The 72,089-nt window shown below is 38.7% G+C and overlaps 1 protein-coding gene across 2 annotated transcripts; it reads left to right on the top strand.

Annotated features, from left to right (window-relative positions):
- Positions 1 to 23,125: 23,125 nt before the first annotated feature.
- On the top strand, positions 23,126 to 65,227 carry PDPN (podoplanin). 2 transcript variants are annotated; one of them, XM_074306223.1, is made up of 6 exons: positions 23,126 to 23,593; positions 52,701 to 52,786; positions 56,488 to 56,611; positions 60,924 to 60,962; positions 62,080 to 62,191; positions 62,848 to 65,227. In XM_074306223.1, exons 1-6 carry the CDS (start codon positions 23,530 to 23,532, stop codon positions 62,852 to 62,854), a joined length of 432 nt encoding a protein of 143 aa, XP_074162324.1. In that variant the 5' UTR covers positions 23,126 to 23,529; the 3' UTR covers positions 62,855 to 65,227. The 2 variants fall into 2 exon arrangements, with proteins under 2 accessions (XP_074162324.1, XP_074162325.1); XM_074306224.1 differs by having other exon boundaries at positions 23,312 to 23,593; positions 62,080 to 62,185.
- The last annotated feature ends 6,862 nt before the right edge of the window (positions 65,228 to 72,089 follow it).

The following is a 72,089-nucleotide window of genomic DNA, read 5'->3' as shown; positions in this document are numbered from 1 at the left end:
ACTTTAAGAAAAATTCTATTCCTTTGTAGATTTCTTTACCTGCCTTGGAGATGAGTCCAAAGTCAGGCTAAGAAAAACCCAGTTCCAACATATAATTTAGGGTTAAGTACATGATGAATGGCCAGAGACTTAAAATTAGCAAGGAAACCCAATCCTGGGGCGTTATGCTGGTGGCTGAGCGCCTGGATGTCTGCTAGAGCAGCAGGAGTTGGGGGAGGCACTGGATGGAAAAACCAGGCTCTATCCACCCTAAAGAAAAGGGGGAGGGTATACTCTGGGAGGAGTGTCAGTCATCCTAGATGGTCTCCAGCCTCAGCGGTGAGTCTTACTGGGGAGACTTTGTACAGGAGGGTCACTCCAAATTACAGTGAGGTTTAGGGACTACCTCCAAAAGGCAAATATTTATTTGATTGCTATAAACATGGCCCATTAGGCATTCTCCCACCAGCCCTCAACCTCTATAATTTGTAATTCTTAAGTAGAAGGGGTGTGCAAAATACTGGGTGTAGTGGAAAGCAGCTGGATTGCCAGTGCCTAGCAGGCAGGAAGTCAATAACAGTTTATTACATGCCTACTGTGCGTCTGACACTGTGCCGAGTGCCCGGGTACAAAAAAGAAGCAAAAGGCTATTAATGACCCTGAGGAGTTCACAATCTAATGAGAAAAAAGCATGAAAACAAATATGAATAAATGAGTGATATTAAGGAAAAAGGGGAAGTTGTTAAGAGAAGGAAGGCACTTGAATCAAGAAGAGTTCTGAAAGACTTGTAGAAAATGGGATTTTAGCTGAGATTTAAAGGGGACCAGGAAGCCCGTAGGCAGCAATGAAGAGGGAAAACATTTCAGGCATGGGGGGAAAGTCAGAGAAAATTCGTGGAGCTGGGAGATGAAGGGTCTTGTTCAGGCAACAGCCAGGAAGCCATTGTCACCAGATTGAAGGGTATGTGTTGAGGAATGAGGTATGAGTACACTGGAAAGGTCATAAAGGGCTTTGATTGACAAATATAAGATTTTATATTTGATCCTGGAGGCTATAAGAAACCATTGTAGTATTTTTATGTTTTGAGCAGCAAGGTGACAAGGTCAATAGTTAATAAACATTTATTAAGTGCCTACTACTATGTACTAGCACTGTATATAAAAAGGCAAAAGAGAGAGACAGTTCCTTCCCTCAGAGAGCTTACAACCTAATTGGGAGGAAAACCATACGAAAGGAAGTTGAAAAGCTGGGGAAGAAGAGGAAAAAGTTACCCAATGCAGAGATATTTATTGAAACCCTATCATGTACCTAACACCTCAGTGATAGAAATACAAAGACAATAATGAAATAGTCCCTGGTTTTGCCCACTATACAAAACCAAACCAAAAACCTGGTACTTACTTTACATATACACATTTCATTAAAAAATTGAGGTTATTTGCCAAGAGTTTTTGGCTGATATTTTGTTCATTCTTCCCTTCATTTTACAGATGAAGAAACTGAGACTCACAAAAGGAGGATGTGAAGGCGGTAGTTTCCTGTTGGAAAATTTACTTCAAGTACTAACTAGCTTTGTCGATTTGGAAAAGTTATTGCATTGCTCACTGCCTCTGTTTCTCATTTATAAATTGAATATAAAATTTCTACTAACTTTCAAAGAGATCTTCAGGGAAAGAAAGCTTTTGGTCAACTTTCAAGTGCTTTAGAAATGTGAGCTGATGTTGATATACTCATCAGCAATGAGCATTATTGATAATGGTCACTAGGTGGGGTTGGCAGAGAAAGCCTGAAGTACTGATAAATTACTACTTGAGGCAAGCAGGGAAGGGCACTGAAGGGGGTCAGCTCAACTTTACAATCTCACCTTTCTGGAGCTCTTAGGTAATTCTCCCTTACTGTATTCAATAGAAAGTCAAGTTATATTGTCAAACCCCTGAGGTTTTTATTTATAGGGATTAAATCCCGCTACACCTCATAGTGTGTTACTTTCTCCTGGTTAATTGTGAGTTCCACTCTGGAACTTGTCTTTTACAGCATTAATTATTAAAAATCACTTTCCTTGCTAACTACATGCTCTCCTAAATCTCTTTCATATTTATCACTCCTGATCCCTATTTTACCTCTTCATTTTGTCCTTCTAAATATCCAGTTCATTCCTACCAACAAAATAAATTGGATTCATAACAGCAATGGTGGGGTCAAAGTGTCTTGTGTCTGACTGGCTGATCAGTCCTATATGAGCTTAGAAGACACAAAGAGTCCATGTGAACATTTGGGGATATGAAAGTAATGGAATATTATGGTTCTATAACAGCATTTTTGACATTTTTGGTATATTTGTCAACAATGAAATAAATGACTTGAACTATAGAACTTCTATCTAGGGCCTTATAGACTTCTAAATTGGTGGCTTTGTGAATATAGGATAGAATAAAAATGAGCACGAATGAAAAATGTGGTTTGAGAAAGAAAGAGATAAAGCATCAAATAGAGAGAAATCAAATTTAAGAACCAGAATCTCCCATACTAATTTCAATACTCATCATTTTACCTCTCAAAACCCCACTATGAAAACTCACTGCTCCAATTCACTTGCATTTTTTCCATATTTTAATATGCTGATTTTCATTCAAGACTGATTGACAGAAAATTTTGAAAGGCAACAGGGTATATGAATTTCTTCTAAAATTCATGGTATTTTTCTGATCTCAGGCAAAGTCAAACTTAAAGATTCAAGCAAGAGAAAAATCTACATTATATGTCAGCCATGTTAATATTGTTTTAAATGCATGTTTACATATCTGTAAATATATATATATGTAGGCGTGTTTATGTGTATGTATATGTGTGTGTATATATATATATATATATATATATTTGTGTGGGCATATGTGAATCTATATATACATATAAATACGATACACACAAATATTTGTGCTTAACTGTAACCTGCTTTGGAAGAGGTGAGGGGTATGAAAGAGGAAAAAGAGAATGAAATAAAAATTGCACAGCTGAGAACAAAAGAATAACCTACAAGGAAACAAAGAAAAGATGAAGTCATTAATACAAATTATATATGCATTCTTGAAATGAAAATTTGTTATTACATATTGTGATTGTCACAGGGCAACCTATTCTTTTCATTTATAGAAATGGACAGTGAAGGCATCCTTGATCCAGGTCTTTGGCTCATAGTCTTCAGATTATCATAGAAGTGCTTTGGATTGTTACTAAGCTGTGTAAAACTGAATTTCATTTGCCTTCTTACTAAGCCAAGAATGCTGTATCTCTCCAAGTTTCACTTGCACTTTACTTTTGATGGAGTTAAATGTTGCTTTCTTAGAGATGGACAAACTATCCTGCTGATAAACTGTAAAATTATTCTATTCATTTAGCAATTTCTGAATTTCCTCATCATTTTCATCAATCAATATTGATATTTGCTAATATTCTGGCCCAGATAAACAAAAGCAGTGCTGTTCACCAAATCTCTGAAAGCTGTTCATTCCTTTTCTGTTCTTCTGTTTTCAACTATATGTTGACTCAGATTTCTCTCAAGTCAGCCACAAACCTTCACACATGGAGAAGTTGTCTAATCTGTTGACACTGAGTCTTCTGATAGTTATCTTGCCTAAGGCTCCCACTCTAGTTAAATGCTAATGTTTAGGTGGAGAGGATAATTCTATAATTGGTCCATCACTCTGCATCACACATTGTCACTCTCACATCTTGTTTATATCTTTTTACAATGATGTAGTTTGAGAAATGTCAGTGCTTGTTGTGAGGGTACATCAACAAAGTTTTATTGCATTCAAATAAATGGAAGCCAGTGTTGGTGAGGAGGTCATGAGATGCATGTCTTTGTTCTGAGACCATTGCTGTTGCTATTTCTGATGCCATTTCCTCCAAGGATTCCCTTCTAGGTCTTTAAAGTTATCCAGAATTATAAGCTTGTGTTCTTTTAGCACACTGATCGTGACAGTATCTAGGCCTTCTTAAAAATTTTTCTTTTACCTCATTAGATTTGGCATGGTGTGGATATGCACACTGATGATAATAGTATGGTACATTCTTGCAAGTAGCAATCACATTGCCATAAGCCTGTCTTTTCATTCTTTTGGGGAGGCATAAAATTTTGTTGATGAGATAAGATTTGATTTTGAAATCTATATCAGCTTTATGGTACCCTTCATCTGGTCACTCCAGAAAAAACATATATCCAGCTCTGACTTTGGTGAACTAGACTTCATTCGCCATACTTGTTTAGTCAGAGCTATTATTTGATTTTAGAGAAATATCTGATGAATTATCTCACAAAAGAACTATTTATCTTTCAGGTCTATTGTATTTTATGTTGTTCATAAATGTGAACACATGTCAATTAGCATTGGTGAGTGGAATCATCATCACAAAAGTTTTTCTATTTTGGCTATGTATGTGTGTGTTTTAACCATAGGCTAGAATCCTTGCTTACTAGTAAGCAGGCCAGGGTTGGATGAAGCTGACAGATTTCAGATCTCTTATTCTAATTCCCTTTTCACACAAAGAAGTGAGCAGTGTGTCCTTAAAAGGCTGCTCAGACATCTAACGACCTGCTGAATCCCATTGTGAGAAAACAACCCTGTGGCCCATGCTCCTGTGTGCAGGGTTGTAGCTACTGCCCCCATTTATCCACACCTGCTGCTTCAACTCTTGTCTGTCACAAAGAATTTGGAGGAAGGTAAAATAGTAAAATTGTAACATGATGAAATGATAAAATAAAAAGTAATAAAATAGGAAAAAGAGTAAAATAGTATGTGACATCTTTTGATTTGAGCCATAAATTAAATTTAAGTGAGGCATAAATGTGTGAAGTCATCAGCCTCATTTTCTCTTCCAGAGTCATAGAAGTTCGGTGGTATGACAAAAGTCAGGATGGTTGGCGATGGCCCTAGATACAGTGGAAGACCTTGGCATCTTTTATGTCTGAGCAAGCTCTAAGAGTTCCACAGCACCTGCTTCAACTGCCTTCTTGGCTGTTGGAACAAATTGTTCATACATACCTATTCCACTAGGGAGGTCTTCACATGCTTGGGGTAAATATGCCCTAATGTATGACAGATTTGGGGTCCATCAGTTACCTTCTACCTGGTTTAGGCTGTCTGAAGATTTTACCAAGGTGTGGCCATCACACATACCATAGTTTCTTGGAGCTACAGGGGAAAGTTGGGTGAAGGTAGATACCAAAGGTGAATGAGAAGCCCTGAAAAAGAACTCAGCGACCTTCCACTAGAGGTGCTAGTTCTCCCTGAACACCCCCTCACACCCTCATACATAAAACCTGGTATCAGTGCAATACTTTAAGGTTTGTTGAGCATTTTTTTACTTGTATTATCTCATTGAACCCTCCTGCTCTGGTGCTAAGGTATTATTCTTCTCCTTTACACATGAAAATATTGAGGGTGTGAGAAAGGAAGTGATTTGCTCCTGGTCTCACAACTAGTGAATGTTAAAAGCAGGATTTGAATACAAATCACTCCTGGAATCAGAAGACTCAGGATCAGATACAACCTATTATTAATTCTGTCTCTGAGACCCTGGTCATTTTATCTACCTGGGACTCAGGTTTTTTTAGGTGAAAAATTAGGAGATTGGCCTCTGAAGTCCCTTCAGCTTCAACAAAGCTGTCATCCTATAGCTCTAGGTTTAGTGTCAGTATAAGAATCAGACTCAGAAAAAGCATCTACTATTGCTAGGAATTGAACTTAGTGCTGGGGATACAAAAAAAAAAAAGGCGTAAGACAATCCTGCCCTCAAGAAGCTCACAATCTAATGGAGAATGACAACATATAAAAAGAAGCTAAGAAGCAGAGGTTTGGGGAAGTTACCCCATTTGGGGGTACTGAACTCTTGTGGTTGAGGTACAAAATGATCTGAAGAGGTGAGAGTTTTAGAGTTGATATATTCTTGCAGAATGAAGCCTTTCTAGAGATCATTAATTAAGTTCAGGAAAGTAGCCTGGTGAAAACTGATAAGGTGAATTTTGGAGAGGAGCTCAGAGAAGCTACTGGATGTCCACTCCCCCACCATATTCACTCCAGAGTGAGGGAAGGAGGTGCACCCAGGGAGTATTTTTGGGACTTGAGTTCAAATCTGACCTTAAATACTTATAGACTATGTTACCTTGGGAAAGTCAAGCCACTCTATTAACCTCAGTTCCTTATCTGTAAAATGACCTGGAGAAGGAAATGGCAAGCCAGTCAAGTATTCATGTCAAAAAGACCTAAAATGGAGTCATGAAGAGTCATACATGATTAAAAAAAACAATTCTACAACAAACAACACCATCCATATTTGGTGTTTACCTGTCTCTTAACTCTCACCGGTGGCTTTAAGAAACTAGAATGCACATTAACCACAGATGATGGGCTAAACCAGTTTGAGGTCCATTGTGATGCTACCTCTAGCATGAGAAGACTTCCACTGGTGGAATGAGTAGATGGGAACAATTTAGAGCTTGGTTAGAAATTGCAAATGCCATGATCATCTACTATATCCCAGGCAATCTCCAGTTGATCACCAAATACCCATTCTGATTTTTTATCTTGCCACTAGACTTTGATGACTGGAAGACAGAACAAGGCTGACAGCTTTGTGCAACTCTGCCTCACTTAAATCCAACTGACTCACAAGTCATGACATTACTCCATGATGTCATTGGTCCTCTTCAAGAATGAAAGATGGAGATAGGATTAGCTGGGTAAGTAGGTCAGAAAATTCCAAGCTTTCCAGATTTCTCCCACAAGCAAGACAAAATTGTGCCTCGGGGCAAATGTAAAGTGATTAAAAACAAATAAGAGCAGAGGCAGAACAGTGGTTTCTGGAATAATCGGAGAAGATCTGGAGAAAGAGCAGGACAGAGGTTTGGTCCACACGAAGTGTAAACACTTCCAGGTTAGCTCCACTGAAGCAGCAAGCTGTGAGTTCTGAGGCTAGCAAAGTTGCAAGGTAATCTCAGCTCCAACCACAGGAATTTTCAGCTCTAGACAGTGTGAGAAGTTGGGCATCTTGTGTCAGGTAAGACTGAGAGAATCTTTTCTGATAAGGACCAGTTGTGTTGCCCTAGAACCAGCACACATCCAATGAGTGGAGAAGCTACGGGGCAGTGATGCTGCTAGCTCTGGGCACTTAGAAGAGGATCCTGTTCTTGGTTTTGTGTTCAAGACCAGAAGAAAGAACTGAGGAGGACCTGAAGCCAGAGGCACCATCTCACTTACCTAAGGACTAGAAGTAATTACACCAACAATCTACTACAAATTGTTTTTTTTTTTTTAAATTGGCAAGCAAAGAAGAAAGAATGCAACCATAGAAAGATACTAGGAGAATAGGGAAGATTGAAGTTACTCTTCAAAGGAGGATATTGAAGTAATAAAAAGCCTCTCCTACATCAAAGGGTAGCAATTAATGCTTACCTGCTCAAAAAGAATTCATATCAATATCATATAAATATAAAATATATACATATTTTATATATATTTTATTTTATATATATATTACATATATATATATATCTATCAAATAAAAGAGATTGAGAAAAAAACTTTAAAAAAACCCAAGAATATTATGAAAAGAATGTCAATCAACAAAAAAGGAGGTCCAAAATCTTAAAAAACTGACATCTTGAAAATTAAAATTGAACAAGAGGAAGCCATCAAATTTATGAGACCAAGAAATAAAACAAAATATAAAGAATGAAAAAAAAGAGAAGCAAATGTTAAATATTTCAGAAGAAAAACAACAGATCTGGAGAAGAGATCAAGAAGAGAAAACAATCAATTAATTGAGCTACTTGAAAGCTATGATTAAAAAAAAGAATATTGATCCAATCATGAAAAATATTTTTATTATTTTATAATTAATTATATTAATTATTATATATAATATAAGCTATATTATATATAATATATAATTATATAATACATATCTATATATTATATGTATGTATATAAATATATATAATATAATATATAATATGATATATATTTATAATATAAAATATGTTATATGATTATATTATATATTTATATAATATATTATATTAAATATATTAAATAATATATAATTTTATATTGTTTTATATTCCTTTTCTTTTTTTCTTATAAAATAAAAATGAGTAGTGGTTCACACTCATTTCCCAGAGTTCTTTTGCTGGGTGTAGCTGGTTCTATTCATTATTAAATAAATGGAGCTGATTTGGTTCATTTCATTGTTGAAGAGAGCCACATCCATATGATTACTATTTTAACCCTAACTCTATGGATTATTTTAAGCTACCTCAAGAAATATATTTTTTAATTATCCCGAAGAGATCAAGAGAAAAATGTAGAAACAGAAAAAAATTTTGAGAGTATTAGCCATTCTCTAATTGATAAATGGTCAAAGGATATGAACAGACAATTTTCAGATGATAAAATTAAAGCCATTTCTAGTCACCTTGCTATAAATTTCTATGGCTGGAGAAATGCAAATTAAAATAACTCTGAAGCACCACTTCATATCTATTAGATTGACTAAGATGACAGGAAAAGATTATGATGAATGTTGGAGGGGATGTAGGAAAACTGGGGTTCTAATGCATTGTTGGTGGAACTGTGAAATAATCCAAGCATTCTGGAGAATAATTTGGAACTATACTCAAAAGGCTATCAAATTGTCCATACCCTTTGAAACAGCAGTGTCTCTTTTGAGTCTGTATCCCAGAGAGATCATAAAAGAGGGGAAAGGACCCATATGTGTAAAAATGTTTATAGCAGTCCTTTTTTGTAGTGACAAGAACTGGAAATTGAATTGCCCATCAGTTGGGGAATGTCTGAATAAATTATGGCATATGGATGAATTGAAATATTATTGTTCTACAAGAAAAGCCTGGAAAGACTTACATGAATTAATGTTAAGTGAAGTGAGCAGAATCAAGAGATCATTGAATAGTAACAAGATTATATGATAATCTGCTGTGATAGACTTAGATCTTTTCAACAAAGAAGTGATTCAAAGCAATTCCAATAAGCTTGGGATGAAGAGTGCCATCCACTTCTAGAGAGAGAACTATGTGGGCTGAATGTGGATTAAAGCATAGTATTTTCACCTTTTGTTGTTGCCTTTTTATTTGTTTTCTTGTTCTATTTCTCTTTCTCATATTTTTCCAGTTTGATATGATTTTTCTGTGCAGCATGATGAATATGGAAATAAGTTTTAAAGAATTGCTCATGTTTAACCTACATTGAATTATTTGCTGTCTTGGGAAAGAGACAGGGTAGAAAGAGGGGAAAAAATTTGGAACACAAAGTTTTGCAAAGGTGAATACTGAAAACTATATTTGCATGTATTTGGGAAAAAATAAAATAATATTAAAAAACAAAACAAAAAGACCTGAACTTAATGGAAATTTTGACACATCCAAGATCAAGAGAAATATAAGGTAAATATACAAGACTAATTTCAAGGGACTCAATAAGAATAACCTATTAATGTTTTATATGTTGAAAAGTAAGCCCTATATTTAAAAGTGTGATTAATAATTGGATAGTTTAAAAATATTGGCATAGAACAGAGTATGATGTGATTCTATAAAGCAAAACTAGTAAAAGATAAAGAGAGCAATTATGTTATACACATAAATTGCAAGAGCAAGAACTAAAGATGGGAAAAGAGGGTTGATAGTTCTGGAATTCTACTGATATTAGGAATGTGTTAAAGAAGGAACAATCCATATATAGCTAGAAAGTTATAAAAGTCTTCTAAAATTATAAAGAAATAAGAGGGTGAGGGAATATGACAAAGGGGAGGCATAGAAAGTGTAGATTAACAGGAATGGGATGAGGTGTGTAGATTAATGGAAAAGGACAAAGAAAAAGGAAAGGGTGGGGAGAGAGGATAAGGGAGGAATCTTTGGAGGGCAAGTGGGTTAAGTAATAGCTAGACAAGATGGTAGGTAAAAGTAAAGCAAAGGAATCAGCAGAGATAGGAAATGTGAGATACCTACAGATGTAATAATAATTACTAGGAGTAGAATTTATTAGGAAAAAATAGCAGGGATAGTAATCATTGATCTCAAACAAAGTTAAAGCTAAAATAGATTTAGTCAAAAGCTAAAAATTGCTGGTAGGGGAGGAAAGGGGGAAAAAGAATAAAGGAAAAAGAACATAGCAGTCAACAAAGAAAAACCTACAAGGAAGCAAAGAAAAGGTGACCAGCTGTGCGCATAATGTGCAGTAGTTATTATATAGGTTTTATTGAAATGGAAATTTATCATTTCCTATTTTGAATCCTCTTATGCTCTGCTATGTACATGGCATCTTTTCTTTTTCTATTTTTTTCATTTTTTTTTTAAATTTTGTGTTTTAAGTTTTTGATTAATTGATTTAGTTTTTAAAATTAAATAAATTCATTAAAAATTTTAAATTAATTTAAAAAAAGAACAAGGAATGAATAACACCATTCCTAGAAAGGATAAATTAATCAAGTACTCAAAAAGTTTTGATCACCTCCAATTTAAGACAAATAATATCTTGTTTGTACATTATTCTTTGCTTGTTTTTTCTTTCCTGTTAGATTCCTTAAGAGCTCCTTGAGAGCAGGGATACTATACTGCACATGTGGGTCGTTTATTCTGTATCTCCAGTCCTCCAAATGTGGACATGTAAAACATATATCTAAAACTATCATTAATAATTGGATAGTTCATATGCTCAAAGAGTTATCAAACTGTGCATACCCTTTGATCCAGCTGTTACTACTGGGCTCATATCCCAAAGAGATCTTAAAGAAGGGAAAGGGACCTGTGTGTGCAAGAATGTTTGTGGCAGCCTTTTTGTAGTGGCCAGAAACTGGAAACTGGGTGGATGCCCATCAGTTGGAGATTGGCTGAATAAATTGTGGGATATGAATGTTATGGAATATTATTGTTCTGTAAGAAATGACCAACAGGATGATTTCAGGAGAGACTCACATGAACTGATGCTGAGTGAAATGAACAGCATCAGGAGATCATTGTACACTTCTACAACAAAGCTATATGAGGATTAATTCTGATGGACGTGGACCTCTCCAACAATAAGATGAACCAAATCAGTTCCAATGGAGCAGTAACGAACTGAACCAGCTACACCCAGCGAAAGAACTCTGGGAGACGACTATAGAATTCCCAATCCCTCTATTTTTGTCCGCCTGCATTTCTGATTTCCTTCACAGGTTAATTGTACACTATTTCAAAGTCTGATTCTTTTTGTACAGCAAAACAACTATTTGGACATGTATACATATATTGTATTTAACTTATATTTAACATATGTAACATGTATTGGTCAACCTGCCATCTGGGGGGGAGAAGGAGGGGAAAAGTTGAAACAAAAGATTTTGCAATTGTCAAGGCTGGAAAATTACCTATGCATAAAATTTTTGTAAAAATTAATTAAACAAATAAATTAATTAATTTTAAAAAAGGAATAGCAAGTTATACATAGTAGATCTGAAGCTTTATGTGCAATCACCTTTTTAAAAATTATACTATACTATGAAATGCTTATTTTTTCCATAAATTAAAAATAAAATTAAAAAATAATCTCAAAAATTAGTTGGATAGTTCAAAAAATATTGGGGTAGAGCTGAGTAAGATGTGATTCTTAAAAAATCAGACTGTTTAAGGAAAGGAGATGTTATTATACCTCTTCAGTGCTCAGTCTGGAATATAGCAGGAGCTCAGTAAATGATTATTAACTGTCTCCACTCACCATCTTTTTGACTTTTCTAACCAAAATGCTCTTCCCCGGCCCCCACTCTATTATATATGTTGTCTTCTTCCATTAAATATCTCTCTATTAAATATCTGCTTGTAGGACAGGGGATGATATGTAAAGGAAGTACCTGAGAAAGACAGATTGTGGAGAATGTAGAGATATCCTATAACTATTTCCAGTTGACTAAACACTTGTTGAAAGAATAGCTTTTTGATTGGCCTTTGAGGCATTTGAAAAGGGCTGTCAGTTTCAGTTACTGCCTCAGCATCTGGCTGGGATGCTCAGTGACTATTGAAGGGAGTAGTGCCTTTAATCTTATGAATTCAAAAGGAATAGAGGCTCCTTCACACCCTGTCACACCAGACTCAAGATCTGTAGCCAGTGAAGCTCTCACTATTGCCTCGAGAGGTGAGAAGTCGTTGAGACTCAGCCTTGTAGTAACTGAAGTGAGGATTCATCTGACATTCATACCCCCTGTGCATGTGAACGTGGCAGGGACTAATGCTAGATAGAAAATGAATTCAGTTTCAGGCTTTCTCCTGCACAGACTGAGGCAATATAGGGGAGAGGATGCTCCTGAGATGTCGGGGAAAATAGTTGTACTTTGTTCTTGCTATGGCTTTGAAATAAATATCTCTTTGTGAAAGTTAACTGATGTTGGAGGGGGGGTTAAATGGGACTGCAGTTTTAGTCATAGGCTCCTTCCACCAGGGGGAACACAGATGATGGTTGAAGAGAGATACCCTAACCCCTGGAAGTCACCCCCAGAACTGCAAGGAGCAAATAGCAAATGGAGCACTTGTGTGCTCATGCACATATACACGTGCGCACACACACACACACACACACACACATATATACACATACTACAGAACCATAGATCTGCAGTTGGAAGGCATCTCAAAGACTGCCAGATCCAATCCCTTCTTTTTTTACAGAAGAGAGGCTAACTAGACCTGCCCAGACTTTCTTGGATAGTAAGTATGAGAGTCCACAATTTAAACTCAGGTTCTCTGAATATAAATTGTAAAAATCTGTAAAACTGTAAATTGTAAAATCCTTCCCTGTTATTGCAAAGGGTTGATACTCAGACATGTATTTTCTCATTTAGTAATCTAATATAGCACAGTTTCTTTTTTAAAAGCCTTTTATTTTCATAATATCCGCATAGATAGTTTTCAACATTCACCTGTTGCAAAACCCTGTGTTCTAAAATTTTTTCTCTCTCCCTTCTTCCCATCCCCTCCTCTAGACATCAAGCAGTTCAACATACGTTAAACATGTGCAGTTGTTCTTTACATTAGCAAAGCTTCTTAAACTATGGATAATGAGCCCATGTGGGGTCTTGTAACCGGGTGGGGGTTGTGAAATTGTGATTTATTATTAGTAAATGTTTGATTTGTATAGCTATTTTATATACTTATATACCAAGGGTTGCAGAAAAATTTCTTGGGTGAAAAGGAGTCAGGAGTGGGAAAAGTTTAAGAAGCTCTGGTTTATAGTGTACTCGTTGGGGGGCTTAGGGAAATATGTTGATATTTTAAAGTAGTTCACATCTAATGCCTCCAATTTATGGCTAAGGAAACTAAGGCTTAGCATCATTAAGCAGCATACTCAAGGTCACACAACTAATCAGTGGTGGGTGATCTCCTGCTCATCCAAAGAACATAGTTTCTACCTCAATGCAGGGTAAAAGTGGGGAAATACCAACTCACCCCACCCTCAGACTCCAGACCCAAAGACCTTTTTTTTTTTCAGAACATCCTAATGCATGAAGAGAGATCTATGCTTTCCACTGCCAAATTTCCTGTATCAAAATGCAGCTGGCAGAGGTGGGGTATTGGGTCACCAACAGAAAAGCTGTTTTCTTCCAACTTTATTAACTTTTGAGCCATTTCCTGTTTTCCTGTTGGGGCCAAAACCACCCTCCTGGCTGATTGGAAAATCTGAAAACTTGAATCAGATTCCTGACTTCGAAGTCACCCAGATCCATGTCCTAGCAAAGGATCTGCTCCAGTAGCAGCCAAGGTAGAATTGTCTGGAAATAAACAGGAGAGGAAGCGACCTAATGCAAGTCTTAATCCTAGTCTGAGCCCTGGAATCGTCTAAACTCTTGAGGAGGGCAGCTTTTTGGAGGTACTCCATTCCTCCATTTCTCTGACTTTCTGAATCCTTTTTTTGTCCTTTCGGGCTAACTCAAGTATCCTCTTTGAGTCTTCTTCTATCCCTGAAAAAGTCTCTCATTCTCTCTCTCTCTCTCTCTCTCTCTCTCTCTCTCTCTCTCTCTCTCTCTCTCTCTCTCTCTCTCTCTCTCTCTCTCTCTCTCTCTCTCTCTCTCTGTCTCTCTCTCTCTGTCTCTGTTTCTGTCTCTCTCTCTCTCTCTTTCTCACACACACTCCAGCTCTTTCTCTCTCTCTTCTTTCTCTCTTCCTCTTTCTCCCTCTCCACCCCCCTCTCCCTTTTTCTCTCTAGTTTTCTCTTCCTTCCATACCTTTCTATCTCTTTCTTTTTGTTTCTGTCTCCCTCTCTATTTATCTATTTTTCTGTGTGTGTCTCTCTGTCTCCTTCCCTCCCTCTGTCTCTGTTTCTCTTTCCTTCCTTGCCTCTCTTTCTCTCTGTCTTTCTGTGTCTCTTTTTCTCTCTATTTTTCTGTCTCTAACTCTCCCTATCTCCTTTCCGTATTTATATTTCTAGTAAGAAGTAAATCCTTTTATTAACCCCATTATATGGCCAAGAAAAACAAACACAGAGAGATTAAGTAATATGTCCACTTCCCAAGTAGTATCAGAGCCTTCAGCCTGGATCTTTTCACCCATCCCCTGCCTGTTTTTCTAGGTCCATTTCATATACATTCTCAGAAAAGTGTCAGTTCTTGAGGACTAAGACTTAAATTTTTGTCTTTCTTTCTCCAGTCCCTGGCACAATGACTGCCTCATAATAGGTGCTTAATAAATGGTCGCTGAATTAGATTGGGGCTGGGTATTCGGCTGGGAGGGTGAGCCTCAGCTGCTATCAACTCTAGAGAGTTTTTTTCACTGGGATCATTCTGTCAGGCTGCTGCAGGGGTCAAATTTCAAATGTTTCATGCAGATTTTTCACAATACAAACACACCAGCACATATGCAATGACGAATTCATAAAATAATGATCCTTGACCAGATTTTCACAGTTCTAGCACAGGCAGCATATTTAGAGACAGGGTCCAAGTTGTTCCTCTGGTACATATTGACTATGTCATTCTGTGCAGACCATTTAACTTTTCAGTGCTCCAGGAACATTCTCAGATTATAAATTGCAGAGGTGTTAACCTGCCCTGGTAGGAGGAGTTTCTTCTTTTGGGAATTCCCTATACCGATTCTTATTGGATCCTAGGTCCAATTCCTATCTGGTGTGCTAGTGACATGATAACACATACCTGTACATATCCATAGTCATTCTCTCTCTCTCTGTCTGTCTCTGTCTCTGTCTCTGTCTCTGTCTCTGTCTCTCTCTCTCTCTCTCTCTCTCTCTCTCTCTCTCTCTCCTCTGTCTCTCTCTCTCTCTCTCTCTCTCTCTCTCTCTCTCTCTCTCTCTCTCTGTCTCTGTCTCTGTCTCTCTCTGTCTCTCTCTCTGTCTCTGTCTCTCTCTCTGTCTCTCTCTCTCTGTCTCCATCTCTCTGTCTCTGTCTCTCTTCTCTGTCTCTGTTCTGTCTCTCTCTCCTCTCTGTCTCTCTGTCTCTGTCTCTCTCTCTGTCTCTGTCTCTGTCTCTCTCTCTCTGTCTCTCTCTTTCTCTCTCTCTCTCTCTGTCTCTCTCTTTCTCTCCTCTCTGTCCTCTGTCTCTCTCTCTCTGTCTCTCTCTTTCTCTCTCTCTCTGTCTCTGTTCTGTCTCTCTCTCTCTGTCTCTCTGTCTCTGTCTCCTCTCTCTGTCTCTCTCTGTCTCTGTCTCTCTCTCTCTCTCTGTCTCTCTCTCTGTGTCTCTCTCTTTCTTCTCTGTCTCTGTTTCTCTGTCTCTGTCTCTCTGTCCCTCTGTCTCTCTCTCTCTCGTCTCTCCTCTTCTCCTCTCTCTCTCTCTGTCTCTGCTTCTGTCTCTCTCTCTCTGTCTCTGTCTCTCTCTGTCTCTGCTCTCTCTCTCTCCTCCTCTCTCCTCTCTTTCTCTCTCCTCTCTGTCTCTGTCTCTGTCTCTCTCTCTGTCTCTGTCTCTCTCTCTGTCTCTCTCTTTCTCTATCTCTCTGTCTCTGTTCTGTCTCTCTCTCTCTGTCTCTGTCTGTCTGTCTCTGTCTCTGTCTCTCTCTGTCTCTGTCTCTCTCTCTCTCTGTCTTTCTCTTTCTCTATCTCTCTGTCTCTGTTCTGTCTCTCTCTCTCTGTCTGTCTGGTCTGTCTGTCTCTGTCTCTGTCTCTGTCTCTGTCTCTCTCTCTCTGTCTCTCTCTCTCTGTCTCTCTCTCTCTCTCGTCTCTGTCTCTCTCTCTCTCTCTGTCTCTCTCTCTCTCTCTCTCTCTCTCTCTCTCTCTCTCTCTCTCTCTCTCTCTCTCTCTCTCTCTCTCTCTCTCTCTGTCTCTCCTCTCTGTCTCTCCCTCTGTCTGTCTGTCTCTCTCTGTCCCTACTTGACTTTTCCAAGCTCTTTCCACACTGGGCAGCATTCATTCAGATTGTTTTCTGAGGCAGAAGGCCGGGTCTTTTAATGAAGGGGCTTTCTGAAAACACCCATGAAAGGGCCCTTCTGTGTGCAATGGGGCCTCCATGGCCTGAATTGGGAAAAAGAGCCTCCTCCCCCAACCTTGGTCTATCCATTTGATGCTCAACCTGGACAAAAATGCTCCCAGAACTCTCGCCCCTTTGAATCCCTGGGGCCCTTTTAGGTGTTGCCGTTTGCATGAGTTGACCCAAACAATAGTCCATTCGGATAGGGAAAGCTAGAGTGATTTGGTGTCACATACACGAAGTGATTTCAATAGTCCCAGGGCCTCAGAAATAGGAGGACCCAGCCGCCCCCATCCCTCATGCTGGCACAGAGATGACCCTGGCTAAGAGAAGTCTCTTCCAGTGAACCCCAAGCTCTCAAGCACCCTGCCAAGGCTTCAAATACAGGCCCAGTGACAGATTGTGGCTGTTGTTAAAAGACAAACTTCAATAATTATTATTTTTGTAAAGCCCACATTATGTGATGTTGGACAAATCAGTTCTGGACCTCAGTTTTCTCATCTGTAGAATAAGTGGGTTAGATCATATGGTCTAGGTCTCTTTCCATGTCAAGATCTAGGATCCTATTATTTATTTATTCATTACTTTCCTTTCAATCTCACCAGTATTTATTAAATGCCTACTATGGACCAGATATGATGATGCTAACTTGTGGGGATGTATGGTAAAACTGAAAAAGTTCCTAACTTCAGTGAGATTACATTGAACTGTTGTGATTCAGAAAGTACTTCACCTATCTTATCTCCTTTGATCTTTACAATAACTCTGTGAGGGGGCTGGTGACGCCCATTTTACAGATGAGGAAATGGAGATAAAGTCACCAACCTTATTCTGTCTCTCATCTCCCTTCATCTGGACTATTAGGATATTTTGCCTGCCTCTTATCTCTCCCCTCTCCAACACATCCTCCATTCAGCTGTCAATAATCTTCCTAAACTACATACCCTGCCCCTCCTCAAACATCTGCAGTGGCTATTTCTTATTCTTAGGATAAAATACAAGCACCTGAGCCTGGATCTTGAGGTCTTCCTCACTCTGTTTTCTACCTATCTTTACAATCTTATTTAATATTATTCCCCTTGTTGTATTCTATGTCACAATCAAACTAGATTATCAGGACATACTGGATGATTTGTAGCTATTGTTCTGACTTTGATATTTAATTTAATTAATTTATTTATTTTTCTCAATAGTATTTTATTTTTCCAAATACATATAAGGATACAGTTCAACACTAATTTAAAAAAAAAAAAAAACTTTGTGTTCCAAACTTTTCTCTGCCCTTCCCTCATCCCCCCTGGAGATAATAGATTAAATATATAATGCCCTTTTAAACATATTTCATATTTGTCATGTTGTAAAAGAAAAAAATCACAGTAAAAAGAAAAATAGCCACAAGAATGAAAGAAACAAACAAAAAGGTGAAAATACTTAAACTTTGATCTACATTCAGTTTCCATAGTTCTCTCTCTGGATGTGAATAGCATTTTCCACCCTAAGTTTATTGGAATTAACAGATGACAATTTCAAGATTGACTTTCATATTTTAATAATTTTTGTCCATAAGCTATACAGGTTTACTGGCACAAGTATTCATGGAAGCACACTAGTGAGGGATTATGAATTATAGTTTAGGAGTAAAATGTCCTGGACTACATTTTGAATCTAAAGGAATAGACTCAACCTGCAAGATGAGTGCAAATTAAGAGGATATCGCACAGGATCATTTCTAAGCACCCCAAAAACACAGTCTATAGAGGAATATCTACTAGACCTATACATATGGCCACCTTAGCTGTTTATGTGAGATAATGAGCATCTAATCAACGAAATAGCGTCAGAGGGTGGGATGGTCAAGAATATTCCAAGAAGCATGAGACAAGAGTCAAGACATGTGAGTTCTTGATTTAACTCTGCTCTAATTAATTTTGGATTAGATTCTACACCAAATCTCAATTTCCTAATCTGTTAAATAAGGGAGTTGTACCATTGTCATAGATTTTTAATCCAGAAAATACTTCGAAGATAATCTATTCAGATCCATTTTACAGATGAGAAATTGAGATCTAAAAAGCGAAACAAAGTCAACAAATATTTATTAATTCTTTTCTGCGTTCCAAACACTGTGCTAAGCTTTTGTTAAGTAGTCTCCCAGCTCTAAACTGAAAAGAGGGAGATATGATTCATTGTCATTTTGCTGATGCCATAATTAGGCACCAAATTGACTAAAATACTAATACCCTTTAATGTCTACAGCAACTCTTATCAATCATTTCTTGTCATAAGGCAGGTAAATGGCACAGTGAATAAAGAGTTGGACTTGGAGTTAGGAAGAGCTGAGTGCAAAACCTGCCTCTATCATTTACTAGCTGTGTAGTCACACCAGTGACTGGGCAAGTTGTTTAACCTGTTTTCTCAATTTCCTCACTATAAAATGAAAATATTAATAACATCTCCCTTCAAGGATTTTTGTGAAAATAAAAGAGATAATATTTTAAAAGTGTAAACCTTAAAGCATTATATAAATAAATAGCATTTAAGGCATTATATAAATCTTAACCATTATTTACAATATACTATTGTAAATAGGTTGTATTGATGGAAAGAGAACCATACTGACAAAATCACAGAGTGTTGAAGTTAGTACCTACTTATCAGGGTTATTGCAAAACTCAAATGATATAATGAACATGAAATGCAGGATCCAAGGTTCCCCTTATCCAGGACTCTGTGTCATATGAGCCAGATTAAGTCCTGGGCAATGATTCAAAAGTTCAACATGTCTCTGGCCCCTTGTCCCTGCTCAAAGTTTACTCCTAAGAAATTTCCAAAGCTTCTTGTGTCTACATTTCCACAAATGTTGACAGCAAGAACCTCCATCTCTCATTGAAACACACAAGATAACAAATGGACATGCGTGTAGGACAACCTTTATTTTTACAAACCACCAAGACTGCAAAGATCAAAAAGATTCACTGAAAGCCAATAAATAAATAGGGAAAGCTCATGAGGTGCTCACAATACTTCAGCTGAATTTGGTGAAAACATGGATTCTTTCTCAGATTAGTGTTATTGTGTGACCTCGACTTCCTCTGAAAGGCAAACACCCACATTGGGACTGTTGAACAAGCAATCCTCTTCCATTCTTGTCCAAGCAGATTGTAACAAAAAGGTACACTAAATAAAGGTGGCTCAGTGGGTAGGTCATTGAACCTTTCAGGAAGATCTGAGTTCAGATATGATCATTTCCAATTGTGTGACATGGGGCAGTCACTTAACTTCCGTCATCTCAGTCTTTCATCTGTAAAATGGAATGATAATAGTATTTATCTCCTGAGGTTGTTGTACAGATCCATATTGTTTAAATAATCTTACAAAACAGCAGGAATCTTTTTCCCATTGGTACCCTTCTCCAGCCTACCTCCCAACTTATGATTTGAACCTTTATTGCTTTTTCTCTGGGGAAAAGAAGGAAGAAAAGAGGGAAGGAAGGAAGGAAGGAAGGAAGGAAGGAAGGAAGGAAGGAAGGAAGGAAGGAAGGGAGGGAGGGAGGAGAGGAAGGAGGAGGAAGGAAGGAAGGAAGGGAGGAAGGAAGGAAGGAAGGGAGGAAGAAGAAAGGAAAGAAAGAAAGAAAGAAAGAAAGAAAGAAAGAAAGAAAGAAAGAAAGAAAGAAAGAAAGAAAGAAAGAAAGAAAGAAAGAAAGAAAGAAAGAAAGGAAGAAAGAAAGAAAGGAAGAAAGAAAGAAGAAAGAAAGAAAGAAAGAAAGAAAGAAGAAAGAAAGAAAGAAAGAAGAAAGAAAGAAAGAAAGAAAGAAAGAAAGAAAGAAAGAAAGAAAGAAAGAAAGAAAGAAAGAAAGAAAGAAAGAAAGAAAGGAGGGAGGGAGGGAGGGAGGGAGGAAGGGAGGATGGGAGGAGGAAGGGAGGGAGGGAGGGAGGGAGGAAGGAAGGAAGGAAGGAAGAACAATCATAACAATCTTGGGATGCAGGTGCTTTATTATCCTTAATATACAGTTGAAGAAACTGACACAAAAAGAGGTTAAGTGACTTTCCCAGGGTCACACAGTTAATAAAGTATATAAGAGCAGATTTGAAGTCATGTCTTCTTGACTCCAGGACTATTTCTCTGACAGGCAGATTGCTTCCATCCCTGCACTGCACACCTTATAAGACAACTCCAGACTGATCCTGCTTAAAAGATCTTGCAATTCTGTCTAGAAAGATAGATTCCAGGAGTCTATTTCCTGGAAAATCTCCTTTCCCCACCAGAAATTGGGGCTCTGATGGACTATTCAGAAAATCCCCTCTTGAGGCTGGTGGGTAAAAATACATCTGTTTTTTGCCACGTGCTTTTATAGAAATTACCTTTGTTGGGATCACTTCTATCTTCTTTTTTACTTCTGATTTTTACTACTTGTGGGATTTTGAACCAGTTGTATAACCTTTCCCAGCTTCAGTTTCCTTATCTGTAAGATGAAGTGTTTGCATTACATGGCTTTTGGCATCCCTCTAGATTTAGGATCCTATGAGCCTCAGAAAGGAAAAATGACTTGCCCACAGTAATAAAGGCAGTAAATATATCCTGTTTCCCCTTTATTTCTTCCCCCCCCTTTTCTTTGGCCACATGCCATCACACACCTTATTCCTGACTCATTCCTTGCAGTTTTGACACTTTCATTGGCTGCCTTCTTTCTCCCCAGTAACAGCTAACAAATCTGCTCTCACACAAAGGCTCTGCTATAAGCCATTTACGCCTTAGTATGAATTTTGGTTCACGTGCAAGCTAACCTCCTCCATCCCCTTTATCATTTAAAGATGATATATAATTGGGATCATCGAATCTCAAAGTGGAAAGGCCACTGAAGTTCAGGTTTGTACTGCCCAGCAATAGGACAAAGGAGGCTGACCAGTCTTTTAAGGCTCTGACCATCATGGAACCCAGGGGTTTTTCTGAGCTCTTTAGAGCTGACTCTTAGAATCTGTTCATGCAAGAATAAATACTCATTTATCAGGTTAAGGGTCTGGCAGCTTGCCCATGAGCCCACCCAGATGCTTACAGTAAACACATCAAATTTAAAAAAAACACCAGAGATGCATGTGTCTATGCATGTGTGTTATGATATATTTTAAGTTAATGTGTTTTTCTTTTGAAATGTTAAATTTATTTTGTGGCACATAAAAAATTTCATTCTGTTAAAAAAAAAACACCTTACACATGTATATGTGTATGTGTGTGTGTGTGTGTGTGTGTAGATTTGAAGATATAGAAAATACACACACACACAATTTACCAACAAAAGTATACACCATGTTTTTTTTTTTAAATTATTAAAGCTTTTTATTTACAAAACATATGCATGGGTAATTTTTCCAACATTGATCCTTGCATAATCTTTTGTTCCAATTTTTCCCCTCCTTCTCCCCCCCTCCCAAACTGGCAGGTAGTCCAATACATGTTAAGTATAATGAAATACATGTTAGATCCAATATATGTATACATATTTATACAGTTATCTTGCTGCACAAGAAAAATCAGATCAAGAAGGAAGGAAAAAAAACTGAGAAAGAAAACAAAATGCAAGCAAATAACGAGAGAGTGAGAATGCTATGTTGTATACATCACGTTTTAAAATTGCTGTTCATAAGATCTGGATCCTTCAGGGTCATATCTAGTCGGCGCCTCTCATTTTGCAAATGAATTAACTGAGTTTTAGAGCAAGTCGGAAGCTTGCCAAAAGTTTCTCTCAATAGTCAGGCCCTGGAAAAATCAAAATTCAGTCTCAGCCACCATATTTCCATCTGTAAAATGGAAGGATTTTTTTTTTTTTAGTGGGGGATGGGATCAGGCCTCTGAGCACCCTTTCTCCCAAGAGTCAGGCCCTGGAAAAATCAAAATTTCAATTTCAGCCACCATCTCCCCATCTATAAAATTGGAATTTTTTTTTTTTTTTCATTTCGGTTGGGATCAGACCTCTGTTCCAAGAGTTAGGTTCCTGGAAAAATCAAAATTCCATTCTCAGCCACCACATCCCCATCTGTAACGTTGAAGGATTTTTTTTTTTTTTTTTTGCATGGGGGATGGGATCAGACCTCTGTAGCACCCTTTCTCCCAAGAGTCAGGCCCTGGAAAAATCAAAATTCAGTCTCAGCCACCATATTTCCATCTGTAAAATGGAAGGATTTTTTTTTTTTTTAGTGGGGGATGGGATCAGGCCTCTGAGCACCCTTTCTCCCAAGAGTCAGGCCCTGGAAAAATCAAAATTTCAATTTCAGCCACCATCTCCCCATCTATAAAATTGGAATTTTTTTTTTTTTTTTCATTTCGGTTGGGATCAGACCTCTGTTCCAAGAGTTAGGTTCCTGGAAAAATCAAAATTCCATTCTCAGCCACCACATCCCCATCTGTAACGTTGAAGGATTTTTTTTTTTTTTTTTGCATGGGGGATGGGATCAGACCTCTGTAGCACCCTTTCTCCCAAGAGTCAGGCCCTGGAAAAATCAAAATTTCAGTCTCAGCCACCATCTCCCCATCTATAAAATCGACAGATTTGTTGGCGTTGGGATGGGCTCAGACCTGAGATATTGCTTCTACTGAACTTTAGCCTTAAAAGGGGGAGAGGGAGAGACTTACTGAAAAGCAAGCCCTCCCCCTAACCCCCACCCCCTCCCTGACCCCCCTGGACAAAAATCCACCCCCGCCCTCCTCGCTCTAAGGGCCCGAGGCTCCCCGGAGCCCCACGCCGTGCAGCTGCGGCCCTGTAACTTTAAACCTGCTCTGAGCTCATAGCTTTCCACACTGGCCAAACAGACGAGGGGGCGGTCCTAGTGTTCCTCCCTCCCGGCGACCACCTTATGCACAGCCGCTCCCTCCCCCGCTAAAAAGGCTGCGGCGGCTGGCTGAGTGAACTTTTCTTAGGGAGTTTGGTCCCCGCAGCGAGCTGCCTGCGCTCTGGCTCTGTGGGAGGCAGGGACCCACCCAGCAGGGGAATCCTCAGGGGCTGGACGCTCCCCGACTGCCCCCTCCCCGGCTCCTTCCCTCCCCGCTCAGCTGGAGCCCGGACCCGTGTGGACCTCAGAAAGAAAGCATCCCCCCGTCCCAGGATGTGGCAGTTTCAGATCTTGCTGCTCGTTTTAGGGAGCTCGCCCTTCTGGGTGAGCGCACAAGGTAAGGCTCGGCTTTACCATGGAGAGGGGGTTGTTTGTGCCCACTGTTTACAGATGGGGGAGGGAATGTTTAAGGGCTAATACTTTAGAGGAAGAAGATGGGCTTTATCTTTGTACTGAATATTATAGAGGAAGAAGAGCTTGGGGTCAGGGAGGAACCCAAGGGAAAATTAATAGAATCGTAGAAAGACCGGCTAGAAGAAGAGACAGCTGGGAGTGGTGAGGGGATGGGCGGGAGGGCAGCCTTCTGGGAGCATCGCTTCAGGAGCTTTTTATGGGACCTCTTCTGGATGAACAAAACGGCTTGGAATCTGATAGTAAGACCGAAAGTCTCCCCATTGGACCAGGCAGCCAAGCTCTCCGGGGAGGCAGAGCTTGGAAGATTAATAGTGATGGGAGTGGAGGGCGGGGGGTGAGATTTGAGCCAGATTTCATTCTGGATCCAGAGGTACCTGACACTGGGCTCATTCCTTCTCTGTGGGACAGGCTATTTACCCGCTCCAAGTCCACGAATTTGAAGTCAGAGGCCCCAAGTTCAAATCTCACCAAGGCTATTTATGTATGACCTGTACAATCATGAGTGGATCACTTCATTTCTCTGGGCCTCAGTCTTCTGTAAAATGGATGAGTTTGTGAGATGGAATGGGCTACGAGATCTTTCTAGCTCCAAGTCTGTGATTCCGGCATCTTCTTGGGGCCTTCCAGATTTCTCACTATATCTAAAATAGTCTGTGGCGCTAGTTTTGGGATTGTGACAAAAATATTATTATTATTATCATTAATTTATTATTATTAGAGGTAACTCCTCTTGAGTGTGGGGCCTTTGTGGGGCAAAGAGATATATAGAAAATCCAGGGGTTGTGTCTACACTGGCAGAGAATTGAGGTAATTATCCAATAATTAAGGTTGAAAAGTGATTTCAGGGGGAAGTTGTTCTGGGTTGCTGTGGGACTTCGTTTTATCTTCAGCGACTGAATAATCATATAATTGCTCAACTGCTTTGCAGTTCTTAGAAGCAGTCAGCTGATGATGGCTGTATGGGTGACTGTGTGGGGATGTATGTCTGTGGAGGGGAGAATGAGGACCTGGATATAGGGCCAGAAAAGCCACTCTCTCAAATTTAGCCCCTTCATTTCTCTGACTCAGTTTCCTCGTTTGTTAATTGATTATCCAGTGTCTACAAGAGCCATTTTTTACTTCTAGAAGTAGGAAATGTTCTTGAACAGAAGAAATGACAGTTCAGTCAGTCATTCCCAAAGGATTTTTAAAGTACCAGTTATATGCCAGGCATCCTACGAAGCCCTGGAGATAAGAAAAAAAAAAAGACAAAAAGAAGCCCCTGTTTTCAAGAACTATATCCAGGGAGAGTTTTACCTGAGTCTTCTCTCCACATCTTTTTTCCCCTGTGGCAATTGGAGCTAAGTGACTTGCTCAGGGTCACCTAGTTATGTAAATTTCTGAGGCTGGCTCCAGAGCTGGTGCGCTATCCACTGAGCCACTTAGCTGTTACTCTTCAGCTCTTGAGATCATGATGTGTTTGCCTTTCTGTCCCCTTCATTCCTTTGCTTTAATACCCAGCATTTTAAATAAGCTTCACAAATGATTTATAAAAGTCTATTTTGGTCACCTTTTTCTCCTAATTTCATCAAGGGTACCCTAGGAATGGTCCTGAGGCAATAACATTAGCAGTTCCAGGTTGATATAGCATTTTATGTAAACTATATATCATGTGACCCCCAACATAACCCTTTAAGGCAGGTGTTATTATTGTACCCATTTTACAGAGGGGGAAACTGAGGCACAGAGACATGAAATGATTCACCCATAGAGCTAGCATTTGAACTCAGAGTTCTTCCTGTCCCAAGCTCAGCATACCTTCCATTGTCACCCACCAAATTGCTCTACTACGATTATTATTTTATGTTTAAAGCTTTGTGGACCATGGAGCAGGTGAATAAAATGATTGTTTTTTTATAATTAAATAAAAATATTCAGAGACCAGGAGCTGTTCTGTGAGAGAACCAGATATTACTATAGGATCTGAGTTCAAATTTCAGCAGTGCTACTTGATTCCTGGGTAACTTTAGACAAATCCCTTTGCTTCTCTGAGCCTTAGTTACCGTATCTGAAAAAATGAAGAGGATGACTTCAAAGGTTTCTAAGATGCCACCTGACTTTGGTTCTGCTGGGGTGCAGGTTCAAAGGGCAATGCCCCAGTGGGCAGCTACATGTCCCAGTGGATAAAGCACTGTAGTCAGAAAAAAAAATCTGACTTCAAATGTGGCTTCAGACAATTTTATTTTAGCTGTGTGATCCTGGATAAGTCACTTAACCTTTGCCTCAGTTTCTTCAACTGTAAAATAATAATAATAATAGTACCCAACAAGCATTGTCATGAGGATTGAATGAGATAATATTTGTAAAGGTCTCAGCACAGTGTCTGGCACATAGTAGGTGCTATATAAATGCTTTTTCTGCATTGCTCCTCCCACCCCCTTCATAAAGCACGTATATACAGATCTCATTTAATCCTCACAACAAATAGATATTATAGATTAGTTTCTTCTGTATTGCTGATGAAGTAAAAGAGGCTCATGGTCTTGTACCGTGTACTCATGATCATGAGTCATACATCAAGTAAATATCAGAAACCAGGTCTCCCTTTGTCTGAGCCCAGCACTTAAATGTTTGTTGCTCTTATTACCTTTTGAAGAGCCTAAGAAGTCACTTGCCTCATATTCATTCCATAAAGCTCGTTCCTCTTATTTAGCAGATAAGGAAACTGAGATTTGGTAGAAGGGAGTGACCTGTGAGTGTCAGAGGCAGAATTTGAATCCAGTACTTCTGTACCCCAAATCTAGTCCTTTATCCATTTCATAAAGCTTATTCCACTTATTTAACAGATAAGGCAACTGAGATTTGGTAGAAGGGAGTGACCTGCGAGTGTCAGAGGCAGAATTTGAATCCAGTGCTTCTGAACCCCAAATCTAATCTTTTAGCCATTCCACAATTTAACAGATGAGGCAACTGAGACTTGGCAGGAGGGAGTGACCTGCCTAAGGTCACAGGGCTGGTGGGGTAGAGCTGGGCTCCAGTGTGGGCCTCCTGACCACCCCTTAGCCCCCAAGGCCCAGCTGCTCTGCAGAGAGACAGGAAGCTCATTCATCCACTTTTATAAGACACACAGAACACTAGAGGCAGTCAGTCCCCCTCCTGGACAGGCTGGGTGGGCAGGCGTGGGGGATGACCCGGTCTTGCCTTCCCCTCGCTAATTCCAGGCGAGGACAAAAATACCCCGGCTTCAGAAAATTACACCCAGCACCCGGCACCGCGCTCAGTTCAAAGAGCGTGTGTCTGACCAGCTTGGTTTAGAGGTGCCACGTGACCGGCTCTGGAACCACTATTTTTAGGGGCCCTTGTTTCCCCCGGAACACATACCATTCTCTATTTCAATTATATCTCCTTTTGGGAGGCAAAATGTGCAAATTAAGCTGTTTGGCGCTTCCTAGACGAGGGACGTGTGGGTGGCACCCAAATTAACTGGCATTCGAGGCTCCTCTGAGGAAAGGGAGGGAGACATCCTTTGTTGTTCACCAGGCGAAGAGCTGGCTGTAATCATGGGAGACCAGGGAGTAGATGGCAAAACTGCAATTCAAAGGTGGTGTTCAGTCTGGGCTTCTTATAAACAACTCCTCCTCCTCCTTCTCAACCAGCAGCTCTTAGCTGCTAAAGAAAGACATAGGAGGAGGCTACAAGAATGTTTGGGTCTGCTCAGCTGCTGGGATGGGGGACAGGGGATTGTTCTGGGAGGATGCAGGAGCCACCTGAATAGGGGGGAGCAGCTCTACTGGACAAAACTAGGATTGGAGGGGAACGATAACGCTGACTGTGAAGCTCATTAAACTTCTGCTGTATCCTTACCCACTCTAGTGCAACCTCCTGTCCAGTTTTATCATTCAGGGACCTTGTGTGGCCACATTGTGTGAGGGCAGATTCAGAAAAATCCAAAAAAACGGATTATTGCCAAGTCTGCTGTTTTTCTTCCAATCACTGGAGCCCCACCCTGACCCTGAACTGGAGGTCCCAGGAGGGCTGCGGGGCTCTGGAGTAGGTTTATTTCAGCAGATTCTGCAGTTCCTTCTTTGCAGAGAATGCACATGTGTTTTCTGGTATCTGTCCACTCAGAATTAATCATCACTGTGAATCTATTTTCCTGTGATTCCCCCTCCAATCCACAGCCAGATCCTGCCAATAGCTTATCCACCCTGGTCCTCGAGCTCCTTCTGTGAGCCCCTGGCTCCAAGTACATCCTAGCAGATGTGGTCGATGTGAAGGAAGAAATGAGCCAGGCCTTCCTCTCTCAGGACTCATGGTCTTCCTTGGGTCTCAGAAGCCAAATCTCTCATCCAAATGGGATGTTCCACAAAGTTGGGGAGAGGGGAAAATAAAATAGGGGAAAAGGTTCTAAAGTACACAGGAGCTAAGTCTGGGAATCTCTCATCCAAATGGGATGTTCCACAAAATTGGGGAGAGGGGAAAATGAAATAGGGAAAAAGGTTCTAAAGTACACAGGAGCTAAGTCTGGGAATCTCTCATTCAAATGGGATGTTCCACAAAATTGGGGAGAGGGGAAAATGAAATAGGGAAAAAGGTTCTAAAGTACACAGGAGCTAAGTCTGGGAATCTCTCATCCAAATGGGATGTTCTACAAAATTGGAGGGGGGAAAATGAAATAGGGAAAAAGGTTCTAAAGTACACAGGAGCTAAGTCTGGGAATATCAATATTGCTTAAGTCCCTAGTGAACAGAGAGGAGCCAATTTATTTGATTCCTCCTTCTTTTTTCATTATGTAATATTCTCAATAACTAGCATTTATATAGTATTTTAAAGTTGTAAAACCCTTCAAATGTATTATCTCAACCCATTTTCCCAACAACCCTGGAAGTGCGTGCTATGATTTCCCCATTTACAGATGAGGAAATGAGACAGGAAACTGTGAATGTAATTTGCTCCAGGATCAGACAGTCAATAAGCATCTGAGGCTGGATTTGAACTTGACTTCAGGTCTAATGCTGTATCTACTATAGTTGGCAGTCATGTCCAACTCTTCATGAGCCTATTTGGGGATTTCCTGGCAAAGATACTGGAGTGATTTGCCATCTCCTTCTCCAGCTCATTTTACAGAAGAGGAAACTGAGACAAAGGGGAAGTCACACAGCTAGTAAGGGCCTGAGATCAGATTTGAACTTGGGAAGATGAGTCTTTTTGACTGCAAGCTTGGTCCTCTATCCACTGCACTACCTAGCTGCTCAATACATCACATACCTGCCTCAACTTTCCCTAGAGCAGAAAGGATGTGAGGAATATATGACCTCATCAGTAGTTTCTATTTCAGTGCCTCCCATGGACTCAGAAAAGTGATGTTAAAATGGGAAAGGAGCTCTGATTCTTCATTTTTTTTGCAAGCCAATTGGGATTAAGTGACTTGTCCAGAGACACGCAGCTCCTAAGTGTTAAGTGTCTGGGACTGTATTTAAACTCAGTCCTGGAGTCAGTCAGGACCAGTGCTCTATCCACTGTGCAGATTTTCCTTCAGATTCTTCTTAATTCCACTAACATTTTTCTCTTTTTCTAAATAGTACTTTTTTTTCAAGTACATATAAAGAGTTTTCAACATTCATTTTTATAAGATTCTGAATTCCAAATTTTTCTTCCTTTCTCCTTCCCCAACTCCTCCCCAAGATGGCAAACACTCTGATGTAGGTTATAGGGATACAATCATATAAAACATATTTCCACATTAGTCATATTTTCACAAACATCAGATCTTTACAACTCTTTGTGATAGGGACTGTGGTTATCATGTCCATTTAACAGATGAGATTCAGAAAGGCTAAAGTGGTTTGCCCAGTACAACAAATATATGTCAGAGACAAGATTTGAACCTAAGTACTCTTGATTCAGGAGTCTCCACCTTTAGCTTAGCTCTGAAAAAGACTCCACTTTAAGCCCTGGGTCTTTAAACACGGAGAGATTTCAGGTAGTACCCCTGAATTTGAATGAGAAGGGAAAGATATCTTTATTTGCAGTAGCCACTAACTGAAATTTCACATTTCCGTCAATTATAAATTAAAAAAAATCCCAGTCTGAGAAGGGGTCTACTAGCTTCCCTATAATTGCCGTGGTCAAGACCCTGTACTCTAAGCAAACTCAGTGGATAAAATTCAGATTTCTGCACATGATAGCTGAAAGGAGAGAGGATGGGCGGATTGTAGAAATGATGACTTAAAGCTAGATGGTGTCTTTAAGGTGATCTAGCCCATCTGCTTCATTTTACAGATGAGGAAACTGAGGTGCATAAAGGGATAGAGCTAAATCTAGATCACATAGTAAGTATAAGAGTCAGGATTTGAACCCAGACTTGACTTAAAAGACAGTGTTGTCTTTTCCCTGTGTGATGCTAGTTAGTAAGTATGTGTGTAGGTGATGTATGATGTATCTGTATGGGTATATGCACACACAGTATGATATGTATATATGTATACATGCATATGTGTATCTTGATTTTATATATATGTGTGTGTGTGTGTGTGTGTGTGTGTGTGTAGTACGGTCATGAAAAGTCAGACATCACTGAAAAATCACTGAGTGTAGTGTAGGCGTCAAGAAGACCAAAGTTCAAACATTCATTGACTGTCTGACCAAGGCAAAAATTTAACATCCATCTGCGTCAGTTTATTTTATTTATTTATTTTTTTTCTGAGGCAATGGAGGATAAGTGACCTGCCCAGGGTCACACAGCTAGGAAAGTGTCTGAGATCAGATTTGAACTCGGGTCCTCCTGACTTCAGGGCTGGTGCTCTGTCCACTGCGCCACCAAGCTGCCCCTCCTTGGTTTCATTTTTATCCTCAGGAACTATAGCCTCTTATACACAGTAGGTGCTTAACAACTACTTTTTAAATTAGGTTTCATCTGACTGTTATGAGGGCATATCTAATTGGGTAAACTGAGGTTCTCTTGTAATCTCCCTGCCCTTGTTTGCTATCCTCTTACCAAGAGTGGACTGGACTTGACATTCCACTGGTTTATTTGAGAATATTTCTCATATTTGTGCACTCCAGCTCCTGCGTGTTGGATGCCAGGTTCTAACTCATTGTGGGGGAGGGACCGCTCAGGGAAGGGTAGAGAGATGTTCAATAAACTTAGCAGCTGGCGCCCAGCCTCCCTCCTGGCCTCCACCCATCTCCAGTATATACTTGACAATCTGTAAATGATTGCTTCATCAGGGTTCTCCTAGTGAGCCGTGTCTATTCCCATGATATCCCCATGACTTCTCAAGAATTCCAACAGTTTACAACAGTTTATAGGATCTCAGATCAGGGGGTGGAAGGGACCTCAGAAGCCATCTGATCCAAGTGCCGCATTTGAAAGATGGGGAAAACCTCATTCCAAATCCAATGACTTTACCACTGTTCTACTGTCTCAGTTCTGTTTGAAGTAGACAAGATATTTATAGTCGTTCCACTGGTCACAGGACCTCATGCCTTTAAATATTTCCAAAATCCTAAAGTTGGTGTTTAGTCATTTTTTTTGTCATATCCTTTTCTTCATGATCCCATTTGGGGTTTTCTTGGCAAAGGTACTAGGGTGTTGAGGGATTTGCCATTTCTTTCTCCAACTCATTTGACATATGAGGAAACTGAGGCAGACAGGATTAAGTAACTTGCCTAGGGTCACACGATCAATAAGTATGCAAGGCTGGATTTGAACTCAGATATTTCTGACTCCAGGTCAGATGCTCTCTCTACTGTACCAGCTGCTCTGAAATCCTAAAAACATGTGTCCAATTTTATCCTTATCATAATAACTAGGGGAAACTTGGCACAATAGACCAAAGGCTGGGCTTGAAATTGAGAAATTCTAGGATCAAATTATGCCTACTGATACTTATTAGCTGTGTAACTCTGGGCAAGTCCCTTAAATTATCAGAGCCCGAGACAACTTCCTAGCATTTATCCACCTTGGTAGAGGGAATTTTTACACTAAAAATTCCCTCTGCTAAAGAAGCCCCAGATCCCTTTACGAAAATTAGATTCACAGTTAAGTGGGATATGGAAAGAGAGCATTTAATTTGGAACCAGAGGACTGAATCTCAGAGTTGAAAGGACCTCAAGATCCATCAAGCCCAGTCCATATTGGAATAGTCTCCCTGATCTTTCAGAGGCTTTATTCGCTTTCTCTAGAACAGAAATGAGCAAAACCCGACGCAAAATGCCGTTCCCCAAGGGAAGGAATCAATGAGATTGAGATCCCCACAAGAGAAAATGGTCTAAAAGCCTAGGCTGAGACCAAGAGGCCTTTTTGAATGCTTCCATAGCCAATCAATGAACTTCCTCTTCACCACATGGTTAGCAGACCAGAACAAAGAGATTATTTATACATGTTCCATAATTTCTCAGCTATTTCCATTCCACATTATCCTTACTCTTGGAAAAATGCTATTAGTATTCAGAGCTTTACTTACTGCCTTATTTAAATGTTATCCCTAGAAAACTCTTCTGAGGTATTCAGGTTGGAGATTATTGTTCCCATTTAATAGATGGGAAAGTTGAGTCCCAGACAAAGAAAGCGTACCACTTCCACATGATGACCATTGAAGAAAATTATGATATCCCTACTAAGTTTTCTCTTCTCCAGACTAAACATCCACAGTTCCTTCCACACTTTTCCTTATAGCATTCCTAAGATGATCATTTTAGTATGAATCTCTTCCCTCCATTTGCAAAGGAGGCACCTGAGGCCTAGAAAGTAATAATAATTTCCTAGAAGGTTGTGCAGACAATGAATAGCACTGCCATTCCCCAAATGAAGAAAACAACAACAAACAGCAATCAACAACAAGGCAGGTGTCACAATGGATAGGGTGTGGAGATCCAAGTTCAAATCCAGTCTCAGCCACTTACTATCTATGTAATAATGGGCAAATCATTTGATGGGCATGTAGCACAATGGTTAGAGTTCTAAACTTGGAGTTGGAGAGACCTGGGTTCAAATCCCATCTATACATCAAGGAGGCTGAACTAGGTGATTTCTAAGATCTTTCCTAAATCTAAACCTATGAATCTCTTGTAACTGAAACTGGCAATACAAAAAGTTGTCTCCCTTTGCCTTAGTTTCCCCAACTGTAAATTGGAATAATAATGGCACCTGCCTCCCAGGGTTGTTGTAAGGATCCAATGAAATAATAATTGTGAAGTGTCTGGCACATAATATACACTATATAAATGTTAGCTATCACTAGTATTAATAATGATATTAAAAGTCAAAGCACAGGTTTGGCAAATGGCCAAACTCAACCCAGAGACTCGCAATAACATTCTGAACATTCCAAACCAGCTTCGTCCTCCTGCTCTTACAGGCGGATTGTCTGCAGGCTGAATTGCTGGGAAGTGAGATCAGATCAAAAAGGACTTGACTATGCCTTCTTGTAAAACCTGCACTTGTTCTCCCTTAGTACCTGTGAAGGAATTAGTGAAACACAAGGAATTTTGACTCCCATTCAATTTTTCTGGGAGTTGATATGGCCCAGGAATGGAAGGAACCCTGAATTTGGAATTAGAGAGCAAGGTTCAAATAGCTCCGTCACTTACAATTTAGATGAACTTGAACAAGTCACTTCTTTCTGTAAATATGAGCTAATGGTGTCATATAGCAGTTGAGAAAGCTGCTGTGACATTAAATAAGAGAGGCTCAGTATCCAAAACAAGGAAGCACTTTGTCCCCTCATCCACTCCCTTCACGAGATCTTACTGTATTGTTGTGTTCAGTTCTAGGTGCCATATTTTGGGAAAGACATTGATAAATTGGAGAATGTCCAGAGGAAGGCACTAGGGGTGGTGAAAGGTCTCAGCTTCATGCCATAGGAGGATCAGTTGAAGGGATTGGGGCTGTTTAGCCTGGAGAAGAGAAGGCAGAGGGAGGACTTCACTGCTATCTTTAAGTGTCTGAAGTACTATCCTGGGGAAGAGGGAATAGGCTTTTTCTGCTTGGCACTAGAGGGCAGAATTAGGAATAAAAGGTGAAAGTTTTAGAGAAGCATATTTATGCTTGATATCAACCAAAACTGACCAGCAGTTAGGACATCCTAGAAGTGGAATGGGCTGCTTCAGAGGTGGAAGGTCTTTGGACAGAGCCTGTACAAGTACTTGTCAGGAACATTATGGCTTCTGAGGTCGGTTCTAATGGAAAATTCTGTGATTTGAAATGATAGCGTAGGGAAAGATAATGTGCTGGTGAGCTATTAGATCTTATCAAGTCAGGACAAATTCTGAACATCCAAGATCTCACTTCTAGCCAGGTATTTTCCAATCCTCACCTTACACATTTTTTTAAGCATATTCTCTACGGTATAAGAGAGTCTCAAATGACTTCCAATAAGTACCAAGTTATATCCTCTTATCAAGGAATAACAGGTTTTTTTCTTCTTATGGTATGAATGGTCAGGCAAAGTAGTAGCAAAAAAAAATTGACTCACATGTCAAAATGAGACTCTGCTGTCAACAGACCAATCCTATATATTTTTTCCTGGCACGGAAATAATTTCTAACCCAGGAGTTTCCCATTCCTCTAGAAAGTATCTAATTAAAATTCTTCCACTTCCTTAGGTTAGAAGTGCTGTAGTTCCATGGGAAGGGCACTGGTCTGAGAAGCCAAAGACCTGAAATTTGTTCTCAACTCTGTAGGAAGACCCTTAGGACCTCCATTTCTTTCTTTATTCAACAAGGCATTAATTTGTTGATGTCTAGAGTGCCTTCCAGTTTTGATATTCTATGCTTTAAGAGCATGAGACCTGAAAATGTTATAGGGCAATGGATTGTGATTAAGCACATTAATCTTGCTTATTGTGAGCATAGTTCACTACTACTGCAGAGACAAGTAGGTGGTTCAGTGGATAGAGTACTGAGCTAGAGTCAGAAACATCTGAATTAGAATCTGGCCTCAGATATTTACTAGCTATGTAATCCTGGGCAAAGCACTTAGCCTCTGTTTGCCTTAATCCATTGGAGAAGGAAATGGTGAACCACTCCAGCATCTTTGCCAAGAAAACCCCATGGATAGTATTGATGAGCAGTCATCCACATTCTTCGTGACATGTGGTCAGACATGACTAATCGACAACCTCCCAATTGCAAATCTAACACTGTATTGACTCTATTGACTCAGATGGTGATGGATATGATAATAACAGTATTAGTAATAATAAGAGTATGTTAATAACAGTAATAATAATATTATTGTTTGGAGTTCCTACCTCATATGGTCCTCATGAGGCTCAAAAGAATAGTGGTTATAAAATGAAAATGAAAAAAATTCATTCTATATTTTAAAGAAAATGTCTTAAGAAAAAGAAAGTCAATGAAATTGTTCTCAGAATAATATTCTTTGAGCACTTTCTCTATGGCTGGTTCTAACCTTAGACCCTTCTAAGAAGTCTCGCCAAATCCAAACATGGAGATTATAGAAAGACCAAAGGTCTGCCCAGAAGTGGGTGATGTTTGCCTCACCTGTGTTTCTTGGCTCTAGCGGTGTCAACTGAATTTCCTGAAGGAGGCACATGGAGAAGCAATGTGCAATGGGCTGTCAAGTCTCATTGTGTGACTGGGCACACTGAGGATTGATTGAGCTTGACACAATGTATGGCATGTTGTTACCATTCAAATGGTGGGCAAGAAATCTAATCTCCAGTTGGGAAGAGACTCTCCTTTCTTACAGAATCAGAATTAGAAGGGATCCCAGAAGCCAAATAGTCAAATCTGTACCTACCTGAAAGAGAGCCCCCTTTATGACAAACCCAACAAGCAGTCATCCAGTCTCTGTTTGAGACCTCCACTGCAGAGGAAACTAAAGCCAGAGGACCTGGGTTCATATTCTGGCTTTATCACTTATTACCTGCATGACATTAGGCAAGTTACTTCACGTCAATAGTCTCTTCTGCAAAAAGAACAGGTTGTCTTAGATAACCTACAATGCATCATTTTGCTCCAGATCTATGTTCTTTTGGATCAAAGACTTCCCAAGGAAATTGGTTCTACTTGGAGGCAGCATTAATTGTAAGGAGGCTTTCCTTTCTATCAAGCCCAGTTTTTTGATCCATTGATTATGATTCTGCCTTTCAAGACCAAATAGGATGGGCTGTTTCTCTCTTTCCTATGACAGCCCTCCAAAGAAATTAAGACAGAAAACTTTCTCCTTTCTAGACTGAACATTTTAACATCTTTCAGTTGAAATGAACTAGATATTCTTTCCAAACTTTTTGTCTTTCTCTGTGGGATTTTAGACTCATCTATCTAGAGTATAAAAAGCATTTATAGGTCATCTAAAGTAACTGAGAGTGGATGGGACAGAGGTGCTATCATTAACTAATATAATACCAACTTCAGTAGGAGAAATTTGTGATGGGGACACAGGAAAAGATAATGCATATAGTTGGCTTGGCACTTGGTAAATCTGAGCTGATAGCATTTCAGATCCCAGATAGAGACATCCAGATCATAGGTTTTTATAGATGGGGAAGTTGAGGCCTAGAAAAAAAACTTGTCTAGACTAAAACAGCAGAATGAGGATTTGAATCCAGATCTTATGATTTCAAAGACGACACTTTTCCTGTGGCACTCTCTTGCTTTTCTCAGTGTCTTTCCTAGAATGTGGTACCCAAAATTAAACACGGTATTCCAGGCGTGATCTGACCAGAGTCCTGCTTTCAGGTCACTCTTTGTGAAGCTGATTCTGGCAAGAAGCCCAGTCAACTCTCGCTTATTCATATCCCTCAAGGAGCAGTATCAAAGGAGAGAAATAGAAAGCAGAAGACAATCCAAATGATGATAGGACTCTTAACCTTTTTGAATAACAACCCCCTTTTAAATATCAACATATATAAACATATAAGAAACATAACATATATGATAAACATATCTCCACATAACAATTGCCACTCTATTAGGAAATGTGGGCAGCACCAGAACCATGATAGGAAACAATCACTTACATTTGAATTGTCTTAGGAAGATCCTGAAAATCATCTGGCAAGATGAGGTACCTGACACTGAGTTCTCTTTTGGAACACTCGGTTCTCTCTTGGGCTGAACTGACGAGCAGTCACACTCTGCTGCAAAGAGTGCAACTCTGATGGGCAAACCATGTTGTTTAAATGTCAGCTGTAGCTTTGCCTAAAAGACTATTTTAACAGAGAATTCATACAAGGAAAGTATTCACACAGAGGTTAGAGAAAGTGATACCATGTTTAACATATATTGGATTACTTGATTACTTGCTGTCTAAGGCAGGCAATGGGGGAAAGGGAAGGAGAAAAAAAATTTGGACCATAAGGTTTTGCAAGGCTGAATGCTGAAAACTATCTACATATTCATATGTGTGTGTGTGTGTGTGTGTGTGTGTGTGTGTGTGTGTGTGTGTGTATAAAGGTAGAAGAAGAAAGAAAAAGGAGAAAAAGAAGAAGAAGAAGGAGGAGGAGGAAGAGGAGGAGGAAGGAGGGGGGAGGAGGAGGAAGAGGAAGGAGGAAGGAAGGAAGGAAGGAAGAAAGGAAGAAAGGAAGAAAGAAAGAAAGAAAGAAAGAAAGAAAGAAAGAAAGAAAGAAAGAAAGAAGAAAGAAAGAAAGGAAGGAAGGAAGGAAGGAAGGAAGGAAGGAAGGAAGGAAGGAAGGAAGGAAGGAAGGAAGGAAAGAAAGAAAGAAAGAAAGAAAGAAAGAAAGAAAGAAAGAAAGAAAGAAAGAAAGAAAGAAAGAAAGAAAGAAAGAAAGAAAGGAGGGAGGGAGGGAGGGAGGAAGGAAGGAAGGAAGGAAGGAAGGAAGGAAGGAAGGAAGGAAGGAAAGAAAGAAAGAAAGAAAGAAAGAAGGAAGGAAGGGAGGAAGAAAGAAAGAAAGAAAGAAAGAAAGAAAGAAAGAAAGAAAGAAAGAAAGAAAAAGAAAGGAAGGAAGGAAGAAAGAAAGAAAGAAAGAAAGAAAGAAAGAAAGAAAGAAAGAAAGAAAGAAAGAAAGAAAGAAAGAGGAGGAGGAGGAAGAGAAATACAAGAACACTCTTAAGGTCTCTCTGAAGAACTTTGGAATTGTTGTAAGATATGGAAAATGCTAGCAGCTCAAAAGAAATGTGAGATGCACAAATTTACAAACATCTCACTTCAGATGTTCATATAGACTATTTGTGCCTGATCTGTGGTAGTGCCTTCCAGTTCATATTGGTCCAATTAACCACAGTTGGACACATTGTACCTTGACTCTGGCAGTGATGTCATTTTGGTCCCCTTTAAGCATGAAGGACTACAACTACTACCGTTTTGAGCCCACCATTTTTATGTCATCAGTCCTCTTCAAGTATGAGGATAAATAGCAAGAGTATCCATCAATATCAATTATTATTATTTATTAATTAATAAAACACATCATGAGAAAATGGTATAATAGATAGACTTCAGATATCCTAATCAGAAAGACATAAGTTGAAAATATGTCCGTGCTTCTCTCTAGTTTTGGGAGGGTGAGTAAATTACTTAATCTCTAAGTCTTGGTTTCTTCATTTGAAAGATGAGAACGTTAGCTACAATACAAGGCTGTTATGAAACTCAAATGAGACAAGATACATAAAGCATTTGTAAACATTGAAGGACTATTACATGATACTTATAATAACACTATCCGTGATAATAGCAATTGTTATTATGTTTATTAAGACATGGGGGCAGACACTTAACTTACTAGCTGTATAACCCTGGGCAAATCATTTAACCCAAGCATTTTGCTGTCTTTAGAGTCTCCATAAGTGAGTTTTTGTTGTGAATTCAGTAATGATCAAAATATATTTATATTTTATTTGTTACAGCAACATTAATATACATTTGAAAAGTAAGGATTGAGGGACTGCTAGATGTCAAAGTGGCTAGAACACTGACCCTTTGAGGCAAGAGGACGTGAGTTCACATCTGACCTCAGACACTTAACATTTTCTAGCTGTCTGACCCTAAGCAAATCCCTTAATTCTAATTCTCTCATCAAAAAACTACAACAACAAACAAAAAGAAAAAGAAAGATTGATTCATGCATGAGGCATATTGTATATTCAGTTTACATAAGGGCCATTTACTAGCTAAAGATCAAAATGGAAGTTCTTGGCACTATATACATTGATAGACTCCTTGCAATATGTCTTCAGCAGCCCACAGGTGGGCAGCCACTGTCCTTGGATTGGACCGCATGTCTTCTGAGGTCTCTTCCCACTTTGAAATGTTATGAATTGGTGAATGTAAAGCACTGTGATTTGTGGGAACAGCAAGTTTACTTGGGCTAAAATCAAAACAAATTTACATTCCCAGAACATCCACCTAACTGTTAGCCAGCCCAGGGCTAAATTTTCCATGGATAGTACCCAAAATTCATTGTCCCCATGCTGCTCTTTGGAAGTTGTCTGTATTGGCCATAGAAGTACTTTTGATTCATGTGGTCTCTTACCCAGAATCTGCTGAAAGACTATAAAGGTGAAGTCTGAGCCCCATCCAGAGTCATTAGCGATCACAACCCCGGGTCTGGAGACAGTGGTCAGTCTGGCAGCCATAGACAGGGAAGGGTGTTTTTTGTACCTAGGCTCTAAGGGACTCGTAGCCAACCCATCAGAGAGCAATAACCGACTCCTGTGGTGGGGCTGGTTCAGCTTATGAAAGAAGGAGAGTCAAGGGTGCAAGAGACTTGACATTTAGAACCATGTCTTATATTTCCCAACTTTTTATGAAAACCTACTCAATGGCAAATAAATAAACTTTGACCATACTGATTTTTTTGGATTGAGTCAATAACGATGAAATTCTAATTGAGAGTAAAGGATCTATAGTGGGTGGTCCCATAGAGATCAAAGAGCTCATGGAGCTATGGAAGTTTATTTCTTTCTTTGGTTTAGAGAGCTATTTAATTCAAGAAGCAATAAGGACTTCTTATGTACTAAGCAAATAAAATTGTCTCTTAAAGTAGGTTATATTCTATTGAGAGGAAACAATGTTTAAAGAGATAAATCAATACAAAAAAAAACAAAGTAATTTCGGAGACCAAAAGAGGACACTTACAACTGGGGAACTTAGGAAAGAGCCTCACAGAGGAGGTGCTATTTGAATTAAGCCTTGCTGAGGGGAGGAGAGGGAGGATTTGTGTGGTAGGAAATGAAATGTTTCATATGGAGGATAGCTGGTAAGCCATTTTGGCTCCTTTAGTCTACTGGCTGTATTAATGAAGCACAACAGCAAATTTACATGGCAATGAGAAGTATTTTAGGGATAGTGCTCCTTCAGGATTGGTCCTGAGAAAAGTAATGGGTTCCTTCCTAATCTTTGGAAATTTCCAAGCAAAGGTTAATTGGAATCTAATTTTTTTTTTTATGAAACATCTCTCTCAGTTAAAAAAAAATTAAATAGATCTCTAATAGATATATATGTTTTAAATTGCAAATATATGTATACTACTATACTAATTATATATAATATATTGTAAACATATACATTATACATATAATTATAATCATTATAAATATATAATTACATACACTATGAAACTTTCACAAAAATAGAAGTTTTAAAAGGATGAAATGAGAGGAAAATCATATTTGATCCTGGAGGTGATAGGGAGCCACTGGGGTTTATTGAATCTTTAAGGAATGACATGGTCAGACCTGGACTTTAGAAAGATCACTTTAATAGCTGTGGAGGATGGATTTAAGTGGGGAGAGATTTGAGGCAAGAAGACCAAATTAGGAGACTATAGAGGTGAGGAAGATTTGAATAAGGCAATGACTTGTGAATAGAGACAAGGGGGAAAATTCGAGAGACATGAGAGCAGAAGTAATTAGATTTAGCAATGTATGTGTGAGGTGAGGGTGAGTGAGGAGTTAAGATTGTGTAGATTGTCTAGAAAAATAACTAGAAGACTAAAAGGATGTTGATGGCCTTAATAGTCATAGGGAAGTTAGAAGAGGAGAAAGTTATATGACTCTGGACAAGTCACTTAATTTCAATTGCGGAAGGAAGGAAGGAAGGAAGGAAGGAAGGAAGGAAGGAAGGAAGGAAGGAAGGAAGGAAGGAAGGAAGGAAGGAAGGAAAAATATCTTAGGAATTGGACTACTTATAATCAAATCTTTCAGCATACTATTATTAAGAGAAGCTATATAAGACCAAAGTGAAAGTCTTTCCCCCTCAAGAACTTTGTATTCTACTGGAGAATATATGTGTGTGTGTGTGTGTGTGTGTGTGTGTGTGTGTGTGTGTGTATATATATGTATGTATATATATATATATGTATGTATATATGTATATATATGTATGTATATATATGTATATATATGTAGATAGATATATAGATTATATATATTTAAATGCATACCAAACTAATTTTGGACAAACTCAGGCCTAAGGAAAGGCCTCACGTTTGGAGGTATTCTTCGATCCCTGTTCTTGACCCCTCTCCAACATTTAATCATGGAGAGAATGGAGAAGTTGATGAGTGCTATTTTTATTTGTCATCTTGAAGCAGACAATCAGAATATGCTAGAGACAAGCAAAAGCCTTTTAAAGGAAAAACTCCATATCAGCTATTTTATTTAATAAAAACTCTTAGCAAATACTTTCAGGGCTGTTTGATCTCTCATCTTCACAGCCTGATTTGTTGCATTTGGACAGCCTAAAGAGGAACTCAGACTTTAGAAATCTCTGAGTAAACTAAAAATCACTGCCTGGTTCTATTGACGAACACGGCAGGTCTGCTTCCAGAGCTGCCAGGAAGCCTTATTACAAGGAAGATGATGCAATTAGATTAACGCAAGACTTAGGGTTCCCCCCCCCTTTTTTGTAAGTTCAACCACAAGATGTTTAAATATTCAAAACAGTTTCAGAATAACATCCACATTGCACGGACATAAAAACATGTCCTATTGTGGTTGAGTTATGAAGCAGGGGTTCTGGCAGAATGGGATTGGAATTCAAACATTATCCTCACGCGATGATCTGACGTGAGCTCAGGGCCAGCTGCATAGACTCTGAAGCAAGGTTTTTGAACCCTTGAACACCTTTAGCAGTCAAGTAAAGCCTATTGCTTTTAGAATACTGTTTTATGGACTTCAAAATCATATTCTATATTCAAAAATAAAGTGCATAAGACTACAAAGGAAGCCAGTTATAATGAAATACAGTTATCAAAGGTTTTTTTTTTAACAAATTAAAAAAAACTCTTTTTGATTTTGTCAGTGTTATCAAACTGGACTACCCCCTTTGATTTTTGTCAAACACCATCCACTTTTTCATTTTCCCTTTTACACTGTCTTTTCTCATAAGTTTTCTCAAGAAACCCTTTGATGAAGGGTTTGTCTTTGATCTGATTATCTTTGGTCTAAATGAGATGATCATCTTTTTAATTTAATAACCTGTTTGTCTTCTTAATAAAATGATTAAATTGCCCTCCCCCAAAAAAGTTAGAAATTTATCCATGGACCTCAGGTTAAGAAACTCTGCTCTAAAGGAAATGAGGGAATATCAGGAAAGAAGGCGAGTTTTTTGATAATAGCAATAGCCAGTATTCAATAGTCAATAACCATTTGTTAAGCCCCTATGTGCCAAGGACTACCTTCTTTAACACAGGACAACTTGGGGTGATGGATGGTTGTGTCTCCCTAGACAGACCTGGATTTGAATGGCTATTATACCACTTACTATCTATTTGACCTTGGGCACATCCCTTCTACCATGTGAACCTGAGTTTTCTCATTTATAAAATGAGAAGGCTTAGATTAACTAGATCCTTTTCAGATCTAAATTCATGACCCTAATTGTTTAAAAAAAAGGCAGCTAAAAGAGCACAGTGGATAGAGAACTGGGCTTGAAATCAGGAATTTTAATCTTCTTGAGTTCAAATCTCAGACACTTCCTAGCTGTGTGACCCTGGGAAAGTCACTTCATTCTGTTTGCCTTAGTTTTCTCATCTGTCAAATAAGCTGGAGAAAGAAATAACAACCACCACTATCTGCCAAGAAAATGGGGTCACAAAGACATGACTAAAGCAACTGAAGAGCAGCAATAAATACAAATCATAATCAGCAGCATTTATATAGCTCCTTAAAGTTTGAAAAGCTTACATCATTTTCTCCTTAGAATCCTTAGCAGGAGGAAAGTGCTACTACAGATTTTACAGATGAGAAAGCAGAGGCAGAAGGTGCTTAAGTGACTTGCCAGTATTCTAAGGAAGCAAGTGCTTTTCTTTTTTCTTCTTTTTAAAATCACCTTTATAATTTCATCATTATAGAGACCTCTTCAAGTGGATTGGGCTTAGCGTCAGGAAAGCCTGAGTTCAAATACAGCCTTATATCCTGACTAGTTGTGTGACCTTCAGCAAATCATCCCACAACTATCTGCCTCAGTTTTCTCAACTAATAAATGGGAATATAATAGCATGTACTTCAAATGGTTGTTGTGAGGATTAAATGAGATAATATTTAGTTTGGGTTTTTTTAAGTGCTTAGCACATAGTAGGTGTTCTTCTCTTCCTTTTCTTTCTCCAAAGCATAAGGGCACCTTCTTTTTACCTTAATGTCTTAGATAGTTCTCTAGGGCACTGGGAGGTTGGTGATAGACCAGAGATCATAAAACCAATTTGTGTCAAAGGCAGAACTTGAACACAGGTTTTCCAAACTCTGTTTAACTTTGTACCCGCCTTGCCTTTATGAAATTTTAAAAATTTTGCCTGTCAGCAGTTTATGATTTTCATGAAAATCAATTTCTCACATCTGAAACACTGTGTGTCAGAATGTATAAAGTGCTAGATTTTTTTAATCAGGAAGGATCAAAGTTCAAATATCACTTTTGACAATTTTTAGTCATGTGACTGTCAGCTAGTCATTTTCCCATTTCTGAGTCTCAGTTTCCCCTTCCGTGAAATGTAGAATAATAATACCCACTATACCTAACTCTCTGGATCATTTTGAGGTTCAAATGAGCTAATGTATAAAATTCCTGGCAAATTTTATATTACACTTTGAAAATGTAAGTTATTATTTTCAGTGAGCCAGGACTCCTAATCCTTGAACCTTAAGTCTCCTTTCCCTCACTCCTAGAGTTTCTATCAGGGATTTGTGATCTTCAAGAGAACTCTTTAGAAATTACAATTTAAAGATATTCAATAGCACATTCCTTTTAAAATCAATTTCCTGGCTTCTATACTACTGTCTTTGTTTACCTGGATTTTCAGTGACTGAATTTCTCTGAAATTCTTATGCTGATTTGGGGGCCATCCAGACTCGACTTCTTCATTTTACAGACGAGGAAAATGGCAGAGAGGAGGCATAGTCACCTAACACACGTCTCCTTGAATGTGATTAATAATTCCAGGGATAGGGAATGAATTATGAATAGGATTTGGAGAAAAGTAGATCTTTATGAAGTGGCTGGAAAATATCTTTAAGTCTGTCCAGAGCATCAGGATGCAGGGGGAATTATTGGCTGCCAGCAGTTAGGAAGATAGGGCAGGGGGGAGTAAAGATGGCTGCCACAGGAGTCTTAGAGGAGAGGCTGAAGAATGAAATAATTCTGAAAGGAAGAGGTGTGCAACAGTCACCTTTTCACCTTAGAGGTGCCAGAATGACAGTCCTAGATATCCAGAAACTGAATTAGAGGATGTTGGAACTAGAAGAGGTCTTAGAACCTATTATGTCAGAGCTGGAAGGGCCCTTAGAACTCAGGATGTCAGAGCTGGGAGGGAACTTAGAACCCAGGAGGTCAGAGCTGGGAGGGCCCTTAGAACACAGGATGTCAGAGCTGGGAGGGCCCTTAGAACCCAGGATGTCAGAGCTGGGAGGGCCCTTAGAACACAGGATGTCAGAGCTGGGAGGGCCCTTAGAACCCAGGATGTCAGAGCTGGGAGGGCCCTTAGAACACAGACTATAAAGTTAGGAGAGTCTTAGAACACAGAGTGTCAAATCTGGGAAGACCATTAGCACATGAAATGTCAAAGCTGGGAGAACCCTGAGAACACAGAATGTGAGAGCTGGAAGGGGCTAGAACACAGGATATAAAAGTTCTCAGAGACCTTAGAAATTATTTGTTCCAACCTTTCCTTCCTGACTTTACACTAAACTGAGAACCAGAGAATGCAATTATCAGAGGCGATTACTTGTCCCAAATCACTGTGAGTTAGTGGCAGAGGCAGGCCTGCAACCCAGTTCCCTTGACTCCCAGAACAGACCTTTTCTATTATATTACCCAGCTCCCTACTAAACTGTTAGTGAGTCTTTGGAAGTAGTTGCAATGATAATATTGAGACGAATACTTTGAGGCCCCCAGAAAAAACTTAGGGTCCTCCCTTCTTGACCACTCTTATCCTATGTACCCCTCTTTCCCATGTTCCCTTCATGGGGTGCTGTGAGTCCTACAGAATCCCCCCAAGTGACCCCACAATAATTAGTCTATGAGAGGCAGGAGAAAAGGGGCCTGTATTGAGGAAAGTCCAGAGGGGCTGGAAGCAGCCCAGGCAGAAGCTGGCAAAGAGAACGCTGTTGTGTCCAAGGGAGCAATCCTGAGAATACTGGACAAAATCAACTTGAGCTCAATCCTCCTTCTGAAAGATGGTCGCTGAGTCAGGAAGGTGGTACTTGGGAGATGAAGGCAGGGCCTCGTTCAGAGCAAGTTTGTTTCAAAAACAACAGCTGCATGCAGCAGTAAAGTCTTTTTTTTTTTTCAAACTCCAGGCAAGTTTGAGAGCAGCTAGACATGAAAATGGAGCATGGCCCAGACAGGAAGGGGAATTCTTAAAGCATCCTTCCAAGAGGATGTAAGATCTAAGCTTGCACTGATATCAATTTAGATCTGGAAGAGATCTCAGAGATCATCTGGCCCAGCCCTCTCATTATACAGATGAGGAAACTGAGGCTTGGAAAGATTAATTAATTTACATGATTATAGATTTTGAGCCACAAGGGACTCCAGAAGCTATTTTGTCTAACACCCCTCCCCAACTCTGCTTTTTTACAAAATTGTTGGCAACCCACAATTTAAAAAGCTGAAGGCTACATAACCTCTGGGCTTATTTTCAGCCTTAGAACTATTACCCTGGAACTCTATGAGCCCTAGTTGATAAAATTCTGGACTAGTCAGAAAAACCTTTCGATGGGTTTGTTTGAATTTGTTTCATACTTAAAAAAAATAAATTTTCACTGTGCTGATTCTTGCTTTTTTCAGGATAAGTGTTATTTGTCTTTGAGCAAGTGTTCTTAACTTGGGTCCATGAATTGAGCTTAAAAATATTTTCTAAGAATTAACTTGGCTTCCTTTGTAATTCTATGTATTTCACGCATTTAAAAATATTATTCTGAGATGAGAGTTCTTCAGACTTTCAAAGGGGTCCTTGACACAGAGAAGCTTAAGAGCCTTGGCTTTAGAGATTTAATTCCTGTTAGTGCTCAGTGAGAAAACTGTCTGGACCCTTCTTTTAGAATTAAAGATTTAGAGCTGTAAAAAGTCATTTTACAGAAGTGGAAACTGATGCCCATAGAAATGTCATTATTTGCCCAAGATCACCCAGGAAAGAAGCATCTGAGTTGGGATTGGAACCCAGCGCTTTATCCAGTCTATCAAGGTGCATTTCCTCGGGTCAGAACCAGAAGGGACATGAGACATCATCTAAGTCTGTCCTCATTTCCTTGGGAAATTGATGTCGTGAGTGGGGATGTGACTTGTCCAAAGTCATACAGAAAGTTTATGGACGAGTTGAGAAAATAACAATTTGCTTTGTGCTTTATAATGTAGAATGTGACTTCTTCATAACAAAGCCATGAGATGGGTTATGTAATTATTTTGGTCTCTATTTTTCAGAAGAAGAGATAAGGAGGGGCAGAGTTTGTCCAAAGTTGTGCAACCAAGAGGGATCATAGCTTAACCTCAAACCTAGATCTTCTGATTCCTAGTCTAGCATGATTTCCAGTATTGTTATCCAGGGAATGTCCAAGTCTGAATTAGTAATCAGCCTAATTTGGGGAATATACTCAAAAAATGAAGTGTCATTACTTTCAAGGGCATACAGTAATGTAAACTTGGATAACAAGACTTCTAAGCAGAAGTCTTCAGGGACCAATGTTAGTCAATAGATCAGTTATTCTCAATTAAAATATTCATACAAAAAGAGATTTGCCAAAGTTTGTTCTCAAACAACCCTTTCCCGCGATCATATTTACCCTAATTTTTTTCATTAAAATGTATTTCATATTCTATTAAACAAAAGAGATGGCAGGGTCTGGATCGGAATTCTGACAATTACTACTTTTTGATGTTGGACAAGTATCTTCCCCATCCTGAATCCCAGATCCTTCAACATCAAAAGAAGGCGGTGGGATTATTTAGTCAGATCTGGGACCCTGAGATCCCATAATCCTGTGCAAAACATTGGGATGGATCTCAAAGCAAAAGTGTACTAGTTTTGCTCTCAACAAGCTTACAATATCACACTATAGACAGACCAAAAGTCCAATTGGCCCCAAACCCATTAGAACACAGTTCAGAATTAGAGATTTAGTAAAAGAGATTGGGCCCATACTGGAAAATTTCTATGAGATCTCACCCACAAGCAGGGACAGAGTGGGGTACGAGAGAGTTAGAACGAGCTGTACTGACCTTGGATGCTAATGTGCACATACACGGCTTGTTGTTGGGAGCTGATGTTCTTAGAAGCATCCAAGGCTATTTATTTTGTTTTAAAGAAGGAAAATGGTTTTGAGCAGGAGAGCTACACGAAATGACCCAAACTCCACAATGGAGAGGAAAAAAGATGGAAAGGCAGGCTGAAATCCAGCAGCTGTGGCTCAGCAGGGACCTTTAAAGGCAGGACAGCAGGGACTATAATCATTGAGGGATGGGTTGGGAATCTCTCAGTAAGAGCAACTCTCCCATGAAGCCAAGAGAAAAATGGAGGGCATGGAGACAAAAGGGACACCCTCTAATCCTGTCTATCATTCAGGAACCGGGCTTTGTCTGTCTAAGAGCTGCAGTTCTTTACTGAGTGTGTTTATAGGAGAGAGAAGACCAGGGAGTGATAACAGAGCCCCCAACCCAGTTTCCAGGGCTAGTATTTTAGCCTTGAATCTGAATTGGGATTAAAAATACATCTATGTATGTGCATAAATTTGTGGCATGTCATGTATATCTATAGGCTTGTGTGTATTGTTTGTATATTTATTTATTTATACCTATTTACAAATATTCCATTCCAAATAAATATTTATATTTGTTCATTTACACCTATTTACAAACATACATTTAGATATGTTTGTAAATAGATATGTAGATATATATGTGTGTACATTTGCACATAGGTAGCTATATGTGTTGTGTGTATACCTATATAGGTATATGTACCCACATGTTTATATATATGTGTGTATGCATTTATATTTTCTGCTTTCATGTATTATGTAGTACATGTGATAAGTTATACATATATGAGAGGTAGTGTAATATAATAATATCTCACATTAATAGAGTGATTAAAGGTTTACAAAATATTTTATGCTTTACATTTATTATTTAAGAGCCTTAGATTTGGAGGACAAAGGCTCCTTAGAGGTAAACTAGTCCCCCTCTTATTTATTTATTTTATTTTATTTTATTATAGCATTTTATTTACAAAACATATGCATGGGTAATTTTTCATCATTGACGATTGCAAAACCTTTTGTTCCAATTTTTCCCCTCCTTCCCTCCACCCACTCCCCCAGATGGCAGGTTGACTAATACATGTTACATATGTTAAAGTATAAGTTAAATACAATATATGTATACATGTCCACACAGTTATTTTGCTGTACAAAAAAAATCTAGTCCCCCCTCTTTTACAGATGAAGAACTAAATTCCAGAAAGGCCAAACCACTTCCTAACATCACACAGACTGCTGAGCAAGGATTCAGACATAGGTTCTCTGAATGCAAATTCAGTGTTCTTTCTCTTGAAGCACACTGCCTGCTTTTAGGAACTGATGATTTGAGACATTAAGGTAACTTTCTTGTGGTCATGTAGCTAGCAGACATCAAAGGCAAATACAAACTTGGGTTTTTGATCAAGATTTTAATTTTCATTTCTTGTTTTCCAAACTTGACCAATCCCAACAAGTATGAAAGTTTTCATGTATGAAAAACAGAAAAAGATCTTTTTTTATTTGGGACCTTGAGTCTATTGATCTGTTGTTTACAGCTTGCTGTTGTTGGGATTATTATTATTATTATTATTATATTATATATATAATTAGTACATACTATTATATGTATTATTTATTTTCTTGTTTTGTGTTATAGTATAAATATTATTTAATTAATATAATTATATATATATATATATATATATATATATATAAATTATTGTTTAAAAATTCAAACAAACCCAGGTTTTCCCAGCTCTAATCCAGCATTTTATCAACCAGGCTCATAGAGTTCCAAGATAATAGTTCTAAGATTGGGAGGAACACAGAGTCATCTAGCCTCCAGCTTTTTAAACTGTGGCTCACAATCCCATATGGAGTCTCATAACTCAGTGTGGGGATTGTGAAGTTAGGATTTATTATCTATAAGTATTTGACTTATATACCTATTTTTATATATTTATAGACCTAGGATCATGTGAAAATTTCTTGGGTAAAAAGGGGAAAAAGTTTAAGAAGCCAATTGTGATTTATTATCCATAAATATTTGATTTATATACCTATTTTTATATATCTATATACCTAGGATCATGTAAAAATTTCTTGGGCAAAAAGGGGAAAAAGTTTAAGAAGCCAATTCCCTCATTTTTTAAATGAAGAAACTCAGGTCCCAGGGAGGGAGAGGAACTTTCTCGAGCACACACAGGGACTAAGTGACAAGAGCCAGGATTTAAACGTGAGTCTGATGATCTCAAGTTCAGCATTCTAAATTCAAGGGTTTTTGTGTGTGTGTATGTGGCTGGCTGTGCTGATTTCCCATATGCACATGCTTATTTAGCTGCATATATTTCTATAAACATGCATATTTATATTTCTGTTTCTATGCTGTTGGGGAACTGACGTGCAAGTCGTCAGACCAAACAGATAGCTCCAGAAAATACTTTTAAAAATTCATTGTTTGCTATGACAGCTTCAGAACTCCAGTTTTGAAAAGGAGGGCAACGAGATGCTTGGCTCCTAAATAAAGGGGCCTTGTCTGACAAGGAACTAGTCTCCTCCCCTCCTCCCAAGCCAGCAGCTCTTCTAGACATTTGTCTTCAATGGGCCCCATCAATCCCTCTGGCAGCCAAATCTTGACCTCTGTTGAATGGGGATGGGGGAGGAGAGAGGAGGGAAGCCATCCTTGGCCCCTAACAATTATTTGACTGTGGCTCCTGATGAAACCCTTCCCCTCAGAGACTACAAATAAATCCCCATGCCCAGATGTCTTATCCCATGCCATCCATCTTCAGGGAGGGGATTTAGAGCATCGAATGCAGAATGAAAAGCAGTGACAAGGAGGACTCCAGAGACTGTGTTCCTTCATTCACTGCCAGCAAAGTTCCAATCAAATATTTATTAGTTCTTGTCTTGAGCTGGGCTGTCTGTAAGCATATTTATAAGGGAAGCCGAGGGGGAGAAAAAGATGTCTTTGAATGGACAGAGGTGCTAACAGTCCCAGCTGCTCTTGTGTGACTCAGAGGTCTCCTCCCCCTCAAGGCACGTGGTTTCTCCCCTGTTTTGCAAGATGGTTTGGTCATGGGATTTCGGGAACCTGCCCCATGCCAGGGGAGGGGGCTGAGGATCATGAGTCAGACTGTTAACTCTTCAAGTGGGCACATGCTCTGTTTGTAATGAAGTTGTAGAGTCACTGATTTCAGGCAAAAATGAACCTTGAAGATTTTTAAACCCAAATTTCTCCTTATACTGCTGAGGATACTGAACTGACTTGGCCAGGGTCACCCAGTCAGGGGAGGTAAGATTTTAACTCAAGACTTCTTAACTCCCTGGGCATGGCCACTCTGCCATCCTGCCCCTCAAAGCCCAGGGCAAGTCACCTGTCATCACCCAGCAGGGCTCAGAAGGCTTGTCTGTGATTCCTAAATACAGTCATTGGATCACTAGGGTCTCACTTTTCTCCCTCATGCATGAGAGGACAATGATCCAAGAGGGTTCAAGCCTTCCATGCCAGGAACCAAGATCACTCCAAATGGAGCCAGTGAAAAGCCAAGGACAAAGGGCATCGTGGCCGTGGCCAGGATTTGAAGTTAAGAAATCTTGAGTTAAAATCTCGCCTCCTCCTCACTGTGTGACCCTGGCCAAGTCAATTCAGTAATATGTCAATTCTAGGCACTTAATAAATGCATATTCAATTTGAAGGTAGAGCTGTAGAGAGGAATTTCAGTGCCAAGCAAAATTCTGTTGATATGAGAAGAACATTGGAATACAAAGCAGATTATGGGAAAGGTATGAAGTGGGAACCAAGAGGAAGTTGTAGTACACTTGGGTCAAAAGGGAAGGTGGCCCAATCTTAAGTGGGCTGGAAGAAGAGAATTCAAAAGGACACAGTCAAATAAATATTTGTTAAGTATTTCCTCTATATTAGAAATTATAATAGATAATGTGAAACTATATTTTCATATTATAGAGAAACTATAATTATATAACATATAAGTACTAAGAGCTGGAGGTACAAAAAGAAGCCCAGGAGATGGCTCCCAGTAATTCAATGGATTCTTGGTGGAGATCAACTGGGGCTGGACAAGGGAAAATGGACTACAGAGCTAGATGTCTCAGAGCTGGTAGAGGATGGAGAGCCTTGAAGATTCTGGCCCAGAGAACTTATATTAGGAGGGAGCACACGAGCTACGCCTGATCTGGGGCCCTGAGAAAAACTTCAGTTCTTCCACCCTGATGACAGCTCTGTCAGAGAGGGAGATCTGGGGCACATGGGGTCAAAAGAAATCAAGCAGGGAGACTTGAGCCGGGACAGTGCAACAGATCTTGCTCGCATGGGCAGAGAACCAAGAGTGCTTGGCTCTGGTATGTGGGAGGCAATAAGGAGTGTGTACAGGTCAAGCATTAGTAAGTGGAGCCAGACCATGGGGACAAGAACAGGAAATCAGGGCCACAAAATAGCAGGCCGGGTAGGAGGTGCCTTATAGTATATTACAGATCCATTTCACTCAGTGTTCTCATCTGTAAAATGGGGTGCTACCCTCATAGGCAATGTGGTTCATTGGAAAGCATGCTAGCTTTGGGGTTAGAGGACCAATTCCCAGCCCTCTATGTGTGACTTTGAGCTTGGTACCTGACTTCTGTCTGCTTCAATTTCCTCCTTTGTAAAAGAGTGGATTGACCTTTGAAGTCCTTTTTAGTTCTTATCTTATGATACTGTGACTTTCTTAGAAAGAAAGAGTAAGAAATGTAAAAGTGAAGAAGAAAAAAAAAGAAGCAAGGAAGGAAAGAAAAGAGGAAGGTAAGAAGAAAAGAGAAAAGAAAGGAAGAGAGGGAAAAAGGAAGGAGGGAAGAAAGGAAGGAGGGAGGGAAGGAGGGAAGGAAGGGAAGGAAGAAAGGAAGGAAAGGAAGGAAGGAAGGAAAGGAAGGAAGGAAAGGAAAGGAAGGAAGGAAAGGAAGGAAAGGAAGGAAGGAAGGAAAGGGAGGGAAGAGAGGAAGGAAGGAAGGGAGGGAGGAAGAAAGAATGGGAGGAAGAATGGGAGGAAGGAAGGGAGGAAGGAGGGAAGGAAGGAAGGGAGGAAGAAAGGGAGGCAGGGAGGGAAAAAGACATAGAGGCATTGTTGGAGGGTTTCCCTCACTAAAGAAATCACAAGTCTTTGCAATATTGGTGTTATTATTACCTCTGAGGTACTGTCCAGCTCTCCAGGTTTCTGAATACTGTTGGGGAAAATGGTCTGAGGAAATGTTAGTCAGGCTCTTGGAACAGCAGAGAGTCAAAGAAATGCCTGGATAGAAGTGTAATGTTCCAAAGAGGAAGGGTGGGGAATCTTTCAGATGAAGCCAAACAGTGGCTTACAGGGTTTTCAATTTGGAATCCTGACTCTGTCTTTCTCCCCCAGACAGCATAGCCTTCTCAGAAGATGCTGCGACCACAGTAAACTCCATTGATGGGAATTCTTATCCCTCTGAAGATGCACCTACTCTGGTGGGTATTTCTAATCTCACACTGTCTCATTTCTTTGCCAAGCTTAATTCCACGAACTGAAGACTAGATTGAGATACAACAGAAAGCAAGGAAATGGAATGGCTCTCTAAGGAGGCTCAGATAAGCGGAATAAGTATCCAAAGAGTGATGGTATCGCCTACTGGCTAGGACATGGGGCTTGGAGTCAGGATGGGCTACTTTGCTTCAAATCCTACTTCCCTTGTTCTCTGTGTGACCCTGATAATCTGTAATCTCTCTACCTCAGTTTCTTCATCTATAAAGTAAGAAAGTCACAACCGATGGTCTCTAAAACCCTTCTAAATCTAACTCTATAATCCAATGAAGCACTGTGATGAAGAAGTTGGAAAATACTTGTTCTTTCCAATCCAAGAGGGAAGAACTAAGAAGGAAAAGAAAAAGATGCAGGGAGACAAATTTAGTTTTGATACCAGAAAAAAACCCCACAAAACAACTTCTTAACAATCAATCAACTTTTAGGTTTTTTATTTATATCAACTATTTTTTAATGTCATCCATCTGTCATGCAATGAATATAGTGCTGGGTGCTAGTGATGCATAAAGAATAAACCAATTAGTATTTACACACATATATTGTATCTAGGTTATATTGTAACACTTGTAAAATGTATGGGATTGCCTGTCATCTAGGGGAGGGAGTAGAGGGAGGGAGGGGAAAATTTGGAAAAATGAATACAAGGGATTATATTATGAAAAAATTACTCATGCATATATACCGTGGAAAAAAATTCTAAAGAAAAAAAAAAGAATAAACCAATTAGGGCAACTAGGTGATACAGTGGATAGAGCAAGTGGATAGGCAAGGGATGGAGTAACTTTCTGGTTGTTTTTCATGTCTTGAATATTCTTCTTTCTCCATGATGCTCCTGACTTCCCTGGCTTCCTCTAAGTCCCAATTAAAATTCCATTGTAATTCCACTGCTTTTCCTCTGTTAATTATGTCCTATTAATCCTGTCTATAACTTGCTTTATGTAGATTTGTCTGCATGTTGGTTCCCCCATTAGATTATAAGCTCTTTTGTCTTTTTTTTTTTTTTTTTTTTTGTATCCCAATTGTTTAGTACATAGTGCCTGGCACAGAGTAGGTAACCAATAAATGTCAATTGATTGAATGAACAACTACAAATACATCCAAAGTAGTTTGGAAGGGAGGACACTAGCAATTAAGGAAATAAACCAGGAAAGATTTGATGTAACAGATAATGCTTCCACTTCATCTTAAAGGATGAGAGGGACTCTGAGAGTTAGGAAATGGGAGAATGCATCCCAGGCATGGGGGTCCGTCCACAGAGTATGGACATGGTGACAGTATTCAAAGTAGAATGGGCTGGCTCAGAAGTCCTCCTCCTGGAGATCAAGCAAAGGCTGTGCTGTAGATGGGTTTCCTTTCAGGTATGGGAATGAAATGATCATGGGGAATCTTTCCAGTTCTCAAATTCTGGGATAACTGTCTGCATAGATCTCAGAGGAGTTCCCTGCACAGAAGGGATTTTCCAGGGCTGTGATTTGTTCTTCCTGTCCATAACTATTCACTGACTTTGAACTTTAGGGAGTGAAATGGAGGAGGGGAAAGGGGTCTAAGTTTAATTGTGAGCAAAGGACCCCTACTCTTCTCCCACTCACCATTGCTCCAAAGTAGATCAGGGCAGAGGCAGTGTCCTTCATTAACTTTCCAAGTTTCCCTTTTGTGATTTGTTGTCTAGATCCAACTCTGGGAGAGAGGCCCTTGACTGCTCACACATAACATTATCCTGAGCCACTGTGTACCTTGGCGTGGCTGCATAACTGCAATCCTTGTTGAATTCCATTTGGAATTCCATTTCCAAGTTGGCTCAAAGCCCTCTGACCTCCCCGTAGGATAGGAGGAGCAATAAGAATGAACATCTTTTCTGAAGAGGACACTACCCACTGCCTTTCAAACTGAATAAGTTTGAATCAATGTGGGTGTAGTCTAATGGACTCGGCAGACCTGGGTTCAAATGTCAGCTCTGCCACTCACTACCTATGTGACCATGGACAAAACACTCAACCTTCTGGGTGTCCAGATTTTCTCACCTTTAAACTAAGAGGATTGGACAGCCCCCATGTCTATACTCAATGCCTTTACACAGGCTGATCCCCGTGTCTGGGATACACTCTCTCATTTCCTAACCCTCAGAGTCCCTCCTATAAACTGGATTGGAATCTTCGATTAGAATTACTTATGTGATCTTGGTAAGTTTCCTTACTGGACTTCCAGATTTCATCATTCTTAAAATAAGAAAATTGAATTAGGTGGACCTTGAAGGTCCCTTCCAATTCTGATCTCTACTCCTCTAAGTTCTCCATCCCACCACTTTCAAACTACCCACAAATATTTGAGCACTGCTCTGGGAAAAGAACTATTCTGAAGATCAAATAGAAAATCCTCTGTTCAGTGTTCACAGCCCTTCCTACTTCCCCCCATCACCTACATTTCTAGTCTTCTCATTCCTACAGCATCCCCTTCATGATTCAGTGAGACGTAGCCACCTTGCAGGTCCTCAAACAAGACCGTCCATCTAGGCTTCAGGCATTTTCACTGTCTCCCATGCCTAGAACTCCCCCTCCTCCTCTCCATCTCCTGGCTCCCTTCAAGTCCCAACTAAATTTCCACCTGCTACAAGAAGGCTTTCTTAATCCCTCTTAATTCTAGTGACTTCCCTCTACTACTTATCTCCTACTTATCCTGCATGTAACTTGTTCATACATGATTATTTATATGTTGTCTCTCCCATTAGAGTGGGAGCTCCTTGAGAGCAAGGGCCATTTTTGCCTTCTTTATATTCTAATGCTTAACATAGTACCTAGAACATAGTAGGTACTTACATGTTTGTGTCTTGAATTGACATTTTATTTAATTTTTTGTGCCTCAGATTGCCTTTATTTCTCACAGGACTGAGATTAGAAGCCTGAGTTTTCTCAAACAACATTAGCTTTTTTTTTTTTTTTTTTTTCAGAGTTGCATTTATTTATTTATTTATTTACTTACTTACTTATTTATTTGTTTGTTTGTTTGTTTGTTTTTTTCTTCAAGCTTTTTATTTACAAAGCATATGCATGGGTAATTTTTCCAACATTGATCTTTGCATAACCTTTTGAATTGCCAATTTTCCCCTTCTTCCCTCAACCCTCTCCCTTAGCTGGCAGGTAGTCCAATATATGTTAAATACGTTGAAATACAACAACATTAGCTCTTAAAGAGACCGAGATCAAGGCAATTGTCAGTCAAGTGTCTTGTCCTCTTAAGTATTATGAGATTAGATGAATTTCCACAGAGAACAAGCCTGTAATAACAGTAATGTTCTGGGCGGGGGGGGGGGGGGAACTATTTCCTTTGCTTTGATATTTTCAAAACGTAACACATGATCCCTATCCTTAGAGAGCTTACAATCTGGCTGAGGAAGAACATCATGAAAAGACAAAAAAATTAATCCTGTAATAACATTTCTTTTGTTAGAATTGTTGTATCATATCCCACCGAGACAGATGCTTTATGCCATAGAAAATCCTGGCTGAGGTGACACTGTCAGTGGAACTCAGGTCCCAAGAATGGAAAACAATACAAAGAAAAGTCTCCTTCCTCCTCCTGGAAGGCTACTTACTAGCTCTCTACCTGCTTTTCTCATTTATCTGCCTCACAGGTGCCCACAAGAACCCCAAGAACTAAACATACCCCAGCAATTGAGGACAGACCTACTCCAGAGCCCACAGTCCACACCAGAGAGAACTCCACGGACTCTAGGGTTATAACTGACCATCCAAGTGGTAAGAAACCAATTTATTTATTTAAAAAGCTTCAATTTAGGTACTTGCTATAATATGTAAAGGACAGCTAAATGGTACAATAGATAGAGCACTTAAGGTCTGGAGTCAGGAAGACCTGGGTTCAAATGTGACCTCAGATACTTTCTAGCCATATGACCCTAGGTAAGTCATATCACCATTTGCCTCAGTTCCTCATCTGCAAAATGAGCTGGAGGAGAAAATGGCAAACCACTCTTATTTCTTTGCCAAGAAAACTCCAAAATGGGGTCGCAAAGAGATGGAAACAACAGAAATGACTGAGCAACAATAATAATACATGAGGGAAAAAGACATCTGTATCCAGAGAAAGCACTATGGGAACTGAGTGTGAATCACAACATAATATTTTTACTTTTTTTGTTGTTATTTGCTTACTTTTTGTTTTCTTTCTCATTTTTTCCTTTTTGATCTGATTTTTCATGTGCATCATGATAAGTATGGAAATGTGTATAGAAGAATTGGATATGTTTAACATACATTGGATTACTTGTTGTCCAGAGGAGTGGGTGGGGAGAAGAGAGGGATAAAAAATTTGGAACCCAAGGTTTTATAAAGATGAATGTTGAAAATTATCTTTGCATATGTTTTCAAATAAAAAGCTATTATTTAAAAATAATAATATATAAGACATTTTGCTAGGTCTTAATTATACAAAGACAAAGACAAAAAGAAAACAACTCTATCATTATTCCAATGGGATAGACTTCATAGTCTTCATTTGTAAAAATTTGCCTCCCATCATTTGGTCCTCTCTATAACCCTGTGAGGTAAGCGCTCCAGGTATTAAGATATATAATTCTTTTACTTGTATCCCATTGCCCAGCACATTGTAAGTGTTTATTAAGCTTGACTAACCCCATTTTATAGAGGAGCAAACTGAAGTTCAAGACTTATAGAATAAGTATCGGAAGAGACCTTTGAAGTCTTCTTGTCCAACATTTTCCACCAATCCTCTCATTTTACAGATGAGGAAACTGAGGTACAAAGAGTTTATATTATATACCTAAGCTCATACAAGTAGTAAGAAGCTGGTCTTTGAACCCAGATCCTGAGACTCCAGAGGCTGGTTTTTTTCATACTACCAAACTACCTTTACTGGCTTTGATTTTCCCCAAGGTCTTGGAAACTGGTAGAACTGATAAAGGAACCAAAATTATAGTATCACAAGATTGTCATTTTGGAATTGGAAGGGACCCCAATGTCTGCCTAGTCCAATGACCCTCTCCCCCACTCATCTTTTCTATCCATGGACATTTGCTCACTGGAAATTCCCTAGACAAGGGGTAAACAAAATAAATTATGGCTTGAGGGCCAAATTCTGTTCTTTTTGTTTAGTAGTTAAGAATGGTTAAACAAAACAATAAATAAAGTAAAGCTTTATTTTAAAACATAAAAACTTATGTTTTATATTTCTTAAATAACTAGGAAAGATTCCTCCTGTGGACACTAGTTTGCTAATTCCTGCATAGACCAATGAAATTACAGGTCAAGTATAACAATTTGAGGAAGGAGACAACCCTAACAGTCTGGAGTAGGCTATCTCAGGAAAAGTTTCCAGAAAAAAAAATGTAACTATAAAGCTTTAAAGTCTACAAAGCATTTTACAAATGTCTCCCATTTGAGCCTCTCAACAACCCTGGGAAGTCAGCATTACAGACACTATTTATACCCATTTTACAATTGAAGAAATTAAAGTTCAGAGCGGTTGCAACTTTTCCATGGTTGTGTAACTATACAACTAGTGTCAGAAATTGAAATTTGAACCCAGGTCTTCCTGATTTCAAATCTGGTGTGATCCACTGCTTAACAGAGAATAGCATATGGGTTGAAACTTCAAAAGGTAACAGGAAATTGGAGAAATATGAATTGAAAATTTGAAAAAAAAAAAAAAAAAGGAAGAAAGTGTTCATCCCAGACATAGAGGATATATGCAAATGTTTGGGGATGGTCAGTTGAATGATGTTTTTGGAGAAAGACCAAGGATGCCATATTCCTTGACTCTAAAATAAGCACAGGCACCCTTGTAATATCTAATTCACAGGTTTATTATAAGGAAAACACTTTGCAAACCAAAAGACCATATTCAAAGTCACTCTCAGATATATGGAGGTTGATCCACTTTGACTCCAATTTTTTGTTGATTGGCCACAGACCATCTTCACTCAAATATGAATGGCATAATCATACTTCAGGGTCTCTCATATGGAACACACATCCTTAGATCAATTGAAGATTCTGGAGGGAATGGGTCTGCTACCATCCAGGTGCAGACAGCCTAAATCTAAAGCATTCTTGCTTTCCATTTTCTATAGGCAGCAGGATTTAAATTTGTGGATTTGCATTGACTCAGAAAGCAGAAACTTTGTCTCGATGAATCTGTTTACCCATCTGACAATAAAGCAAAGAATCATCTGACAGAGATGTTAAGGATTTAGTACATGATGAGGTCAAGGGGAAAAGAAAAGTGACAATGATCAACCTGATTGGGAAAACAAACAAAATCCACGGAGAGATATCCTAGGGGTCTTTTCAGACACATAAATGGAGCTAAAGTACCTATGGGGTTCACCAGTTATCAGGAAGAAAGCAGCCAAGGAAAACTTTTACCATTTTTGGAAATCATTGATTAGTCCTGAAGAGCATCTCCCTTAGATAGAGTTCAAGGCCTTCATGCAGTTGTGTGACCATAGTTAAATTAATTAATGACCTTAGTCAGTCCTTTAAGACTGCAAGTTTAATCTAACTAGCTACCATTTATATGTTGTCATGTTGGACTCTTCATGAATACATTTGGGGTTTTCTTGGTAAAGACACTGGAGTGGTTGGCCATTTCCTTTTCCAGATCATTTTTACATGTGAGGAAGAAAAGAAAGCAAGGTGACTTGACTCACACAGGGTCACACAGCTAGGAACTATCTGAGACTCTTCCTGAACTCAGGTCTTTCACCACCTCCCTATATCATTGTAGTCTATCCATTGTATAACCTACACAACCACTTATAATACACTTTAAAATTTATAAAGTGCTTTACAAGTACTGTTCATTTTATCCTTACAAAACCCTATGAGACAGGTGTTATTCTTATTCCCATTTTGCATTTGAGGAAACGGAGGCAGATAAAAATTAAGTTATTTGTCCAGGGTCACACAGGTAATAAATTTCTGAGGACAAATTTGAACGCAGTCTTCTTGAATCCAAGCATAGCACTCTGTCCATGGTACCATCAAGCTGCCTAAATAGAGAGACAAGTTTGGGTCCAGGAAAATCTGGGTTTTAATCCTACCTCTGACACTAACTAGCTTTAATACCATGGACAAATTTCTTAGCCCCTCTTACTATTACTCAGTTTCCCTATCTGCAAAATGAAAGTAGTAACACTTATAGGGCTTTATAGCATTGTTGAAAAGCTTAAACAAGAAAATACAAGTAATATTCTTTGGAAATTTAATTTTTAAAAAATGTCGGTTATTATTCTATTAATAATCTCAAGGGGAAGGACTAGATTTTCTAATTTGTTTCCTTCATCTCCCATTATGAGAACTTAAGACTTCATACCTCAAACAGTAAGAATTATATTTGTAATGATGAGTTTTATTCAAGAGATGTAGTTTCTAGATCCTATTTGCCAAAAATATTGTATGACCTTGAAAATTAATTCTATGTCTTCTTTTTTAACTCTAAAAAATCAAACAATAAAATATCTGCCAGGCTTATTGTTCTATCTTCTAAAATAGTTGAGAATAAACAAGTTATGAATTAAAGGGTCATCAGCTTTTAGAAAGAAAAACTCCTTAAGAAAGGAAAATGAAGGGAGTAAGTTAGTTAATCCCCTGCTGGAACATTTTATAATTTAAGACAGCATAGTTCTGACATTCTATGTTTTTAGGTCTAAGTCTAAGTCTAAGGTCCTCCCAGCTCTCACATTTCACATTCAAGCATCCTTTCCCCCTTTGTCATTTGATGTCCTTCTACCTCTGATATTCATGTTTTAATGTCCCTCTCATGTTCTAATGTTCATTCTAGTTTTAAATCTTATAAACTATAAATGATTAATTATTTGTGATTAATTAAAATAATTAATAATTAAGACCAATAATGAATGGTAACATACTTTGAAAATTACCATTACACTTTCCTTAGCAAATATTTTCCTCACTCCTGTTTTTGTTATCTTCTACCTAATCTGCCATCCTCTGAAGTAAATTTCTTCTCTATGATTAAATCCCAGTTTTTTTCTAACATAGCGCTGTTGTTACATCTCTCTTTTTACAGAGAAAGTGGGTGGAGAGACAAAGACAACAACTGAGAAAGGTAAGCTAGAAAGGGTTACTCAAAGAAGCCACTATTCTTGTCATCATTTATATTCATAAACTGTATTTATCAACAGAAGCACATTAGAGCTCCTATAAAAGAAAAATTTACACTTTGGAAGAAAGATCATTTGAATGGGGGAAAAGAAACAAAGTGAATTCTGGGTAGTTATATTTTTAATCAAAAGACAAGTTAAAAATTTTTTGAAATCTTTCTGCTTAGTGGCAGCTGTTGTGAATTCAGTATTTCAATTCAAACCATTCCAGTGAGGGCTAGTCAAGCAGTTCAAGATTTGATACTTATTCAAGACTTTGTATTAAGTATAGAGGGCCCTAAAGACCAACAAAAAAGAGAGACCCTGTCCTCAAAGAGTTCATACTCCACTGGGGGATGGAACATTTGCACAGATAAGTAAATGCAAACTCATTTTAGGAGAAAAAAAGGATTACTAAAGGGTTTCCTGTAGGAGCTGGTATCACAGATGAGACTTAAAATAAGTCAGAATTCTAGGAGGTTGATATGAAAGTGCATTCTAGGCACAGGGTCAGCCTGAGAAAAGGTTTAGAAGCCAGAGATGGGGATGGAATGTTTAGTTCAGGGAATAGCCATTGGGGCTATTTGGCTGGAATAAGGAGTGGGTATAAAGGGGAATAATGTGAAATAAGTCTCCAAGGTTAAACTGAAGCCAGATGGGAAACAGCTTTAAATGCCCAAGATGACAGTTTATGGTTATTAGAGAATCAGGGTTATTTTAATAACCCTATAGAAACTCTTCCTAATAATTAATAGCAGAGTTGAGATATTGTTCTTTAAACTCAATAGACAAAAGCCTATTTCATAAGAATCTTGTTATAGCTCAAGGTCAGCCATTGTATTATGCCCCAATTTTCAATCTCAACCTGGGTGACAAGAGGACAATAACACATTTTAGAAATTTGCTGCTATGATCACCGTGAACCTAACATCCTAACACATGTAACTTAATACAAATCCATCCACACTTTGGACTAGAATGTTGACTCAATATATTGCTAGTGAATGGATATTATTCTTCTCCATCTTGTTCTGGATAAATTACCAATATTGCTTCTTTTTTGCTTCTCTTTCTCTATGTTAGGAGGTTTGGAGACTGTAACATTAGTGGGAATCATTTTGGGAATCGTGATCACCATTGGTATCATTGCTGGAATCATCATTGCAGTAGTGAGGAAAATGTCGGGCAGGTACTCGTAAGTAAATATATATACACTGACATGATATGTGTGTGATTAGTGTATTTATTCAAAGACCCTTGAGGTAAAGTAGAAAGAACACTGAGCTTGGATTTGGAAGAGACCTGAATTTGAATTCTGCCATTTCCTAGTTATATAATCTGGGGCAAACCCCTTAGCTTCTCTAAGCTTTGGTTTTCCATTCCATAAAAATGGAGACAAAAGGACCTTTAGAACTCAAATCTGGACTCCAGGCTTGGTACTCTTTTCTCTGTGCTATCCAGTTGCCCAAGTTTCCTCTGAATTTACTTTTTTGAGGGCCTGGAAATTTTTTACTGTTTGGTTGGTATATAACCAAGTATCAGAAAATAAGGCATGGACGGCACAGTACCGGGTTAACAGATACTTAGTGAAGAAAGAGATCATATGGATTATATAATAATAGAAGAAACCATAGGTAATCTAGTCAAACCTTCTCATTTTACAGATAAGGAAACTGAGGCCCTCAGAAGAGAAATGATTTGAATAGAGTCATTTACCTCAGTCACTATCAGAAGCAAGATTTGAATCCAGATCTTTTTGAGTCCAAATTCAACTCTCTATTTATAGGTTAGTTGGTATACTCACAATCAGCCAATCTCTTTGACAATCTCTTTGTTTTTATTTTTCCATAGGCCATAGATGACTGGAGAATTATGTCCTTCTGCCAACTATTTTATTTTTTAAAGAGAGCTCCTATTTTAGCTTCCTGTGCCCATGTGAGAAGATGATCCATGGAAGAGCTGCTCCTCCAGTTCTAAATCCGTGGTGATCCTAGAACTCTCCAAGGGTTCTGAGCTGAAAACAAGAAGGCTCCTACAGCCTGTGATTCCAAACCTATGTTATTTTGAAATCATTTTTTATTTTTATATATACACTTTGTAAAAGTAGGTGACATGGCTAAAAAAGCTAACAGTGGATAGGAAACAAGGAAACAATGATTGATGAGCCCATACGCAACCAAAATAGCAGCATGCGAATCTAGGGTGCTAGAAAGTTGTTGAATTTTGGAATTCGGAACCCTGACCTGAGGGCTGCCATCGAAAGCCAAAAGGAATGTGGAAATATTGACGTTCACTTTACTCAAATTGTACTGCTTGTAAATGGGTCATTGGATCATAATTCTAGAACCGTAGAAATAGTTGTGGGATCAGTGGGGCAGGATGGACAGAGCCCTGTGTTTGTATCCTACCTCTGATACTAGATATGTGACCATGAGCAAATGACTTCATCTTTCTAAACCTCAGTTCTCTTATTAAAATGAGAGAATAGAGTCATAGACTTAAAAAGCAGGAGGCATAGAGGTCATCTAGTCCAACTTACTCATTTTACAGATGAAGAAACTGAGGTCAACTGAATTTCCCAGGCTAATGCTTACCTATATCATTAACTAAGGCAGTTGTGAGGATCAAATGAGAAAATGTAGGTAAATCATGTTGTAAACCTTAGAAATGTCAGCAATCATTCTTAGAGGCTACCTGGCCCAACTCCCTCATTTCATAGTGGGGAACTGAGGCTCAGAGTGGTCAAGAGAGTTACTCAAGATCACACAAAGTGATAAGTGACAGCTCTAGAATTTGAAGCCAGGTGGGGGTTCCAAATTCCAAATTCAAGACTCTTTCACTGTACCATGCTGTTTCCCAACAGGTGTTCTTAGACTCTCTGGTGGGCTGAAGTGCATAAAACCTTATATTTCTTATTCTTTAGAATTTGGAACAAGCAGTGATCAAAAAGCATCTTAAGCCTTTGTGATCTAGGGAACAGCTGTTTCTAGTTGGTTGGAACAAAGTACTTCAAAGACTCCCTTATGGAGTCAGCCTTTGGAGTTAGTAAACAGGAAAACCATGATTCTGGAAAGACAGTCCTTCCCCCGTCATTCCCCAAGGCCTCCTGGGCTGCTTAAGAAGCTTCTCCAGCAAGGAATTGCTGGCTCGATGTTATGAGCTGACTGCCTTCCACCTCTGTATCTTTGAAATGAATGAGCCCAGGGTGGTTCTCCAGTTAAAGGAAGACTGGCTTCTGATTGCCTGCCAATACCACATCACTATAACCCCTCTGATGCTTAGCATGTGGCCCTGCTGGGCTAGATCATACATTGCAGCTACAAAGCTGCCAGTAGCTAATATGACTCAAGCTTAAAAACAGTTTGCTATATATCTCGAAAACATGAAGAACCCTTGTACTGGCATATACCACAAACAGCAGAATGTACCAATCTTCCTACGTTTATTTGCCTCTTTGACTTTTGTCACATTGGAGAAATGTATGAAATGGAAAATGAGTGTAGCAAGAGTCGAATTTTAAATAGCCGTAAGATTTTAAAGCACATAAAACTCAAATAAAAAAAGCTTTCCCAGTCCTTCATTTGTTGACCTCACATATTGAGAAGTGAATCAAATTTCCTCATTAGAACTCATCATCTCAGTACTGACAAATGCAGCACACCCTTTTCTGAAGGTCAATTGAGCTATTTTTTAAAAGACATCCTTATTCATTGACACTCATCTTGGAATGACTGGATATAGTTTCAAACCTAAGCTCTTCAACTTATCCAATAAATTGATGTAGAATGAGAAGTTATTGCCTGAGAAATTTAGCTTGTTCCTCTCCCAGGTTTTTGGTTTTGTGCCAACATTTGGATGTTATTTTATATAATCTACTCTAGGGTAAACCTATCCATCACCAACATATTACGAATTAAGCACACAAGAGATGGGAGCAGATGCTCTAATAAAGTGTGGTTGAAAGAAGAACTTATAAACACTACATTTTTCAAGTTAACTCCCTCTCCCCCACCCTTCACATTTCTGTATAGTGATTTATAACAATTCCCTTAAAATTTTTGTTTCCTACCACTTCTCCCTTCTTCTCTTCCCCACTCTGTGAAAAAAATAAGAGTCCATTTCAAGTTATACACTGGACCCAGTGCCTGCTGGGACAGGACAGTGGGTTTCTTAACACTGTTTAACACAGTGTAGATATTTTCAAATAAAGCAAATAGTTATGTATGATGGAGATTTGTGTATTTATTGGGAATCGCCATGGAGTTTCGAGTGGGAGGGAGTCTCTCTTGGGAATATCTCAGAATGAAATTATGAATGGCATTACAACTTGCCATGTTAATTGAAGAAATAAAATTAATCATTTGTAATCATGGAATGGGACATGTTTTATGCCTTTAAGAAGTCAAAAATATCCAAGAAGGATATTTCACCAAGCCTATAGTCTAGGTCTTTTTCCACTGAGTAAAGGAAGCAAAGTAAGTGGGAAGTTTTACATCATGGTCTACCAAGCCAACAATATTCCAGGATGTGAGCTAGATCCCATATTAAAAAACTGATCAAAAGAGAGAAGAGGATGGTAGCAATTTGGGCACCTTTTCATTTGTGATCATCGTATAACCTCGTATATGTATGTATGCTCTATATACTACATATCCATTATATCTAATATTATAATATAGCATCTAAGTTAGAATCACTTAATATGCAAGTTTGATATTTTGACTGACAGTTTTTGCTAGCTAAGACGAGGCTCATTCATATACACACACACACACACACACACACACACACACACACACACACACACACACATATATATATATGAACTGGTACCCTTTAAATTTCATTACTTTGTGTCAAAGCCTCAGTTGTCCTGTCTTAGTGATAGCTCTAATAAAAAGGCCCAAGTCAGACTATATATTTCCTCTCAGTAGAATGTAGCATATTCTAGAATACAAATTATTTTGTTTACTTAACTCCTAGTAGGTTAATTTGCTAGTTAAATTGACATAGCTCCTTTGATCTCTCTGATAGCATCCTCTACAGGTTCTCTCTCTTCAATTATACTTTCATCTCAATTCATTCAATTAAAATATCAGAGGCTCATTTATATATATTTGCTATTGAGTAGACTTCCATAAAAGACTGGAAGATAATAAGATTTGAGTTCTAAATTTACCAACTCTCCTATACCCTATACTGTATATATGTAAATATACATATATGTTCACATTTGTATATGTGCATATGTATATATGTGGATAGATTGATAGATTGATGGAGTGATACATAGATACATAGATCATTTCATTCTGGAGACCACAGTTTAGGAAGGTCATTGAAAAGATGGAGAATCTTACAGAAGGACTTTGAATGATTGAAGGCTCTTAATTCAATATCATATGAAAAACAGTGGAAGGAATTGGGGTTGTCTGGCTTGGGGAAGAGGAAATTTAGAGTTATTAAGGGGAAATCCAGGTTGGAGAAAAATAGACATAATAAATATCTCATCTGAAAGGTTTGTCACGTAGTAAAATAATCAGATTGTTTTCTACTTAGCCTCAGAGGACAAGACTTGAAATAACCTAGAGAAGTTGGGAAGAGGTGAATTTAGGTTTGATATAAAGGAAAATGCCCTAATAATAAGAAACATCCTAAGTAGAGTGGGCTGTCTTGGGAAGTAGGGAAATTTTCCTTACTGGAGCGGAGCTGGATGATCCATCTGTAGAGAGGAATCTTATTTAAGTATGATTTGAATGAGGTGGCCCTGAGATCTTCTCCAGGTCTGAAATTCTGGGGTTCTATGATTTTGCCTCCTAAAGGAGAGTTTCTTCAAACAGACCCACCCCCTCCAGGTCAACATTTTGTTTTCCAAGTGAAATGTTCATACATCATTTTTTTCTTGGTGGTCCCCAAACATTAAGCCTTTCAGCCCAATGACTGGAATCTCTACAAAGTTCAACATGTGTCATATCAGAAGATTTATGATATTTGGAAAAGCCTGGGCAGAGGTGGAAATAGACATAGAGAGAGGATGTTGGGATGGAGTTTAGCTTCCTGGCAAAATGTTTCCATCCCTTTGGCAGGGCGGAAACAGCCAATGTATGGTTCAGAAGTCATGCTGCCAGGTTGGAAAGGGAATTACCATTGCTCTGCCTGATCCCAGAAGGCATAACTAGGAGTGATGGGAGGAAGCTAAGTGGGACCAATTTAGGTTGAAAGTAAAGAAAATCTTTCCGATAGATCTCTCCCAAAATCCTACTTCAGTAGGAATGGCCTCCTCACTGGAAGTCTTCAGAAAGATACTAGATGTCAGGCAAGAAATAGAGAGGATTCTTATTTAGGTAAAATTTTGACTAAATGGCCCATAAGTCCCTTCCAACTCTGACATTCTGTGATACTTAATACATAATCATGGACAAGACTCAACAATCTCTGAACCTTAGGGTTTTTTAAATTATAAAATGGTAATAATACATACTATAATATATTATCACATAGCATTATTATTTAGTATAATATGATGTCATATATAATGCAATATAGTATATGGAATATATAGATATTATATATTACCTATCTTCTCAAACTATGAGGCTCCAAGTGGGATCTCATAACTGAATGGAGGGATCTCACAATTCTGATTTATTATCAGTAAATGTTTTATTTTGTATATCTATTTTATTTTTATTAAAGCTTTTTATTTTCAACAACTACACATGGTTAATGTCTCAACATTTAGCCTTGCAAAACTTTGTGTTCCTGTTTCCTCCCCTTTCCTCACCCCCTCCCCTAGATGGCAAGCAATCCAATATATGTTAAACATGGTAAAATATATGTTAAATCTAATATATGCATAGATATTTCTATAATTATCTTGCTACACAAGAAAAATCAAATCAAAAAGAAAAAAATGAAGAAAATAAAATGCAAGCAAATAGCAACAAAAAGAATGAAAATACTATGTTGGGAACCACACTCAGTTCCCACAATTCTCTCTCTGGGTGCAGGTGGCTCTCTTCATGGCAACATCATTGGAACTGGTCCGAATCATCTCACTGTTGAAGAGAGCCACATCCATCAAAAGTGATCATCGTATAACCTCGTATATGTATGTATGCTCTATATACTACATATCCATTATATCTTAATATTATAATATAGTATCTAACCTCAAAGGTTTTGTGTAAGAATCAAATCTTTGAATAAATAAACACTTAATAAAGACCTACCACTGCATAGACACTGCACAGAACACTGGGGGATACAAAAAGAGGCAAAATAATCTTTATTCTCAAGGAACTTACAATCTAATGGAGGAGAAATCATAAAGGTAAATATATACAAACAAGGCACATACAGGAAAAGTAAGAAATAATCAGCAGAAGGAGAGTACTAGTATAAAAAGGGGTTGGAAAAGACTTCCTGTCCAAGGTAGGATTTTAGTTGACAGTCAGAAGAAGCCAAAAAATCAGTAGAAACAGTAGCTGGAGTTCAGGAAGAAGAGCATTCCATGAGTAGAGACAAGTGGAGAATATTAAGAAGGACTAATATCCAGGACCAAGGTGATGACTTCCTAATTTTCCTCTGTCCTTGTCACATCTCAGCTGTGATTGATTCTGGGCAATAAAGTTGAAAGAGATAGATAAGCTGCAGGTGAAGAGGAAGGGATAGCTATCAACATGATGAAGGATCTTGAGTCTATGTCATATGAGGAGTGCTAGAAGGAACTGGGGTGTTGAGCCAGGGGAAGAGAGGAATCAGTAGAAATATGAAAGCTGTCTTAGAAGTAATTGAAAAGCTGTCATGTGAAGGAGATAGATTTATCTTGCTTGACCTGATGAGAGAGAATAAAGAATAATGGATAGAAGTTATAAAAAAGGCAAAATTTAGATCAGATGTCAGAATTTCCTAACAATAAGAGCTGTTCCAAAGTACAATAGGCTGCTTTCCCCTGAGAAGTAGTGGGTCCCCTGTCTGTGGAGGAATGCAAACAAAGGCTGGATGACCACTTTGGAATATTATCATGGGGACTTTTAAAAGATTTCAGTTGGACTAAATAGATCCTGAGACTCCTTCCAACTGTAAAATTCCTTTAAAATTAAACTAGTAATAAATTGCTTTGTAAACCTCAAAGATTCCTCCGTCAATTGTAATTAAGCATTATTATGATTAGATGCTTCAGGGTTTCTTACTGAAAAATTTGAACACAAATTTGAACAGAAAAGAAAGCATTGTTTAAAGTCTTCTTCTCTAGACCCTCTGTTGGGAGAGACTTTGAACATACAAATCATGCCTCTTCAAACCCCTCTAAATTTTAAGACATCAAATGAAGTTACTGTGAATTCAACTCAACTCCACAAACATTTATTAATTACCCAATATGTGTTATATATACTATTAAGTGTTAAAGAGGCCGTGCCCCCAAGGAGCTTACATTCAGGGATGTGCTGGAGATGGTTGATTATAACATTTTCATTGCGACCATTTTTGTTGTTGTTGTTGTTGAGTTGTTTCATTAGTGTCCGATTCTCTGTGACCCCATTTGAGGGCTTTTTGGGGAGCAAAGATACTAAAGTAGTTTTCCATTTCCTTCTCCAGCTCACTGGAGTTTGATGAGAAAACTGAGGCAAAATGGATTAAGTGACTTCTCGAGGACCCCACAGTTAGTAATTGTCTAATGCCGGATTTGAACTCATGAAATGAGTCTTCCTGATTCCAATTCCAGTGCTCGATTCACTATGGTACCCCCTAGCTTCCTATGTGAACATTTACACCTTGGAAACTGGTAACAGAAAAACAAACAAGAAACCCCTATAAATCAGGATTTGATTGTTTGGGTGAGTTTCTAGGCTTGAGGAAGTAATAAAAATGCAGATTAAATTAAGTATATATCTTGCATATATTTATTTTTCTAAAGAATCTTTAACAGCACACAGCTCATTTGCATTCCTTTGATGGGGCTTAGAAGGAGGAATCCATCATTAAAATAGATTTTTTAAATACAAAGAAATAAGAGGAGGAAGAAAAGAGACACTGGCTATTTAGAGGAGCTAGGGAAGATCTTAATGAATAGATAGCCCCTGGACTGAGACTTAGAAGAAAAAAAATCAACAAGTAAGAGGTGAGGAAGGAATACATTAGAAACCTGAAGGAAAACCTGTACAAAGCCATGGAGGTAGGAAAGATAGAATAGAGAAAGGATTTTCTCAAGATTTCACCAACCAACTCATTTGTAACCAGGCTAGGAATCTGATTTCAAACATCTTCTTCTACTCTACCCTACCTCCCTTATAAAAATCCCCTGAGATGGAAATAAATAGAAAATAATTCTAATTACAAAAAGATCTCTCCACTGTACTTGCTAAAGAAAGAGTATGGCTCTATGCTAATGTGAAGTGACCTAATATTAATGTTAATGTCAATAACCAGATATACAACTGACATTTAAGTAATTAATTGATTTCTTGATTGATTAATTAACTAAGTGTGCTGGTATCCTCATGCTTCTTGACTTCTCTGAAGCTTTTCACTCTGTGGATCACTTTCTCCAGGATACTGTCTTCATGATTTTTCATGACACTGTTCTGGGTCCTTCCCCTACCTGTCTGACCACTCCTCCTCTGTCTCCTTTGCTAGATCATCATCTATTTACTGCCTTCTGAGGGTAGCCAAGCTTCTTCACTGGGTTCTCTTCTCTTTGCTTCTATCTTTATACTCTTTTTGATGATCTTATCAACTCCACGGGGCCAATTATAGTCCTCCATGGAGGAGTCCAAGATTGATTATTACCTCATGCCTGTAATGATTGATCTCCTTCCTTTTCCCCTCTCAGAATCTTTAGTTTGTAAAAAACAAAAACAAAAAACAAAACAAAACAAAAAAACAAGGAATCTTTAGTTTCCTGCAAGATTCAATGCAACATGGTTAACCTGTCTCAGATTGTTTGCTGTCTCAGGAAGGAGAGGGAGGGGAAGGGTGGGAGAAAAATTTGGAACAAAAGTCTTTAGAAAGTTAAAAGTTGAAAACTATCTTTGCATGTATTTGGAAAAATAAAATATTGAAAAAAAAGACTCAATGCAATGACAATCTTCTGAAGAAAGCCTCCTTAGATTCTACTACCTTCCTCTTCAAGGATGCCTTGTATATAGATGGTTTGTGTGTACACAAACACATATACATATTTATGTTTTCTATTTATTTATGTATATATGTATGTTGGTTTTTTTCTATTTAGAATATGAGTTCCTTGAAAAAAATTATATTTTTATACTTTTCCTTAGACACTCATACACTGCCTGGTGCATTGTGGGTAATTGGAAGATCCAAATTTGTATCTCCTCCTAGTCTCTTTCTGAGCTCCAGACCCACATTAACAATTGCTTATTGGATATTTGGAATTAGATGTCCTATAAGTATTTCCCATTCACCTCAAGCCAGAACAGAATTTGTTACCTTTCCTCTCAATTCTGTCCCTCTCTGAAACATTTCAATTTTTGTCCAGGTCACCACAATCCTTATGACCATATATGTTTGAAATGCTAAAACCATACTGGATTCTTCCCTTTCCTTCACCACCTCTGCCATGTCTAATTATTTACCAGAGCTTGTCAATTCTCCCTGCATAGCATCTTTTTCAGTAGTCCCCTTCTTTCTATTCACATTGTGTCCATCCTGGCTCAGGGTCTCATCACCTCTCAGCTAGACTATTGGAACAGCTTCCTCCTGATTGTTTTTCTTGCCTCCAGAATGCCCTCTCCTTTCACTTCCACAAAATTGCCCAACTGACATTCCTAAAACTTGAATCTGGCCATGACATTCTCATAATCAAAAATCTTCAATGACTTCTAATTGCTTCTGGTGTAAAATACAAAACTCAGCCTCACATTTAAAGTCATTCACAATAATAATTAGTTATTATAATTATTATACAATATTTTAAAATGTTTGCATATATTAGGGTTTATACATTATCAGTCCTATAACAGTCCTATGAGGTAAGTTTTAGGTCAAGTTCCCACTCACTTACCTTTTCGGCCTTAATGCTATAATCCATTCCCCTTCCAGTCGATTTGGTCTGTGCCAACTGTTTC

This window comes from Sminthopsis crassicaudata, chromosome 3 (genome assembly GCF_048593235.1).
Source record: "Sminthopsis crassicaudata isolate SCR6 chromosome 3, ASM4859323v1, whole genome shotgun sequence".
Classification (NCBI taxonomy): Eukaryota; Metazoa; Chordata; class Mammalia; order Dasyuromorphia; family Dasyuridae; genus Sminthopsis; species Sminthopsis crassicaudata.
The sequence above is the reverse complement of the archived record's forward strand: the minus strand, read 5'-3'. Positions and strand labels throughout refer to the sequence as shown.

Coding starts and splice junctions, on each gene's coding strand:
- PDPN (XM_074306223.1), top strand. CDS start 23,530: ATGTGGCAGTTTCAGATCTTGCTGCTCGTTTTAGGGAGCTCGCCCTTC. Junction 56,612..60,923: donor TATAACTGACCATCCAAGTG/GTAAGAAACCAA, acceptor CTCTTTTTACAG/AGAAAGTGGGTGGAGAGACA. Junction 60,963..62,079: donor AAAGACAACAACTGAGAAAG/GTAAGCTAGAAA, acceptor TCTCTATGTTAG/GAGGTTTGGAGACTGTAACA.